General features: G+C 41.3%; 2 protein-coding genes and 1 long non-coding RNA gene across 3 annotated transcripts; 1 reads left to right on the top strand and 2 right to left on the bottom strand.

Annotated features, from left to right (window-relative positions):
• Window positions 1-8,852: 8,852 nt before the first annotated feature.
• TFRC (transferrin receptor) lies at window positions 8,853-39,798 on the bottom strand. The gene is made up of 19 exons (XM_084871642.1): window positions 39,688-39,798; window positions 33,256-33,314; window positions 32,264-32,471; window positions 31,577-31,775; window positions 30,453-30,602; window positions 30,205-30,307; window positions 26,674-26,787; window positions 25,965-26,063; window positions 24,985-25,124; window positions 22,380-22,537; window positions 20,977-21,096; window positions 18,994-19,079; window positions 18,753-18,816; window positions 17,456-17,523; window positions 16,611-16,669; window positions 15,843-15,924; window positions 14,679-14,900; window positions 12,976-13,116; window positions 8,853-11,939 (listed from the first exon to the last, which is right to left on the bottom strand). Exons 2-19 carry the CDS (start codon window positions 33,289-33,291, stop codon window positions 11,697-11,699), a joined length of 2,292 nt encoding a protein of 763 aa, XP_084727768.1. The 5' UTR covers window positions 33,292-33,314; window positions 39,688-39,798; the 3' UTR covers window positions 8,853-11,696.
• Window positions 39,799-46,556: 6,758 nt separating this feature from the next.
• LOC311616423 lies at window positions 46,557-53,235 on the top strand. The gene is made up of 3 exons (XR_014793888.1): window positions 46,557-46,839; window positions 52,692-52,882; window positions 53,016-53,235. It is a non-coding gene; the product is annotated as an uncharacterized lncRNA (long non-coding RNA).
• An 11,001-nt stretch (window positions 53,236-64,236) lies between these two features.
• Window positions 64,237-67,725, bottom strand: LOC311616282 (heat shock protein 105 kDa-like). Its single transcript, XM_084871425.1, is given in 4 exon segments — window positions 64,237-65,422; window positions 65,425-66,079; window positions 66,081-67,057; window positions 67,060-67,725. Coding segments are annotated over 4 exon segments (2,568 nt in total). The 5' UTR covers window positions 67,481-67,725; the 3' UTR covers window positions 64,237-64,907.
• Window positions 67,726-68,839: the final 1,114 nt, after the last annotated feature.

The raw sequence follows: 68,839 nt of genomic DNA, 5'->3' as shown, positions 1-68,839 counted from the left end.
AACCAAGGTACATGCCCCTGACCGGAATCGAACCTGGGACCTTTCAGTCCGCAGGCCAACGCTTTACCACTGAGCCAAACCGGTTTCGGCAAGGGCAAAGATTTCTGAGTCAGGCAGGGACCATTCGCCTCTTGGTGGAAGTAAAGGGAGGGGTACCTGAAGGAATTCTTGGGCACGAGGCTGTTAGCTAACCCAGGCCGTGTTTTCCCAGGGCCAAGAACAAACAGTGCCTTCACGCTATCCAGCAAGTCAGAACTCCCCCATCTGCCTTGGAGACCAGGCTCACATGCCCCCAAGCAATTCAGAGTTTCAAAACCTTACCAGGGCTCCTACGTGTCTGCCCCCTCGGCCTATATAGTTTGAGATAAAGGGCCAGCTGAGCCAAGAGATTATAAACCCTGGGTCAGCATGGGCTGCTCAGAAAGGAATGCTCAGAAAGGTTCTGGCGCCCCCTGGCAGACACCTTAGGGTTGAAGTTGTTAACCAGTAAACAGGTATTCATCTCTCCTGAGTCCAGTCAGTGTTGGGCAAGTCATGTAAGCCATGGCCCAATATGCATAATCCAGGAACTGCGTGGGGGTGGGAGAGAGACTAGATAGCATATGAAGAACTGGCTCTTTTATTCACCTACTCCTTCACATCCCTGAAATTGGGCTTCTGGAACTCATTGTGTTTGGAAATGAGAAGCACTCAGGGCTTACCATTAAATGGTGAGGGAGTTTTTTTCACTTTTGTACCTCCTTGCTTTTTCTCTCTTCTTCCTGAGTATTTAATTATTTTGAGGCTATTTTAAATGGAATTGTTAATTTCCTGTCAGATTGATCTTTGCTAGCGTATAGCAGTGCAACTGATTTTTTGTGTGTTCATTTTGTATCTTGTACCCCTTGGCCTGGCCTGTGCCCTCTCACAGTCTGGGAGCCCCACAATTGCCCACCCAGCCGGGGCTCCACGATTGACTGCCATGTAGAGGGTGGCCTGGGCCTCCCTCTTTGGGGTGATCACAGAACCCCCTCCCCATTGATTGCCTCACCAGCTGGTGGTCTGAGCTTCCCTCTTTGGGGTGATTGATCGAGGAGCCCCCCATCGATTGCCTCGCAGAGGGTGGCCTGGGCCTTCCTCTGCGGGGCGATTGTGGGGTGATGGCGAGGGGAGGCCTCTACCAGTCGCATTGCACCCAATTTGGCTGGCCAGGCATCAATGCATGTCATAGCATGGTTGTCTGGAAGGTCATTCAGACAGTCATTCTGCTGTTCTGTCTTTCAGTCAATTTGCATATTACACTTTTATTATTATAAATTCTTTCGTTTTCTTTTTATTTATTTATTTATTTGTTTGTTTTAAATTAAATTATTATCTGTGTACATATTTTAACATTGCCCCCCCCCCATACATACCCTCCCTCCCCAGTTTTGTGTCCATTGGTTGTACTTATATGCATGTATACAAGTCCTTCGGTTGATCTATTATCTCCCCCAGATCTCCCTACCCTCCCTGCTGTAATCTGACAGTCTGCTTGTTGCTTTACTGTCTTTATATCTGTCTTTCGGTTCATCAGTTTATAATGTTCTTTAATATCCATAAATGAGTGAGGTCATGTGGTGTTTCTCTTTCATTGACTGGCTTATGTCACTCAGCATGATATTCTAGATTCTTTAGTTTTCTACATGTAAGATCATGTCACATGTAAGATCATGTCATCTGTGACCAGATACTTTTACTTCTTTTTCTATTTGGGTACCTTTTGTCAAGCCTCACCCGAGGATATTTTTCCATTGATTTTTCAGAGAAAGTGGAAAGGAGAGGGAGAGACAGAGAGAGAAACATCAATGTGAGACGGACACAATCGATTGGTTGCCTCTGAACCCATCCCGACCAGGGCCAGGGATCAAGCCTGCAACCGAGTACATGCCCTTGACCAGAATCAAACCCAGGACCCTTCAGTCTGCGACCAACGCTTTATCCAAGCCATCTAGGGCTACATCTTTTTTCAATTTGAGTGCCTTTTGCTTCTTTCTCTTGCCTAATTGACCTGTCTAGAACTTGCAGCGCTATGTTGAATAGAAGTGGCAAGAGTGAGCATCCTTCCCTTGTTCCTGATCTTAGATCAAAAGCTTTCTGTCTTCCACCACTGCATATGATATTAGCTGTGAGTTTGTTTTTCAGATATGGCCTTAAGGACTATACTGGGGAACTTCCCTTCTATTCTTAGTTTGTTGAATATTTAGTTATATATATTTTTTATTAATTTTTTACAGAGAGGAAGGGAGAGAGATAGAGAGCCAGAAACGTCGATGAGAGAGAAACATTGACCAGTTGCCTCTTGCACACCCCCTACCGGGGATGTGCCCGGAACCAAGGTACATGCCCTTGACCGGAATCGAACCTGGGACCTTTCAGTCCACAGACCGATGCTCTACCACTGAGCCAAACCGGTTTCAGCTGTTGAATATTTTTTAATCATAAATGGGCATTGGATTTTTATCAAATACATCTTTTCTGCATCAATCGGGGTAATTGTGTGTGTTTTTTTCTAATAATGTATTATGTTATATTGGCTGATCTTCATATATCAACTCTTCTTGTATTCCAGGAATAAGTCCTACTTGATCATATTATATAGTTCTTTTAAATATTGCTTTATTGTGCTCAAAGGGCATATTAATATGCTGCTGAATTCAGTTTGCTAGTATTTTCTTAAGGATTGTTCACCAATATTCATAAAGTATTGGCCTGTGTTTTTATTTATTTATTTATTTATTTATTTATTTTATTTTTTATACTATCTTTGGTGTTAGAACCAGGATAATGCTGGCCTCATAGAATGAGTTCAAAAGTGCTCTCTCCTCTTTACTTTTTAGAAGAAGTTGAAAAAAGATGGTGTTAATTCTTTAAATGTTTGGTAGACTTCACCAATGAAGCTATCTGTTTCTTTAGTGACATTATCATTTATTCTGTATAGTTCTCCTGATAACCTTTAGTTCTAAACGCCACCTCCCAAGGCTGCCTCCAGTTGGGCTAGGAACTGGGTCTTAGGCTGCACTATTACTGGGAAGAGGGAAGCCCGGGTCCCAGGTGCCAGAGGAAAGCCGGTGCCGGCAGCCAGGGCAAGGAAGGCCTATTCTTGCATGAATTTTCATGCATCGGGCCTCTAGTTTGCATATAAAATCTCTGGTTAATCTCTTCCTGCCCCCACCTCTCTTCCCTCTGAGATTCATCAGTCTGTTCCATGTTTCCATGCCTCTGATTCTATTTTATTTTGTTCATTAGATTTCTTGTTCATTTATTTTTTTTTTTAGAATACCATTCAACATTTCATGTAATAGTGGTTTGGTGGTAATGAACTCCTTTAGCTTTTTCTTTTAAAAAAAATATATATTTTATTGATTTTTTTACAGAGAGGAAGAGAGAGGGACAGAAAGTTAGAAACATCGATGAGAGAGAATCATCGATCAGCTGCCTCTTGCACACTCCCCACTGGGGATGTGCCCGCAACCAAGGTACTTGCCCTTGACTGGAATCGAACCTGGGACCTTTCAGTCCGCAGGCCAACGTTCTATCCAATGAGCCAAACCGGTTTCGGCTCCTTTAGCTTTTTCTTGTTTGTGAAGCTCTTTAAGTGACCTTCAATTCTAAATGACAGCTTTGCTGGTAGAGTAATTTTGGTTGTAGGTCCTTGCTATTCATCACTTTGAATATTTCTTGCCACTCCCTTCTGGCTTGCAAAGTTTCTGTTGAGAAATCAGCTGACAGTCATATGGGCGCTCCCAGGTGGGTAACTGCTTTTCTCTTGCTGCTTTTAAGATTGTCTCTTTGCCTTTAACCCTTGGCATTTTAATTATGATGTGTCTTGGTGTGGGCCTCTTTGGGTTTGGGACTCTCTGTGCTTCCTGGAATTGTAAGTCTATTTCACCAGGTAGGGAAAATTTTCTGTCATTATTTTTCAAATAGGTTTTCAATATCATGTCTCTCTCTTCTCCTTCTGGAACCCTCATAATGCAAATATTGATACACTTGAAGTTGTCTCAGAGGCTCCTTACAGTACCTTCATATTTTTGGATTTTTTTTTCCTCTTCTGATTGGGTGTTGTTGTTTTGCTTCCTTGTATTCCAAATCAGATTTGATTCTTGGAATCCTCTACTCTATTGTTGAATCCCTGTAAATTATTCTTTATTTCAGTTAATGTATGTTTAATTTCTGACTGGTCTTTTTTCATGTCTTTGAGATTCTCACTAAGATCCTTGAAAATCTCACTAAGGCCCTGAAGCTCTCATTAAGATACTTGAGTAACTTTATAACCATCGTTTTGAACTCCGTATGCTGAAGTTTGCTTGCTTCCATTTCTTTCATTTGTAATATGTTTCTTTGTTTCTGTATTATGGCTGCTTCCCTGTATCTATTTCTGTATTTTAGGTAGAGCTGTTATGTCTCCTGGAATTGGTAGAGTGGCCCTATGTATTAGGTATCCTGTAGGGCCCAGTGGCTCAGTCTCCCCAGTCACCTAAGCTGGGCACTCTAGGTGCACCCGTGTGGGCTGTGTGCACAGTTTTGTTGTAGTTGAGCCTTGATTGATGTTGGTATCACTGGGAGAAATTGACCTCCAGGCCATTTGGCTCTGAGAACCAGCTGTGCCTACAATGGAAAAGCTGCTGTGCAGGAGACACCCCTATGGAGCAGGACTTGCTTCAGTGGAGCTTTGGTGCTCACCGAGTCTGCCCCTTGAGTGTGTCACTTGTGGATGTGTAGAGTTGTAATCTGGTGTGGTCTGAAGCTGTCCACCGGGTGCACTGGTTCTGGGACCTCCCGGGAGGTGCAAATTCAGCCACTGCCTGGGGCCATCGGCAGAAGCTACAGAGAGATCTACAGATGGCTGCTACTTATGTTGAACTAGGAAGTGCCTAGGGAAAGCCCAACTGTGAAGCAAGGCAAGGTGGTGGGCCTTTTATTGATAGGTTTGGGGCATAATGCTTCTAGCTGCTGCTTAAGATCTTTTAGCAAAGTCTGAAGCCTGAAACAGGACAGACCATTTGTATGGAAAAGCAGCTGCAAACAGCTTGGGTAAGGCTGCAAATTGGATGGGGCATGGTCTCAGGGAGTCACCTGGGCAGAGCACAAAGTATGGGCCAAGCTGATGGAAACTCAGCTATGGCTGCCAGTCAGTTCTACAACAGGGGAGGTCCCAGCACAGGAACAACCACCCCGGTGAACATCCTCGTCTGGGAGAAAGCTGCCGAGTTCCTGCCCCAATGCCAGACAGTCCAGTTCCTCCTCATATGTCCCTGGATTTCCCCAAAGCCACTATCCAGCCCTGGAGCTCAGAGGAAGTGGGATCATATAAGTTCATGCACAGGCCCTTTAAAAGGAACACCTGGGACTCTATGTCACTCAGCCACAATCCCCGCTGGTTTTTATAGAAGTTATGGGGACTTCTCTTATCCAACTCTGGAATCCTGGTCTAGGAGTCTGGTGTGGGGCTGGGACCCCCTGCTTCTCAGAGGAGTCTTTGGAGATATCCCTCCAGATTAAAAAAATGCACATATGGGTATCACATCAGCCCAGTCCACTCCTCTGCCCCTCCTTCCAGCCTCAATGTGCTTTCTTCACTTCTCTATTAGTAGGACTTCCATTCAGCCTGATTTTAGGTGGTTTTGAATGATGGTTGTTCTGTATTTCAGTTGTAATCTTGATGCGATTGTGGGAGGCGGTGAGTACAATGTTAACCCATAATACCATCTTTGGCAATGACATTTTTGGCAATGACTTTATAACAAAATTTTTAAAAATTAATCTCAGAGTGGAATGGGGGAGAAAGGGGGGGAGGGAGAGGGAGAGGAGAGAGAGAGGAGAGGAGAGGAGAGAGAGAGAGAGAGAGAGAGAGATCAATGATGAAAATCATTGATCAGCTGAGAGAGAGAGAGAGAGAGAGAGAGAGAGAGAGAGAGAGAGAGAGAGAGAGATCAATGATGAAAATCATTGATCAGCTGCTCCTGCACACCCCACACTGGGAATCGAGCCTGGGGATCCAACCGTGACCTCCTGGTTCATAGGTTGTTGCTTAAGGACTGAGCTATGTCAGCTGGGTTTGGCAATGACTTTTTAGATACAACAGCAAAGGCACAAACCATGAAAGAATTGATGTTAGGGTTCATTAAAATGCAAGACAGTCCTGCCGCAAGGCAAAGTCAGCCAAGAGAATGAGAAGATAAGCCACAAATTGTAAGATGCATATCTGATAATGGACTGTTATCCAACTATGCAAAGAACTCTTAAAACTCAGTAAGAGCCAAAACCGGTTTGGCTCAGTAGACAGAGCCTCCGCCTGCAGACTGAAAGGTCCCAGGTTCGATTCCGGTCAAGGGCATGTACCTTGGTTGTGGGCCCATCCGCAGTAGGGGGTGTGCAAGAGGCAGCTGATCGATGATTCTCTCTCATCGATGTTTCTAGCTCTCTGTCCCGCTCTCTTCCTCTCTGTAAAAAATCAATAAAATAAAATAAAAAAATAAAATTAAAAAAAAAAAAAAAACAGTAAGAATAAGACCCACCCAATTTGCCCTAGACATTTGGGTTCAGTTAGAGCATTGGTCCATGGACTGAAGGGTTGAGGTCGATTCTGGTCAAGGGCACTTATCTAGGTTGCAGGTTTGATCCCTGGCCCTGGTCAGGACGGGTATGGAAGGCAACCAATTGATGTCTCTCCCCCTCCCCACAAAACCAAACCAAAATAAAACAACTATGGAAAAATATCTTGGAATGAGGGGTAACAAAAAGAGGGCAAAAGATCTTGACATCTCACCAAAGATACTTGCATATAAGTACATAAAAACATGATCAACATTATATTATCAGGGAAATGTAAATTAAAACAAAATTCTATGAAGTTAATAGAATGGCCAACTCCAAAAGTGACGCCACCAAATGCTGGCAAGGAACTATAAAATGTTTTTATTGATTTCAGAGAGGAAGGGAGAGGGAGATAGAAATATCAATGATGAAAGTGAACCACACTACACTCCCTCTGGGGATTGAACCATGACTTCTTGTTTCATAGATTGACACTCAACCACTAACCACCACCAGCCGGTCTGGTGAGGAACTTTCATTCATTGCTAGTAGGAATGCAAAATGCCACAGCCACTTTGGGAGTGTTTGGCAGTTTCTCATAAAAGTAAACATACTCTTAAGCATTTGATCTAGCCACTGCATTTCTTGGTATTTACCCAAATGAACTAAATATTTATGCCTACATAGCAACCTGTACATGTTTATAGCAGCTTTATTCAGTTGCCAAAACTTGGAAGCAAAGAAGTCCTTCAATAGGTGAATGGATAAACTATGCTACATCAAGACAATTATTTATTCAGCACTAAAAAGATGAGCTTTGTCCCAGCTGGCATAGCTCAGTGGCTGAACGCTGACCTATGAACCAGGTCATGGTTGGGATTCCGTCAGGGTTGCAGGCTTGATCCCATGTGGGGTGTGCAGGAGGCAGCTAATCAATGATTCTCTCATCATTGTTTCTCTCTCTGAAATCAGTAAAAATGTATTTGAGGGGGGAAAGTTTAAAAATAAAAACATCAAGCCATCAATGAAGACTGGAGAAACCTTAAATATATATTATTATGAAGGAAGCCCACCTGCAAAGGCTAAAAACTGAGCCCAACTACAGTATGGAAAAGATCTGTGTCTAACTAGGGGTTAAGAGGGAGGGAGGACAAAGAGGCAGGGCATGGAGGACTTTTAGGAACAGTAAAACTATTCTGTAATGATGGATACATGCCATTAAACATTTGTCCAAACTCCTAGAATGTACAGCAAAAGTGAATCTCAATGTAATCTATGGTCTTTGGGCAATAGGATGTGTGTCATTGCTCACTGTTGCAACAAATGTACTATTCTGGTGGGAGATGTTGACAGTGGGGGAATCTAAGGGGTGGGGTGCAGGCAGAGAATATATAGGAATTCTACTTTCTGCACTATTTTGCTGCAAACCTAAAACTGCTTTTTTTAACTTTGATTTTTTACAGAGAGGAAGAGAGAGGGATAGAGAATTAGAAACATCAATCAGCTGCCTCCTGCACACCCCACACTGGGGATGTGCCTGCAACCAAGGTACATGCCCTTGACCAGAATTGAACCTGGGACTCTTCAGTCCTTAGGTCAACGCTCTATCCACTGAACTAAACCGGTTTCGCCTAATACTGTTTTTTTTTTTTTTTTTTTTTTAAATCTATTTTTAAAAATGACAACTCTGATGGGTTTGGAACAGTGAATAGAGCATCGGCCTGCGGACTGAGAGGTCCCAGGTTCAATCCTGGTCAAGGGCATGTACCTTGGTTGCGGGCACATCCCCAGAAGGGGGTGTGCAGGAGGCAGTTGATGTTTTTCTCTTCTGTTTCTCTCCCTCTCCCTTGCTCTCTGTGAAAAATCAGTATTTTTTAAAAATGACAACTCACATGCGACAGGGTAAGGGAGGCTGGGGGAAGGCCAACGGGGGAGGGAGTATGAGATATATGTACTACTATACATAATACTTAAAAAAAAAAAAAAAAAAAAAGACAACTCAGCTCTCTCCCATGCACCTTACCTCCAAGGAGCACACCCATATACCATTCCCTTTCTCCCAACCTCTAAGGAGCCCCATGAGACTTGCAACCAGTGGCGAATTGGGCAGCTGCAGTGCACCCTGGGCTAACCCCCTGAATCTGTCTCCAAGGCTCCCTTTCCTCTGACTTCCCAGTGAGTCAAAGCAGCCCGACCATTGTCCGTCTGGGTCTCCCCTCCCGCCCCCCCAATCTGCTCCTTGCTTGGAATGTATCTTCAATAAACACCTTTACTTAGAAAAAAGAAAGGACAACTCAGTGTTCAAGCATTTTATTATACAAGATAAGGAATATCCACATTGTTGCACATTCCAGCTTGTATACAATTATAATGGCATATCACTTGTTCACAAGATATAGCTGAGCAGTAGGTTGAGAAGTTTAATTAAGCCATCGTTAGCCAAGTAAAATTTCAAGAGCATTCAAAGAGGAAACACAGTAAAGGTTATACAAGTTCTAGAATAGTGAATCATCACAGGTCACTCCTTTAATCCTTTACCTTAGAAATGTACATTCATATCTATAACCAGAAAAAAATATGAAGACCAGCAAGTATCACCAGTCAAATCTACATTTCATTCAGGAATAGTAAGCCTTTTACTACCTCTTTGAATGGCAATAACTCCACCTTAACCATAGAAAGAGTTCTTAAAAGCAATTTACTGCTGTAAAATGTATGCCCATTATTCATAGTATGCCTTGAAGTCACTGAGCTTTTATTAAAGTATGATGATGAAGCATGATACTCAACCAGGAATCCCAGCAATGACCTTTTTACTTACCTACACTAAATATCATTCAAGATAAAACACTGTAAAGACTAAATAGACCCGAGTAGTGAAATAATTCAGTGAGGCTGTAATAATCCAGTTCTATTAACTTAGGTAAGTGACACCAAGTTTAAAGAGCCTTAGGAGACCCTCTGGACTTTTTCTTAGGTGACAATATTGAACTGCCCAGGTAACAAACAGCTGATTAGAGTAGAAAACTAAGCCTTTACTCATGTAGTCTCAAACTTTTTGTTCATATCTATATTTAACTTATGACCACCATGTACTAATGGGTAGACAGGTAGGTAGGTAGGTAGGAAGGTAGGAAGGTGGGTGGGTAGGTAGGAAGGTAGAAAGGTGGGTAGATAGGTAGGTAGGTACAATCAAAGATCCTTTTGCAAGCCGGCTCCCCACACCCTTCACTCTCCTCTCCTCCCCCCTCCCCACCTCCTATGCAAATTTCCCCTGCTTTAAGCTGAAAGGTCAGTTCTGGATTCAAGCTTGAATGAACTAAGGTTATAGGAGATAACATGCATATAGGGGATAAAGTTAAATTCATTTGTCAATAGCAAACATTATAAATGTGTGCTACTATTCCGCTAAACAGAAGACCCAGAGAAACCACAAATGTAACATAACACCACATCAGGTTTAAAAACAACCTTTGAATCAACAAAAAGAATCTTGAAGGAAGTAGTTTTATTTTACCATGGTTGAATTTACCCACCAAATGTTTAATGACCACAAAATGTTTCTGCAACTAAAACTAAAAGAGCATTATAGGGAGCTAGAAATATATGTTAGATACTAACGATCTTCAAGCTTTTAAGATGTCATTGCATGAAGAAAATTATGGGAAACACTGTTCCCGATAATTACGTACACCCTTAGTGTAACATATGGAGATCACTGTCTCCGATATAGACACTGTGGTAGGCAAAAACTACCTTGTTCTTTATGCATTATGGAAGACACTGCTCCCGATAATGTAAGTTAGGTTTGTGACAAAGGTACTGGAAATTTTGCAAATTTTGAACTAAAATTATATTTTGAATAAACTGATCTGTAAAATTTTGCTTGTAAGTGCTATCACAGCCTTTAAGTGAAATTAATTTATAACTTGGTCACAACTCAGTATTTTAGGGAAACTACCATTTTTAGCTACTTGGCTAAATAAAAGTCTAACTTGATTAGCAATCCCTAATTAAATTTAAGTCTCTAATATTTAGCTTTACATTTTTATTTGAGGCTGTTTTCTAAAACCCCATTTTCTAAAACAAGTATTGACCATTATAAATGCAAAACTTCCAGTATCTGTTGGGTTTTATTAGCAGATGCTGCTTTTATTTAAAAAAACAAAACAAAAACGACAGTATAACTGTCATAATTATGGAAGGCACTGCTTCCGATAATTATCTTCTATAAAAAAACCACCATTTATAGTGAACTCTGTCACTGATAAATAAACAATAAATATCTTGAGCCAAAATGATAGGAAGCTTTTCCAAAAAAAGTAACACTTTGACCAAAATTTGGCAGTGTGTTCTTTAAAGTCTGACAAACTGAGCTTGAAATTAAACAGCTAAAACTGGTTCTCTTTCAAAATATCTTGGAAAAAAACTAAACAAGGCTTATGCGGTAAGGGACAGAAGGAAAGAAAATATACTAGGTCTTTGGCTTCTGGTCTCCTCTCTTTATAAATAGTCTTGAGGTTAACACATTAAGGCCTTGCTCCTGCGATAAACAGTCAAACTTTATTTTATCAGCTAAAGGACCTTACGTAGGTCCTTTAGCTGCGTAAGAAAGAAGTCTCATCTCTTCTGAAAGTTAACTGTTTCACCCAGGGATGAGGAAACCAGCTAAATCCTTAAAGAAGGCATAGATCTCACTTGGAGGATAAGTTCTTACAACCTGATATCTGCTATTTAGCATCAAATGCAGATGGAGGATTAAACTAAGAGACCGTGTTTAACCTTCAGCAGATATCACCTTCCTCCTCCCACTTAAGAGCCATCAGTGTTCATGTCCTTAGGATTTAGAGCAATAGTTCATGTAACTGGTTCTGACTTTTTTATAACTGTAACAGAAAAGAGACAATTACCATTACAAAGCACTTAACATTTCAGAGAAAAACATTCTATCATGAATATTTTTCAGTGGTTATTCATTTGAACAGGTACCTACCCTGTATTAAAAGCTGCTGCCTAAAGACATCTAGTAGTACCAAGATGAATGGGTAAAACTTTAACAATATTAGGTTTTGTAGCCCTACTGAAAATTTAGCACAACCAGCACAAGACACAAGTACCCTAAGTTAAGGGTATCACATTTAAAACTCATTGTCAATGTCCCAAATGTCACCGGAGATGGCATTTGCAGCTTCCTGAATAGTCCAAGTTGCTAAAGCCAACTGGTTTTTAAACAGTGTTGCATTAAAAGCATTGATATCCTGTCGACGCAGTTTTATGTGCTCCACTAACGCTGGGAGAGTGTGAGAGCCAGAGCCCCAGAAGATGTGTCGGAAGGGAGCATCTTTTGGTGACACATAGGGTGAGAGGAAGTTATATTCCACCTAAAAAACAAAACATACAAGAGTGTTGACTTTGGTTGTGAAGAAAGAACCTGACACAGTAAAGTCACTGTCACTATCCCACTTCCAAATGTTCAATTTCCCTTAATTTAAGAATGCTGAGAATCAGGTTATTAATCTATTAAAAGTGTGAAACTATGCCCTAACTGGTTTGGCTCAGTGGATAGCACGTTGGCCTACGGACTCAAGGGTCTCAGATTCTATTCTGGTCAAGGGCATGTACCTTGGTTGCGGGCACGGCCCCAGTATGGGGTGTGCAGGGAGGGCAGCTGATTGATTTTTCTCTCTCATCGATGTTTCTAACTCTCTATCCTTCTCCCTTCCTCTCTGTTAAAAAAAAAAAAAAAAAATCAATATATTTAAAAAACAAAAAAAACCCCTGTAAAACTAAATGTTAATTCCTCTGTAAAAGTGAACTCTAGTTGTATTTTTTTTTTTTGTTTTTTTTCTGTTGTTGGAGCACACATCTGGAAGATTTACAAATTTCTGCTGTAAAAGAATCTTCTGCTTCTGCTTCTTCCAAGCAGCCTAAAGGCTGGATTAGACAACAGAAATGTAGAAAAAATGACAGCTAAAATAATTAATGATCTCTTCTTTAAAGATGTGTTTATAGCCCAGCCAGTGTGGCTCAGTGCTGAGCATCAACCTATGAACCAGGCGGTCATGGCTAGATTCTCAGTCAGGGCACATGCCTGGGGTTTCGAGTTCGATCCTTGGTGTGGGGCATGCAGGAGGCAACCAATTAATGGTTCTCTCTCCTCTCCCTCACCCCTGATTCCTTCCTTTTTTAAATCAATAAAATATATTAAAAAATAAAAATGTTTCGCAAGCCAAAAAAAAAAAGTAAACACTAGGTTAAAGGTTTCTTATATTTCCAAGTTTGATATGTTGACGAGTTAAAACCTGTGAATTCTAAAGCAGCAAAGGATTCTAGGCTTCTGAAGTTGTACTTTTTAGAAGTGCAAGGTTTACCAACTAAAATTTAACATATTTCTTCCTTTTCTAAGAGGTTACTTACTCTCATGATACGGTCATTGATTTCCCTCATGATAAGTCTGTCTGTTGTATCTGAATTCTTATAATCTGTTGTTAGTTTGGAAGTAGCACGATAAAAGTCTCCACGAGCAGAATATAACCACTGTAGACTCAGACCCATCTCCTGTAGCAAAAGACATCGCATTCACTATTAGATATTATATTCCTAAGCATGTTATTCTACACCTTAGTAATTTAGGTGAAGCAACTGAGAGTCTGATTAAAGGGGGTGAACTAACAGCCAAGTGCAAGATCCAGAGAAAGCTAGATTAAAGCACTTGTACAGGAGTTTCCAAGTCCTCAAAACTACAGCAATATGCTCATTTAAGCCTAGCATATAGTATGAGTATCACTCTTGGTATCAAAAGAAACCCATACTAAAAAAAAAAAAATTTAACATAATCTACTTAGTCCAAGTATATAACTCTGTGTAGTATATTGTTTCCAGTTCAACTTCCCTATGGGAGAACACATGAAGCATTTTGGTTCAACAAACTTCAGAATCTAGTTATTTCCATCTGATTAGTTCTATTTTCTGATCAGTTATAATTTGTTTCAAGAAAGCCATAGTAAGACTTAGTTGTTTAGAGTGTTGTCCCGATATGCCAAGGTTGCTGGTCGATCCCCGGTCAGGGCACATACAAGAGTCAACCAATAAATGAAATAAAGAAGTGGAATAAAAATTGATTTTCCTCTCTCAATTTTTAAAAATTAAAAGGGAAGCCATAATAAGATTTGGTTATCAGTTTGAAAACTTTTGATTTTATCAAAAGTTTGACTATAATACAGAATGAATGCTAAATAGGACTGTAACTACTGGCTATGTTCTCTCTCATTGTGTCATCTCCGAAAGGCATATATAATCTAAACTCAGGTTCAAAGTCATGGCTGACACCTTTATTCTCTGAGTCCTAGCTCTTTATGGATTGCTTGGAATACATGAACAATAGAAAACATAGTTCTACAAATGAGTGAGGTCATGTGGTGTTTCTCTTTCATTGATTGGCTTATTTCACTCTGCATGATGTTCTCCAATTCCATCCAGGTTGCTGCAAATGATGAGAATTCCTTCTTTTTTATGGCAGCATAGTATTCCATTGTGTAGATGTACCATAGTTTTTGGATCCAATCATCTGCTGACGGGCACCTCACTCATTTGTGGATAATAAAGATCATTATAAACTGATGAACCAAAAGATAGATATAGAGACAGTAAAGCAACAAGCAGTTTGTCAAATTACAGTGGGTAGGGGAGGAGAATCTGGGGGAGATAATAGATCAACCGAAGGACTTGGATACATGCATATAAGTACAACCAATGGACATAAAACTCTGGGGAGGGAGGGGATTTGTGAGAGGGAGGGAGGGAGGGGGGCAAAAAAAAAAATCAATAAAATATGTAAAAATAAATAAATAAATAAATAAATGGTAAAAAAAAAACACACACACACACAAAAAAAACCCACATAGTTCTAGATACTGATATACTTGCCATGGTCTATACCAGATCTATTAACTCCCACCTTCCTTTTCAAATGAATTATGGATTCTAAGGAAAATATAACTCAGTTCACTTTAAAATGTATTTTAGTTACCAACCAAGTCCTTCCCCAGGAACAGTCAAACATCATTCTTCAAATTGCTTATTACTGCAGCATTAAGAACCGGGTTTTAATTAGTGCTCACCTTTATGTCTCTTTTGAATTGGTTCATATCCCTCACAAATGAAAGCATTTTCTCGTTATACATTTCATAGTTCAGGTTCAATTCAGCATTGTGGGTAAGTTTAATTATGAATTGACCAGCAACTTCTGCTGCTGCACGGGCCATTTGGTTCAACTGAGGGATGTTCTGATTCAGAAGCTCATAGGTATCCTGGGTAGTACCTAAGTAAGGATAATCTAAGTCCTGAAAAACAAAGCGAGGTTAATGTACTCAGATAGTGTAACATTCCAGTTACACTATCAAGGTAATAGGAATTATAATTCTTCCTTTGTTTCTAAAATATTTCTAACCCATTTTTCTTATACTCTACTTTAAAAAACACCACTTTTTGTTACTTTCTTTTAACCTAACCTATTCCTCCAAGAATGACTACTTTCTTCCAGGCTACACAGAATTCATGTTCTATTATATCAGACTAGGGGCCTGGTGCATGAAATTCGTGCACGTGTGTGTGTGTGTGTGTGTGTGTGTGTGTGTGTGTGTGTGTGTGTATGTCCCTCAGCCTAGCCTGCACCCTCTCCAATCTGGGACCCAACTCACAATCCAGGACAGCTGGCTCTCAAATGCTTGCCTGCCAACCTGATCACCCCTAATCACTCCACTGCCAGCCTGATCGATGCCTAACTGCCCTCCCCTGCAGGCCTTATTGCCCACAACTGCCCTTCTCTGCTGGCCATCTTGTGTGCACATGGGGTCGGCTATCTTGTGTCGGAGTGATGGTCAATTTGCATATTACTCTTTTATTAGGTAGGATACCCAGAAGAGATTTTTAGCCAGATTTCTCAGGTTATATCCTGTTATATTTGTTTTGGAAAGTTTGACTCATTTTAATGAGAAAAGAGGAAAGCATATGTGAAATGTTCTTTCAATATAAAGTGTTACTACTCTTAGATTATTGGCCAATAATAGCCTGTTATTAAGGGTTCTTATTTAATTGAAGTTTTAGCAAATAAAATAAAATGCTAATTAGGCTAATTGAGACGATTCTATTGTAAAACTGATAAGGTAGCATACAACAACTGCACGTGTATAACTTCCTAAAAACATTGTAAGCACTCTAGGAAACTTATTCTCAAATTTGATGTAAGAAAATCAATATACAACACTTCAGAGTTCTTCACTTACCTCACAAAAACAGAAAGAAACTGCTGGGATTCCAGAATATGCAAGGAAAGGGTAAGCAGCATCTTCAAGAGAAAATTTCTCCCTGCAAGGAAAGAAGGTGTTTTTTAGAAAGTTTTCTAAAGAACAGATAGTGCTACCCACCCCAAAAGTCTTAAAAGAAATCTCCTTAGGGGAAACAGCCTAGGTGCCCGTCAGCAGATGATTGGATAAAAAAAACTATGGTACATCTACACAATGGAATACTATGCTGCCATAAAAAAGAAGGAATTCTCATCATTTGCAGCAACCTGGATAGAACTAGAGAACATCATGCTGAGTGAAATAAGCCTGTCAATGAAAGAGAAATACCACATGGCCTCACTCATTTATGGATATTAAAGAACATTATAAACTGACAAACCAAAAGATAGATATAGAGATAGTAAAGCAACAAGCAGACTGTAAAATTACAGTGGGGAGAGTAGGGAGATCTGGGGGAGATAAGAGATCAACCGAAGGACTTGTATACATGCATATAAGTACAACCAATGGACACAAAACTCTGGGGAGGGAGGGTATGTATGGGGGGGGGGGGGGAAATGTTAAAATATGTACACAGATAATAATTTAATAAAAAATAAAATAAAATAAAAAATAAAAAAAAGAAATCTCCTTAGGTTTAGGTAAGTTCACTGCAAAGTTACACAGACTCTGTCTTAACACAGTAGGTGCTACTGCATGATTGTTATTGTTTTTCTATCAGCTGTTCATTCACTTGTCTCAACTTACACTTTGTTCATCCAGTTGCTATCCTGATATAGAGACAACCCAGTAACTGGATGTTTCACCTGTTAAATAAGAAATTAAGTTATCATTAAAATGAACCTTTCTGAAATATATTTCTCTTTTACAAACATTTATTAAAATACATTACATTTTTATTCTATCTCCTTTAAAAAAATTTTAGGTCAAAACAATTTCAAATTTTTAAGTTATTCCTACTAAAGCTTATCCTGCTAGTATCTTTCAGTTAAGGTGAGAGAAAAAAAACTTAACATTTTAAAGGTGGTTTAACCACAATTTTAAAAGCCCTCTCCTAACCTTCATGGCATGTCTATCTCATTTCTTCCTTCTAGCACATTTCATACTACTGCTGCTAGCCTAACCTGCAAACACACTATTGCCTTATTGGAGACCCTATTGTAATCCCTAGTTTCCCGTGGGATCAAGGTCAAGTTCCCTGACCCTTGGTTCCCTTCCAACTTTAATCACCCCAATATATAACCTCGAATTGTGGTAGGCAAATTTGGTTCTTTACTCTTTCAAAACTATGATCATTCACATGTCTGTCTCTATTCAGTGAATATCTTATCTGACCATCTGATTTAAGTCTCAGGGATAGTTTTAACTCTGCTACATATTCCTAAACAGACTACACATTGTTTGTGACCAAAGCCCTTTGTATACCACTCCCATGGTTCAATAGGCTGGGGAAAAATAAGCCAAGAGCATGACTGAAATAACGCTGCTATAAAATTTATTCTAAATTCACTTTAGCTATCAATATTTTTCACTTTATGTGAATTAGGCAAAAAATTAAAGTTATATATTTTCATAATTAGGTATACACTTACTTCTTGCATTGTTCTCTCAATGAGTGAATACAACAATGGGCTGGCAGAAACCTTGAAGTTCTTGGTACCTGCAAAGAGATTATTCTAACATTGCACCTTCTCTAGTCAAGCAATTTTCACACTGCTACTTCGACAACTAAAAGTACTTAGCAAATAGGAAGACAGGAGTATAAAAACCAAGATGAGTGGCATATACAACCTATCCTCTTAATGAAGTAGATAAAAGTTCTTTAGTGACCACTAACATTAATTTGACTCAACTGAATCTCTTACCGCTTGAGTTTGCATACTTTAATGTTAATTTTTTTGTGTTTTTTTTTTGTTATTGTTCATCCATGTTAAGGCAGTCATCTGCTAATTATAAGTAAGCTTGTTATATTTAAAACATTCTGCTGTACAAGTTAAATGACAATAATGATAAATTTAGTAAGATTTTGTTAACTTCCTCCTTTTTTGTTCCAATGGAGAAACATTTTACGCTTCTCATTCATCCACTGGCTATACTTGCATTTTTAATTACATTTAATCTCTTTTAATTGGTATCTCTATCTATGATGCCACAATATAAAAAACTTTATTATTTTTTTTTATTTTTTAAAAAATATATTTTATTGATTTTGTACAGAGAGGAAGGGAGAGAGATAGAGAGTTAGAAACATCGATGAGAGAGAGTCATTGATCAGTTGCCTCTTGCACACCCCCTACTGGGGATATGCCTGCAACCAAGGTACATGCCCTTGACCGGAATCGAACCCGGGACCTTTCAGTCCCCAAGCCGACGCTCTATCCATTGAGCCAAACCGGTTTCGGCAATATAAAAAACTTTAAAAAAATATATATTTTATTGATTTTTTTACAGAGAGGAAGAAAGAGGGATAGAGAGTTAGAAACATCAATGAGAAAGAACCAGCTGCCTCTTGCACACCCCCTACTGGAGTTGTGCCCGCAACCAAGGTACATGCCCTTGACTTGAATCAAACCAGGGACCTTTCAGTCCGCAGGCTGACACTCTGTCCACTGAGCCAAACTGGTTTTGGCAAGAAACGTTTTAATAATAATTTTGTAACTGAATTTTTATAATATCCTGCTAAACATAATTATTAATAACAAATTACAATGTTTGCTAATGACCGATTAGTATAATTTAATGGACAATAAGAGAAAGCTACGTGAATCTTTTGATCTGGAAATGGCCAATGTAAATTGTAAAAAGTAGTAAGTGTTGCTTTAGAAAGCTTTCCTTTGCTGTTTTATAATTAATCTAAATTCATGAATAGCTAATGAAATGTATACTCACCAAGAACAGCTTTATCCAGATTAATGTAAGTGAAAGCCTTTATATGCAAGCTGGAAAGGTATCCCTAGAAGAGAAGGAAAAATACTCATGTAGCAATCTAATTATCACACAAAGTAGCCATTATTAAGAGTTTCTTTTTAATTTGGATTCTATTTGGACTAATGTTCTATTGAGAGCATGGTTCCTGGGAGACAAGTTAAGACAGCACAAGTCCGGGTGCCATTCTGGGCATCATTAATACCTCCAGCCACTCAGTGGCCCCCACAGCTCCGAAGTCACCAGCACTCCAGCTAGCAAAGACAATACTTCTTCTGGGTTTAAACCCGCCTGCAAGACAACAGAAGGTTAGCTTCATTTGGGGGAAAAGTATAGGCAGACAAAGCGACTTAAAGATAAAATCAGAAACTTCTAACTCAAGACAGATTAAAAAATTATTTTCCTTTTAAGGCCCCAGGTGAGAACAAATAAATTTTGAAAGTGATCTGCATGATCACATTATAAGGAAATAATAACTGCTGAATCACTATGTTGCACACTGAAGCTAATGTAATATTTATGTCAACTATATGCAATAAAAATAAATGTTTACAAATTAAACAAAGTAATCTAGAAAGAAAAAGGTAGGTAATCATTTGCAAATAAGACTTCAAGTTCACAGCAGGAACCAGCTTACTGAAAGGCACTTTTTTCAGCTCCATTCTTTGGAGTCCCTAACCTTGTGGACCAAGAATATTTGAAATCACAGTGTATCTTATTTGAGAATAATTTGTTTAAAAGTGTGTAACTTAAAAATTGCTTAAAAAACAGTTGTTGCCGGAACCGGTTTGGCTCAGTGGATAGAGCGTCAGCCTGGGGACCAAAGGGTCCCGGGTTCAGTTCTGGTCATGGGCATGTACCTTGGTTGCGGGAGCATCCCCAGTAGGGGACGTGCAAGAGGCAGCTGATCGATGACTCTCATCGATGTTTCTAACTCTATCTCTCTCCCTTCCTCTCTGTAAAAAAAAAAAAAAATCATTAAAATATATTTAAACACACACACACACACACACACACACACAAAACAAAAAACAGTTGTTATGAAATAAGATAAAAAAGATTAAATAATGTGGTGAAGGTTTGATGTGTGTGGGTAGATATAGAGAAGTGGCAAATACCATAGGAAAAAGGCTTCAAAGTGAGCTTTTATGTTTATAACATACAAATGTTTTCCCATATTCGTAAATATATCAAATTATACAAAAGTTTACAATCCTATAATAAAAGTAATATGCAAATCGACCAAATGGCAGAATGATCGGGTGCTATGACACACAATGGCCACCAGGAGGCAGATGCTCAATTAAGGAGCTGTCTCCCCCCTCCATCCCCCCAAACCATGGCGAGTGCAGCAGCCCGCCTCATGGCAGTGCTAAAGGATGTCCAACTGCAGCTTGGGCCATTCCCCCAAGGGTTCCCAGACTGCAAAAGGCAGGCCAGGCTAAGGGAGCTCCCACCTCCCCAGTGCATGATTATTGTGAAACTAGTGAAACTGTAAAACATTAATACAGAGATATGTCATTGCTTGCTTTCAAATAGATTCCTTGGGGGCCATGTTAGATTTACCACATCATTCTGGGTATGTCAAACTCAGAATTAGTGCCAAATATAACACTTTTCAGTATCTCAAAAGAAATGGGTGGGCCCTGGCTGGGTAGCTCAGTTGGTCAGAGCTGTCATTCCAGTAAACCAAGGTCTCAGGTTCAATCCCCAGTCAGGGAACATACAAGAATCAACCAATAAATGCATTAATAGTTAACTAATTGATGCTTCTCTCTCCCTTCCTCTCTCTAAAATTAATCAATTTATATATATTTTTAATGGATGATTCCCAGTATAATGAAGACTCTTCATGGAAAGCTGTTTCAAAGTCAAAGGCAGGGATATAATGTATAGCACAGAGAATACAGTCAATGATACTGTTAATAACTTTGTATAAGTAACAGATGGTTACTAAACCTATCATTGTAATTATTTCATCAGACATATAAAATGTCAATTCACTATGTGGAACCAATTTGTATGTTAACTATATTTTTGAAAATCAAAAGAAGATACAACAGAAGATCTGCTTTATACTAAAGAACTCAATGTTTAGAAGGAGTGACAAAGGTAAAAGTGAGCAAAGCATGCTATACCATTTAAATCTATATGTAGCACATAGATATTCTCAACATTTGCACTCTACCTTGAAAGACCAAATCAGAGAATGTCTGGGCAAGTTCCAATAGAAGGGCTGTTCCCACACTGGATTTTGCAGCTCCAGGACCCCAGGCATCCCTCTGGGCCCCTACTACAATATAGCGACCTTAAAAAAAAAAAAATACAATGAGCTCTTAAATTATTAATAAGCATATTCATAGAAGGGTAAAAATTAAGTATATGCATTCAGGGTAAGAGAACCTTAGGACTTTGGGATTAAAAATTCATATACAATATTAATATTTTTCTTTATTAGTACTGGTTCTTCTTTTACATTATCAATTAAGTTTACTCATCAACTAAGTATTTGTGCTCACTTATCTATACTAATAAAAGGGTAAGTATGCTAATTAGACCAGAAGTCCTTCCAGACGAAGCCACAGCAGCTGCAAGGGCCCTCCAGCTCCACGGTCTCTTTAGTAAAAGCCACGGGAGAAGGCACCGCAGGAGAAGGCAGAAGGTGGTGCCACAGGAGAAAGGAGAAGGCTGGCCCCGTGCACGAATGGGGTGAGAAGGCTAGCACCGGGGGAGAAGGGAGAATGGAGAAGGGGGAAGGAAGAAGGGAGAAGGTCAGCTGTGGGAGAAGGGAGAAGGCACCGAGGGAGAATGGAGGTGAGAAGGCGAGTGATGCAAGAGAAGAGAGAAGGGGGCAGTTAGGGGATTAGGCTAAGAGGGGAGAGCAGTTAGGGGATCAGGTTGGCAGGGGAGAGCAGTTAGGAGCCAGTGGTTCCAGAGTGTGAGAGGGGTCCCAGATTGGACAGGGTGTAGGCCGGGCTGAGGGGACCCCACCCCCCGTGCACAAATTTCATGCACTGGGCCTGAGGTCCTATATAATAAAAGGCTAATATGCAAATAGACCAAAAGGAGGAACGACTTGTTGCTATGATGTGCACTGACGGCCAGGGTGCAGACACTCAATGCTGTGTCAGTGCACCTCCACAGGGGGAGTGCGACTCAGTCAGAAGCTGACTCACAGCTGGTGAGCACAATGGTGGTGGCAGGAGCCTCTCTGCCTCCACATCAGGTGGACATCCCCTGAGGGCTCCCAGACTGCAAGAGGGTGCAGTCTGGGCTGAAGGACAAATTTCAGGTCTCTAGTTGTTTAATAAGCAACTGAAGTCCAAGGATTTCCAATACTCAATGATATGACGATTTGAATTATTAAGTCACAATGGTCAATTTTTGACAAGTTACTTTCCTGGGGCTTTATTTAGCTCCCAAGGAAACTGATAGCTACATGACTCACTTTAAGACATACAAGAGTTAGCTTTTCACAAAGCCAAACCAGCCTTCATACACTCCCTCCTCTGGCCACATGCTTAATAGGGAGAAAACCAGAAATACATAAATAGAGCAATAGACACAGGTAGAGAAATCAGGGGTCTTTACCTGGTTCTTCAAAACCTTTAATAACACCAAAGGTATTAAAAATTCTTATCTCTTTCTGTACATTGTTCACAGTGAGTTTCACCTTCCTATTCTCTGGGGTTTGCAGCTTACATATAGCATCCGCTTTCCAATTTGAAGGACAGTCTCCTTCCATATTTCTAGAAGTAAAAAAACAGAAATCAGCATTGAGTTACTGCTGCTTTCCCCAGGTTTACAAAATCAGTCCTTCTTACATCCAGTAGAGTTCTAGGTTAAGAGGTCATATAAGAGAACATACAAAATTTACTCTCCAGCGGCTATGTTTCTTATTCTGACCTGTAGACAACCATGAGTTACTTCCAGTTTAAGCACAATATTCTTACCTTCTTCTTCTGATGTGTGTCTTTCTGCCAGAGAGTAGTTATAGTTTACTTTTTTTTTTAATAGAGTCATCAGCTTTTTTAAAAAAATCTATTTTTTATTGATTTTTTACAGAGATGAAGGGAGAGAGATAGTTAGAAACATCGATGAGAGAGTCATTGATCAGCTGCCTCTTGCACACCCCCCCTGGGGATGTGCCCGCAACCAAGGTACATTCCCTTGACTGGAATCGAACCTGGGACCTTTCAGTCCACAGGCTGATGCTCTATCCACTGAGCCAAACCGGTTTCGGCTATAGTTTACTTTTAAAATATATACCAAGATGGACTCAGAATGAAGTTCTTATATAAAAGTCCATTAATATATTCCCATGTTTGCCCTAGCTGGTTTGGCTCAGTGGATAGAGCATCAACTTGTGGACTGAAGGGTCCCAGTCAAGGGCATATGTCCAGGTTGCGGGCTTAATCCCCAGAAGGGGGTGTGCAGGAGTCGGTCAGTCAATCAATAATTCTCATCATTGATATTTCTATTTCTCTCCCTCTCCCTTCCTCTCTCAAATCAATAAAACATATATTTTAAAATAAAAGAGTGACTTGAAAGATCTTTAAAATTTACATATATATATATATATATATATATATATATATATATATATGTATTCCCACATTTACTAACTCCACTAACATGGGTAGTATATGTATAGAGGCTATCTCAGTTATAGAAGAACAAAATTTGTGCACTCGGGGGTAGGGTTGGGGTGTCCTTCAGCCTGGTCTGTACCCTCTCACAGTCGAGGAGCCCTTGGAGGATGTCCAACTGATGGCTGGCTTAGGCCTGCTCCCTCTGGAATCAGACATCCTTAGTGCTGCTGCGGAGGCAGAAGATGCTCCTGTCACTGACGCTGTGCTTGTGAGCCCAGCTTCTGGCTGAGCGGGACTCCCCCTTGGAAGCGCACTGACTACCAGGGGGCAGCTCCTGCATTGAGCGTCTGCCCCCTGGTGGTTGGTGCATGTCATGGTGACCAGTCCTTCCACCGTTGGGCTGAAAACAGCTTTCCGACACCCACCAAGGGGTCCCAGATTGTGAAAGGGTGCAGGCCACACCGAGGGACCCCAATGGTGCACAACTGGGGCTGGGGAGGGATGCAGGAAGTTAGCTAGCCAGGAAGGGACCATGGGAGGGCTCTAGGGTGTGTCCAGCCAATCTTGCTCAGTTCTGATCGGCCGGATCCCAGCAGAAAGCTAACCTACCGGTCGGAGTGTCTACCTGCTGGTGGTCAGTGCATGTCAGTGGTTGGTCGACCAAATGACTGTCTGCCCTGTGGTGGTCAGTGCATATCATAGCAACTTGTTGAGTGGCCTTAGCATATCATTAGCATATTATGCTTTGATTGGTTGAACGGCCAACTGAATGACTGGACACTTAGCATATTAGGCTTTTATTATATTGGGTATTCTGAAGAGAAAAATAAGTATCACATGATCTCACTCTTATGTATCACATGATCTCACTCTTATGAACAACATAAACTGAAGAACAAAAATAGATCTAAAGACACAGAAGCACCGAACAAACTGTCAAACCTCAGAGGGAAGGTAGAGGAGGGTGGGCGAGTGGGAAGCAATTAACCAATTAGCTTGTATGCATATATGCATAACCCAGACAATAGTGTGAAGGTCTGGGTGGTGGGTGGGGGCATGTACCAAGAGTTCACCAGTTTGATTCCTGGTCAGGGCAAATGCCCAGATTTCAGGGTCGATCCCCAGAAGGGAGTGTGCAGGAGGCAGCTGATGGATGTTTTTCTCTCATTGTTTCAATCTCTCTCCCTATCCTTTTCCTCTCTCTAAAAACTAAAACATAAAAAAAAGAGAGAGAAAGAAAATCCAGAACTAATGAGTATTATAGCCCAACATGAATCCCAACAGATCTTTTCCAATAACTGAATGGGTTGCAAAACACAGTAAATATTCAAACAGAGCTATGCTAGGTATATTGTACAAGGAATTCACTGAGTGAATTGAACAAGGACTCCTTGAGTTTATAAATCCAAGGTCTATCATTAATATCACTTTATGTTGAAAAATTTCAGTTTTTTATCTATACCAAGTTAATAGCTATCCATCCCCAAAATGTCCCAAATGTGGAAAATAATAGCCAATTGATTTAAGACTTTATCAAATCAACAGATTATTCTCCTTAATCATAAAGTCTCACCCTGCAAGGCAGTTTTCAAATAAGAACTTACTCAAACAGTTTCTCTACAGCGGTTCTGGAAATGGTTTGGACAGGTATATTAGGCAATCCTGATGACTGAGATGGTGGAAACTGAGTATGATTGAAAGAAGGGAATCCCGGTGTATAAGGGTCACCTGTTCCCAAATGAGCCTAGTAAAACAAAAGAATAATCATCTCTATTAGGTACTTATTCAAGACATTTCCTTGTAAGATTCAGATTGAGTGTGAGGCTATAGCACATTCAAGTCCCAAAGTGTGAGTGGATCTATGATACATGACGCTTGCTTTTTATGGCATGTGCCAAATTCAATTGAAGACACTACAAGTCTCCCTCATCAGTGGGAAATATATTCTAACACCCTAGTGACTAGGATCTAGTGGATGCTTGAAACTGTGGATGAATACTGAACCCTACATATACTAAATACATATACTTTATTGCTTCCTCTTTGGCATATACAAACCCCTAGCATCCCCACTCCTGCACTTTGGGGACATTACTGAATAAAATTAAGCTTTCTTGAACATAACCACTGCAATACCATGCCAGTCAAGCTGATAAGGAAGGTGGCTACTCAGGGACTAATGGGCAAGCAGTGTATATAAAATTGATACACTGGACAAAGGGATAATTCTAATCGTAGGCTGGACAGACTGGGATAACTCAAAAACTTCATTTGTTACACACAATTAAAAACCTATGAATTATTTCTGGAAGTTTCCATGTAATATTCTCAGATCACAACTAACAGTGGATAACTGAAAGCAAAACCGTGGATACTAAGGGACTAGATTATACTGATAAAGTACTTTTAGCAATAAGTAGCAACTAGGTTTCAATGTCATATAATTTACCTTCTTGCTTACTGCTAAAACTCTCCCAGACAAAAGTATTTAAGGAAGGCACAGTTTTATTTCTACTAATGTAAGTGAAATCTAGCAGTAATTTAGAGAACCCAAAAACTCATTTGCTCAAAAATAAGAACTCACATGTCCAAAGAGTGGAAGATTTGCATTAGAAACAGGAAATGTAATATAGTCCATGTAGATCAAAACACCAATTGCATTTAAACTTTCAGCATTTGCAACCTAAAAAACAAAACACAAAGCTCAGAATACGAAGAACGAATCATATAACTTTAGAATACATACTGGACTTCATGCTCTCTGACAAAGGGTTACAGAGGGTAACACCCATGCTCCCTATATTCAAAATGGCTTATGTTTAGAAAAAACGTCTTAAGTAACTAAGAGTTTAGAAGAGAAATAATAAAAACCCATCCAAGATAGTTGCTGTCTTGATATGTTCCATTCTAGCTCCTTGTGTATCCTTGTGTAAGTATGACTTTTAATTTTCATTTTCATAAAACCTACTTATTATTGATGATATATATATATATATATATATATATATATATATATATATATAAAACCTTTGTTAATAGGTAATTTAAACTGCTTTTAGTGAAGCATTTTTGATGAGTTCATTTTCACTGAAAGATAATGGCTACAAAATAATCCAAGTGGATATGCCAGTTTTGAAGTATCCTATTGACTTTAGATAATTGGTATTCACTGAGTACTTTAATAGATTTATATTATCAGGTATGAGCATTTAAGATCACTTGTTTTCAGAATGTAATAAAATAAAATAACATTTAACTGAGAAAGATGACACCGATATATAACTCATACTTACCTTTTCAGCAATGGTGATTTTCCCAGCTCTAACAAGCACTAAAGATCCATTCACAGGAGTGCTTAAAGCCTCAAAGTCTTGTTTAGTGCCAAAATTAGCATGGACCAGTTTACCCTAAAATAAAGACATTAAACTTAATGAGCATTAGGATACTAGAACAGCCACAGAGTCTAAGGCAGAATGGTTTTACAGATCAAACTCAAGACAGGGTAAAAGCAGACCAGGACCTAGAAAGGACACATGTGATTTCTAAAGTCAAAAGTAGTCAGGGAGCCGAAACCGGTTTGGCTCAGTGGTAGAGCGTTTGTCTGTGGACTGAAGGGTCCCAGGTTCGATTCCGGTTAGGGGCATGTAGTACATTGGTTGTGGGCACATCCCCAGTAGGGGGTGTGCAAGAGGCAGCTGGTCGATGTTTCTCTCTCATCGACGTTTCTAGCTCTGTCTCCCTTCCTCTCTGTAAAAAATCAATAAAATATATATATTTTTAAAAAAGTAGTCAGGGATGCCTGACCACTGTGGCTCACTGGTTGAACATTGACCCATGAATGTCATGATTTGATTCCTGGTCAGGGCACCTACCCAGGTTGCAGGCATGATCTCTAGAAGGAGGCAGCCATATCGATGATTCTTTGCCATCAATTATGTTTCTATCTCTCTCTCCCTTCCTCTTTTGAAATCAATAAAAACATATTTTTTTAAAAAGTAGTTAGGGTTATCAGGAATGAAATCAACATTTCTGGTCTCCTACATTCATGTTTTCATAATCCCACGCTATCTTTAATCAACATTGATATATTTAGATTAAGTAATCTATTTTACATTGCTTCAGACATCTTGGGGGAAGAGAAAGGATAGCAAGATATGTTAAACACAGAGATATATACAATATAAATATTGTAGGCTAGCCATGGCAACACCAATTACATAATGGTCTCATACTTAAACCCCAGACTAAAGACTCGTAGGTAACCAGGCAAAGCGACACAGCACAAGTTAAGCAGGAAGACAAGAGAACAATAAAACTTCATCTGGCTTAAAAGGCATCCACTAGAAAGGTCCCTGACATACGTATATGTGGCCTTATAACATGAAAAACATAGACAGAACTATTCTACCTAGCAGTTTTTTAATTTCTGTAATAGTTGGACCATGTTTACCTAAATTCCATGATATCAAGCATTAAAGAATCAAGCTAAGCCAAAACCGGTTTGGCTCAGTGGATAGAGCATCCACCTGTGGACTTAAAGGTCCCAGGTCCGATTTCGGTCAAGGGCATGTACCTTGGTTGCGGGCACATCCCCAGTAGGGGGTGAGCAAGAAGCAGCTGATTGATGATTCTTTCATCAATGTTTCTAACTCTCTATCCCGCTCTCTTCCTCTCTGTAAAAAAATCAATAAAATCTATTTAAAAAAAGAAAAAGAATCAAGCTAAGATTGGTTGTAGCCAAGATGGTATTGATCTGTCCCCACATAAGAAATCTGATATATGCAAATACATATTACCATGTGTCAGGCACTGTACAAAGCTCTAGGACATAGAAATAAATGAAACTAACTCCTAGCTCTTTATATTCCAACTAGAGGCTGGGCACATGAAATTGTGCACGGGGGTGGAGGCTGTTTGTCCCTCAGCCCAGCCTGTACCCTCTTCAATCTGGGACCCCTTAAGGGATGTCCAACCACCCATTTAGGCAGGCAGTTAGACATCCCTCCCACAATCCAGGACTGCTGGCTCCCAACTGCTCACCTGCCTCTGCCTGATTGCCCCTAACCACTTCTGCCTGCCAGCCTGATCACTCCTAACCACTCCCCTGCCAGCCTGATCGACGCTTAACTGCTCCCCTGCTCCTTGGCGAGCCCAATTGCCCCTAACTGCCCTCCCCTTCAGGCCTGGTTTCCCCCCCCCCCCCAACTGCCCTCCTCTGCTGGCCCGGTCATCCCTAACTGCCCTACCCTGTAGGCCTGGACCCCCCCCTCCCTTGCTGGCCTGGTCTCCCCCAATGCCCTCCTCTGCCGACCTGGTTACCCCTAACTGCCCACAACTGCCCTCCCCTACAGGCCATCTTGTGTCTTGGAGTGATGGTCAATTTGCATATTACTCTTTATTAGATAGGATGTAGAATCAAATAAATGTCTGGTGCTACATAAAGAAAAAATAAAGCAAGGTATGAGAAAGTGATTAGAGGAAAGACTGTTTTGATAAGGTACGTAATCAAGGAAGACTTCTATAGGGAGTCTATAGGAAGACTTCTATAGGAAGTCTATAGAAGACTTCTATAGGAAGACTTCTATAGGGAGTCTATAGGTAATCTTCTATATATACACATATAAAAGGCTAATATGCTGTGTCTGACCATTCTATCAGTAGCTATGATGCACACTGACCACCAGGGGGCAGATGCTTGACACAGGCATAGAAACATGGAACAGATTGATGAATCTCAGAGGGAAGAGGGGAAGGCAAGAAGACATTAACTAAAGATCTTATAGGCATACTATGAGCCCAGTGCACAGATTCATGCTCCAGTGGGGTCCCTCGGCCTGGCCTGCGGGGGGTCAGGGATCGGGCCAAAACCGGCAGTCCGACATCCCTCAAGGGCTCCTGGATTTCGAGGGCGCAAGCCAAGGGACCCAACTGGTGCACAAATCTGTGCACTGGGCCTCTAGTATTAGATATGAGAACAGCTAAACGGCACTTCCCCCAACCCTGAATAGGACTGTCTGCTGCCAGACAGCTCAGGGCATTTTATTGCCTCCTGTTGGCCAAACACCTGAACAGTTGTAGGCTATTCCCAAAACTGACAATGCTTCTGTACCCTACCCTTTGAAATGTTTTATCTCCACCTTGCCTTAGGACATATTGTGTTAATAGCATGGGGGAAAAAAATAGCACGGGCCAAAACCGGTTTGGCTCAGTGGTAGAGCGTTGGTCTGTGGACTGAAAGGTCCCAGGTTCGATTCCGGTCAAAGGCATGTACCTGGGTTGCGGGCACATCTCCAGTAGGGGGTGTGCAAGAGGCAGCTGGTCGATGTTTCTCTCTCATCAACATTTCTAGCTCTCTCTCTCTCTCTCCCTTCCTCTCTGTGAAAAATCAATAAATTAAAAAAAAAAGAAAAAGGCACAGGCTCCTAAGTTAAGGAGTCTTCAGTTCCTTTAGCTGAAGTTCCTTTGACCTGACCCCCAATGACTTTCAAAATTATCTTTCGTCTTTGGATTCCTTCTTGAATATGCATCAGTCCCTTTCTCCAGATTGGTGAACCCTTTGTAAGGGTGGGACAAGAACCCTGGCAAGAGCACAGTGAGGAAAAGGGAGCAGTAGGATTACTTAGAGCATTGCCAACCAAGATGAAGATTTGGAATTTCATTTTAACCATGGCATAGGAGGGTTAAGAATAAGAATATCTCATGACCAGTTACATTTTATAAGTAAATTTATACTATAACTCCTAAGAACAGTAAAGACAATGAGCTTGTGAGCTATTCAACAGAAAGAAGAAAAAAAAAGTCATGCAGTATTTTGTCTTACTTACAGTAACTGTCCCAGCCTTACTGTATGCCACGTAACCCTGAGGGTACTCCACAAGGAATGGCGAGTCTTGTTTCCCATTCATTAGTGTCACTGAGTTTGGATTACTGTTTAAAAGATTGTGTTAAAATGAAGCTAAGACCAGCATTGGGGAAAAAAATTAAATAGCTTTAATATATTTAGTTTTTGCTATATTTATCATTAACTAAAGTAGCTACTTCTATAAAATAAGTTTACCATCTTTCAACATACCTGCTTTTGACCTGAATCTTAACAAAATGTTCATTATGCCAGGCTTTGCTGAATTGAAGTTTACGGAATTTATCTTCAATATAAAAAGCAAGGTTTGTATCTTTTTGAGATCCAGCCTCACGAGGAACATAAGAATTGTCATTCAGCTGCCTGGATGAAAAAAATGTCACTGTTAAAATAAACATTAAACTAAAAATTATCAAAATAAATTGTTTTTTAATTGAGAGAACATACATAGGTTTCAGGTATAGACCATTATTTTTACCTACTTTAAAGTATTGTGAATCCCCTGGAAGCAAAACTGCTTATTGTGACAATATTTACTTCAACCATAATGCCTAATGTACAGTATATACAAAAGTATTCATCAGATGGGATAAAAATGCCAATATTTCTAATTTAAAACTAAAAAAACTATTGTACCATTGGAAACTATAAAAGAACTATTGTACCATTGGAAGCTAGTAAAGTTAGAAAAAGATAAAATATAAATTTGTCCTTTACAGTGTTAGATATGTGTGTAAGGAAGAATTTAAAAATCTAAGGATCGCCCTTTTGTGGCTCATTTGGTTGAGCCACCAAAAGGTTGCTGGTTGATTCCCTGTCAGGGCACCTACCATAGGAGGGTGCAGAAGGCAGCCAATTGATGTTTTTCTCTCAATATATAATCAATTTAAAAGTATCTAAGGAGAGAAACCTTTACAATACTTCGTAAGGCATGGATTAATGACTGAGAACCAGAAGAAATCAAGGAATACTAGAGACATGTCAATTAGTTTCAACCGAGAGAATCATTGGTTGGCTGCCTCCTTGGGGATGGGACCCACAACCTGGGAATGTGCCCTTGACTGGAATCAAACCTGGGACCCTTAAGTCCAAAGGTTGATACTCTATCCACAGAGCCAAACCAGCTAGGGTGGACCTGTGAATTCTTTTTAAGAAAAAGGAGAGTCCCCACAAAAGTTCTACTCTTTTCCCTATCAACATAGTTTGACTACTTTACTGATTCCTTTACCCTCTAACAAAACATGGGAAGTCTCCCCTACTCTATAAAAAGCCTTTCCTCCAGAAGGTCACCTTTGTTTAGATACTAAGGTCGAACTTGTGAAGTCGCTCAAACTTACCTGATTGTGTTGGTGAACTCTATGGTATCCAGTTTCTTTGACAACATTGCTTTGAGGTCTGACCAAAATAACTGGGGAGATACTTCAGGCCGGCTCTCTTCAACTTCCCCTTCAGTCTCTATGTCTGGAGACTCTGCTTTCTCACATTCAGTTTTTGACTCTACACGTTTACAATAGCCCAAATAGCCAATCAAAAATCCTAAAGGTGAAAAATTACAGAGCTGAATTCACAGAATTTTATTTATAACCTAATCCTATAGGGATTAAAATATTGTCTTGAGAATACTGTTTTTAATCTAATTTAAAGCAGTTAGAAAGGAATCAATGTATGTTTTATATATTTTAAATCATTTAATCTAATAAATCACAAGAACTTTATTTTAAAGTTACCTTTTTAAAGCATGGGAGTCTTTTCTTCCCAGTAGCCTTCCTTGAATCCTTAGGCCAAGCTTCTATGCTACAAATATCCTGAGCGTATTTCTATTCTAACATTTGCACATTACACTGAAATGATTCACGTGCCTCGTTCTCTCACCAGGCTAAACTCAAAGACAGGTATAGAGTCTTAATTATTGTATTTCTACTACCTCGCACAATGGCACACAAGAAGGTACAATATAAATGTTTGCTGAATTGAATTAACAACTTGGTGACAAGGAACATTTAAGTTTTAAATGGCACTCTTACCAATCAAGAAAAAGATGATTACAGCAATAGTCCCACAGCAGAGTAATCCATTAAGCCTTTTCCGTTTTGCAGTGTGAGCACGATTACCCCTCATGTTATTGTCAATATCTTCTTCATCTGCAGCTAGTTTCATCTCCACACGACTGTTATCGCCATCTACTTGCCGTGTGAGACTAAACCGGCTATATGACAACGGATCTCCACCAAACTGAGATTTTTTAAAAAAAAAATAAAGAAAGCATTAAGAAGGGAGTAGGAACATTAACAAAAACATTTGGTCAAGCAATATACTTATTATTGGGCCATTACTATGACTTACAATATGTTCTTAAGGAAAAAGAAGTCCCTGCTCTAGCTGATTTGGCTCATTGGATAGTTGGCCTGGGAACTGAAGGGTCCTCGGCCAATTCCAGCCAAAGACACATACCTGGGTTGCAGGCTCAATCCTGACCCTGGTCGAGGTGTGGGGGCAACCAATTAATATGTCTCTCTCACGTTGAGGTTTCTCTGTCTCTACTCCCTTCCACTCTCTCTAAAAATCAATGGAAAAAATATCCTGGGGTGAGGATTAACAACAACAAAGGCAGTTCCCTTTTCAAACCAATATTCTTCTGTGCACCCAGTTCTGTCAATGGCAGGTTATGGCTAGAACATATACTGGCCTTCTTCATCTCCTTCAGCCTTTTCATTCAGGTTTGGTTATGTAAATACATGCTGATCTATGCTTTTAGTTCTACTTGGCAGTTCCCCTCCACAATGCCCCAAATACCCTAAAGTCCTGACAAGATTTTCCATAATTAATTCTACTCAATACTAAATACTATATTCTTCTTTTATGGGATGAGTTATGCCTGGTGATCACCATTTCAAATGTAAATGAATACCTGATAACAGCTTTGGATAGTATTTCATGATTACTTGGTCAAAGTCATTATTGCATACTTCACATTCTTACGAACTATTGACAGAAATATAAACTTAAAATATCTTACCAAGTTGGAGAATGCTGATCTGGCTTGATCCATCATTCTGAGTTGCCACACAGAAGAGCCTAGTAATAAAATAGAATTATCCTAATGAGATAGATGCCATTGTATCTAAATAATAAAGGCTTTTTATTACCACACGAAATTATGTATCAAAGTTACTTTTAAAATTTTTAAAAATATTTTAATCCTCCCACCCATCCCCGACTGGGGATAGAGCCCACAACCCAGGCATGTGCCCTGACCAGGAATCGACCATGACCTGCTGGGTTCATAATCGACATTCAATTACTGAGCCATGCCAAACAGGCTCAAACTTACTTTTAAATATTATCACCATTCTAGAAAGGGCTTCTCACCAAGATATTTAGTTTATGACAACTAAGCTTATTGCAATCTTTGATCAGATATCAAATTGAGGTACAATGGGTAGACAGCCTCAAGGACATTATTGGGAGAGATAAGAAATGTCAATATATATTATATATACTGGAACAGTATTGCATCTTAGATTTGGGGAATGTGATAATGGTATTGCGTTTTTGGAGATTAATGGGTAAAAATTTAAGGATGAGGTATTACAATACCTGTAACTTTCATTTAAAAAGTAGATAAGAATTAAAGCAAATGTGGAAACAGTTAACGACTGATGTGTCTACGTAAAGGGTGTATGGATATGCATATTACTGCTATTTCATTTTTTCTTGTGGGCTTGAAATTTTTTCAAAATTAAAAAACATGGGGAAAACTAGTTGACTATCATTTATGGTATGTAAATTTATGTAACTGAATTTAATCAAAGGGACAATACAAAAGAAATAAGACTGGCACCTAAAAAAAAACAACGAAGCATCTCCAATAGAAAAGGAGAGAAAACCTGATCCTTCTGATTAAATGAACAGTTCCTATAAATGATATATAGATCTTTGATGCAAAAAGAATACACAAAAGGAAAAACATAGAGTACTTCCTAGATGAAGAGCCAAATTATCTGAGCGGTTAAGTGACTTGTTTAAGACTGAAAAATTATAATTTAAATATGAAGTTCAATGTGTTACTGGGTTATAGAAATTGTGTTCTTGCTTCTAAAAATATTAAGAAACTAATCTTAATTTTTTCCAAAGAAAAACACCTCTGTAGCCAATAAAATCCTATGTTAAGTTAAAACATGATTATTAACTGAAATCTGGATTTTTAATTTGGTTTGAGTGCATCTACACACTGGAAAATGATACTATGTTGAGATGTATAAAATGAACATTTATGCCATACTACCTATTTTATGGCTTTTTCGATACTATCAGTACACTTACAGCACATTTAACACTACATGACACAAAGCAAGTTGTGAGATATATGCAGACTGTAAAACAAAAGATATTATATAAACTTAAATTAGAAAGTCTCCTATCAAAACCTATAACACATTTTATTTAAGGCTGTAGCTTTAAATAAAGTGCTATAGGTTTAAGACGAGCCAATAACCAATAAATAGATCATATTCTTAGAAGCACCATCTCTTGCCCCATCTGGTACAAAATGCTTATCACTATTGCTGCACCAGAACTGCCCTAACCCAATCACTAGAGCCAGAACTAGAAGGCCCCACCCTGAACCAATTTTAATCATCTTTTTCTAGGAAAAAGCAGCTTACTTTAATGCTCATCAGCCATTCCTCAAAGTTTCTAGTTTGAAATTAATTTTAACACTAAAGTGACAACATATTTTTTAAAGTGATCTAAATAAAGGATTTAAATAAATAATGAGATTGGTTCCAAGTCTACATTAATAAAACATCTAAGGATGGTTTTGTATATAATTAAAATCAGAGCATATTTTTACTGAGAAAACAGGTATTTCTATTTTAATCCCCAGGTACAAAATTAAGACTATAACAAAAGAAATCAAGTCAGAGAAAATAATTATGACCTAGGGCCTAGGCAATTTTTATTTTTAACGACCTGTGAAGAATATAATGCTATATCCACAAAAGTTATTCCCGGAAGTTTTACATACAGCAAATTTGAGTCCTTCTTTTAAAATTACCTCACATACCCATTCTGTTTCAAATAACATAAAAAATAAAACTGCCAAAAACAGAGTAAAGACTTCCATTTAAAAGAACCCCTTAATGAATTTTCTTCCAACTGAAATCATTAATTTAAATATTCTAAAAGCATGGGAGAGAAACTTTCTAAACTAGTTGCAATAACACTATCATATCTATAAACACATGCAGAAACTCTTATTTGGCTTATTTCAAGATATCACCACCAATGCTGATAATCTATTACAAGAAACAAACCAGCCCTAAACAGTGGTTCAGTAGACAGAGTCAGCCCAAGGACTGAAGGGTCCTGGGTTCTATTCCAGTCAAGGGCATGTACCTCGGTTTCAAGCTCGATCCCTAGCACTGGTCAGGGATCCCTAGTACTGGTTGGGGCTCCTATGGGAGGCAATCAATTGACGTGTCTCTCTCACATGTTGTTTCTCTATGTCTCTCCTCTTTTCCACTCTCTAAAAATCAATAGAAAAATATCCTTGAGTGAGGATTAACAAAAAGAAATAAACCAAACATTACCTTGATTTTTATTCAGATGAGCACCTTGGTGTTAACAATAAATGGGAAAACTACTCAGTTGCTCACATTAACAATGATAATTAAGGTAAGCAAAACAGAGCCCCCTTGTTTCTGAACATGAAATGGAAAAGAGGATCTGAAATGTTTTCAATTGATCCATGGAATGGAAGGCAGGAGACAGGCAAAGGTAGTCGACTACAATCTCAAACTTCTTTAAAATTCAAACATTGTTCCCACTTTCTTTAATGTGGCATTAATTTCTATTTAATTTTTAAATACAGTAATTATCTTGAGGTCTTAAGCTCCTCTGGGGTGTCTCAAAACCAGAAGGCAGGAACTAAACTGTACTTTCGCCTATGTATAGCACTCAAAGCTGCTACTCCATTTTACTTGAAATAAAAACAAGACACTTGTTATCACTGAAAAGAGGCCCCAGTTCCAAAGTCCTTGGAGCTCAGATAAAGTGAAGCTCCTTTGCCTGCTGGCGCTGTTCTAGAGGCCTTCACTACCCGATACTTCCCTGCCCTCTATTTTCTGCACGTGGAACAGATGCCAGTCATGCCTTTACCCACTAACATTCTTTCCCTGCTCTTGAAGTCCTACTCATGGGCCATCTCCGTAATGCCTCTTGGGACTGTTTTGCTTATCCTAAATAATACTTGAAATGGAATTACATGGTACTGAGATTCCATTTTTTAATATAGGGGCATGCCTAATGTATGAAGTTCGTTTTTCATATCACTTGGAAATAAGAATATAATGAAACCTGATATCTGGAATTTTTTCTTATACGTCACTATTCTATTTTATCCCGAAATCACTAAGCAAAGCTTGGGTGGTAGGGAGATTTTTAAAAGTAGAAAACTTTAATGCTTACATGGGTAAGGCTCCAAGACCTCAAGCAATTGATAGCTGATACCCATTTTGCAAAATATTTCCCTAGACAACTATGCATTTGCCAGTGAAAATAAGACTACATGAACTTATGAAACTTTTGCAGGGCCTTTGGAACTCATACTTGATTATACACAGAATGACTTGTAAAGACAAGGTCAAGGTCTTTCCTAGCTTTAAGAGCCTAAATTGAAAAGGCAGTGGAGGAAATTAAAAAACAAAAAAAAAAACAAAAAAACCAAGCAGTACCTTGATTACCATTCAGCTTTCTGAAAAAAGATTGCCCAATTGGAAGGTCAGGACCACCTGCAGTCATTGTAGTTTACCCGTGTAGTGCTCAAGGAAAGCATACACAAGAAGAGTTCCAAATGGCCTCAGAGGACTTAAAAAGGCCTCAGAGAGAAGAGAAACACAGACTGGTTGCCTCCCGCACAGAGCCTCAATCCGGGATCAAACCTGCAACCTGGGTATGTGCTCTGACCGGGAATTGAACCCACCACCTTGAGTGTACTGCAGAATGCTCCATCTACATCAGCCAGGGCAAGATCATTTTTAACTAGCTTTCATTGTTGTCTAATTTAAGTTCAGCTGTTCTCCTTGCTTCATTTTTAATAAGTACATGTACATTATCAGAGGCAATAAATGCCTCCCCTGAGGGCAGAATTAGCCAAGGCGCTCTTCCCTATCCAACAATCTTCAGCACAGACTAGAACAGGGGTCTTCAAACTACGGCCCGCGGGCCACATGCGGCCCGCAGAGGAGTCTGAGCGCAGCCGAGGTGTTACAGTAGGAATTAGTAGTTCATATAGTCCGGCCCTCCAGCTCTCTGAGGGACCGTGATCTGGCCCCCACTTTAAAAAGTTTGAGGACCCCTGGACTAGAAGCATGCCATTACCTGACGAAGAACATTGCATCAAAAACAACTTATTGTATGGGAGTGTGTGTGTGTGTGGTGGGGGGGATTGGTAAGGTAGTACACATATAATACCTTAATAAAAAAATGAAAAAAAAGAAGAAAAAGAAAGACAACTTATTGTAGCGAATCCTCACTTGAGGATTTTTTCTATAGATTTTCAGAGAGTGGAAGGGAGAGGGAGGGGGGCGGGAAAAGGGGGAGAGAAAGAGAGCTATCTATTGGTTACCTCCTGCATGGGGCCCAGGGACCCTGGATCCCAGGTGTGTGCCTTGATGTGCGTGCCAGCGCTTGTTGGCCAGGCTCAAAGACAAATTAAAGGGTGCTACGCTATTAATAGACTTTTGGGAAATTTCGTATCAATGACAAAAATGTTTTAATTCTGTATTTTATTTTATTTTTTTAGCATACTGAATTTATTATAATCCAAAACTGAGGGGAGGGGTAGTTGGGGGAGGTCAGCAGGGCCAGCAAATGCCTACATTTTCACCGTAAAAATCAATTTTTGTAAATCACTTGAAACATTTGTCCGAGGCCAAGCTCCCCAGCTCAGAAACAACTGAATCAGCATCTAGTATTCCAAACTCATATGTAAGCACAGAATAGAGATATCAGGTATCTATTGATAAATAACCTCTGTAACAGGACTATATCCTACGGCAATCCTGTTAACCCCCTCTCTGTACCCAGCCAAGAAAACAGAAAATAGCAGTCAAGTTCTTCGAGGTACCCAAGGTCAACAACAAGTGTGCAGAGGTCAAGTGTTAACCGAAAAGAGTCAAGGCACAAAGCGTTCTTCTCCCAGCGACCACCTTAAGAGAGCCGTCCACGACCACAAACAGGGACACCGTGGACCTCTGACCACACATCGCCCCAATTGTGCAAACCGATCCTAATCCAAATAAAACTTTCCCTAAGCCGGAACCGGTTTGGCTCAGTGGATAGAGCGACGGCCTTCGGACTCAAGGGTCCCAGGTTCGAGCCCGGGCAAGGGCATGTACCTTGGTGGTGGGCACATCCCCAGTGGGGTGTGCAAGAGGCAGCTGATGTTTCTAGCTCTCTGTCTCTCTCCCTTCCTCTCTGAAAAAAAAAAAAAAAAATCAATAAAAATATTAAAAAGTAAAAAAAACTTTCACTAAGCCTCTCAGACCACAGCTCTCACAAAGCACGCGTTTTTGTTCCCAGGGTCTCCCATTTCACAGTGAGGCGAGGAGAGCCAAGCCAGCCGGTGTCCAGTTGGCTTCTGTCTGGGGGGGGAAACTGAGAACCCCGACACACACACACAAGCCCCAGTGCAGCGAGCGGCCAGGAAGATCGGGTTCTGCGGAGAGTTCACGTGCACCAGCTCACAGGAACCCCCACCTGCACGCCCCGGCAGACCGGTAACCGAACCCGGGGCCGCCGCTCGGCCCCGCTCCGCGGCGAGCCCAGGCTCCCGGGCGAGCGCCAAGGGACGCCGAGGGCTCACGGGCTCAAGGTCACCCCCGCACCCCGACAGGCAGCCATTCCCCGGGGCCGCCTCCCAGGCCGCCACGTGCTCGGCGCGGCGCGGGCCACCCCTGCGGCGGCGCCGGGCGGACCCGGCTCCCGAGCCCGCCGCTCGGGGCTGCCCCGGGGCCCGCGCCTTCCTCAGGGCCCGCCGGTGGGAACCCGGGCTCGCGTGGCCCGAGGCCCCGGAAGCACAATGGCGGGGCGCACGGTGACAGTTGGGAGCCGTCCAGCTCGCCCTCACCAGAGTCCTAACGGGGAAGCCACGCGGCTCTGGGCGACGGAGGCGAGCGGGGGAGCAGAGAAGGCCGGGGCAGCCCCGCTCAGCCCGCCGGCCGCCCCGCTGCACCTGCCGCCCCCTCCTCCTCCTCCTCCCACCCGCACGCGGCCCCGCTCCCTCCCGCCCGCCCGCTCCCGGGAGGCGCGGCAGCTGCCCCGCGTGGCCCGCGGCTCCCGAGGAGACGGGGCGGCTCGGAGCACCGAGCGGGGCCGTCCCCAGACCGCCCGGCCTGCCCCGCAGAGGCAGCGGCCGCAGGAGGACGCGGAGCGGCGGGCCACTCACCCGGAGCCCCTCCGCCGCAGTGAGCCGCACCTCCGCCGACAGAAGCTGACACTCCGAGCCCGCGGCGGCCCCGCCCGCCGTTTATAGCCTGGCCCCGCCCCCTGCGACCCCCCGCGGGCTGTCGTCACTTCCTGCCGCACGTACACCTAGCGAGGCCTGCAGCGAACGGATCGCCCCCGGCGGAACACGCGCGGGCCAGGCGGGGGGCGGGGCAGGTGAGGGAAAAGGCGCCAATTCCGAGGGGTGGGCGGAGCGCGCGGGGTGGGCGGGGCGCGCTGGGCGGGGAGTGATTGACACACCACCTGCGGGCGCGGAGTCTCTCTCTCGGCTGGGGTGCGGCCCGCAGCTCTACAACCCAGCTCCTGCAGTCTAACCTTGACGGATCGCCAGACCTTGCCGTGCAAGGTCAGATGGTGTTCACGTTTACTCCTCACTGTTGACTTCTTACACCGAAATAATTCCTTTTTTAAAGCATATGTCCTTGATGGAATATAAAGCCATATTGTACAGATATATATTTTGCAATCTCGGGGATACTTGGGCTAAGCAAAGAGGAAAAATAATGAAAACCAAAATGCAAATTTGTATTTGGGATGTGGAAAAGCGACTCATGAACCAAGACTGGCCGTGAGGGAATTATTAATTCATGTTTAGTGCGTGAGAGAATGGGAAGGAAATAGAAAAAAGAGATTAGGACGATAGAATGGAGGATGAACTTGTATGTCCATTGCCATTGTTATAGGATTCTTCAGTGCATAATAAATAAAATTGAATTCTTGGCCACTTTATTAAACACCTTCCAAACATTCACACCCTCTCCCTGTCTCTTTGTAACCTCTGGTCCCAGTGAGGGAGATTAGTCAAGTGTACAAAGCGAAAAACGACAGGGGCTATAAAAGTGTTAGATAAAGCCTTTCCAAGATAAGAGCCCTGGGAGAGTGTTATAGTAAACGAAATAAGTCAGTTAGAAAAAGACAAGTATCACATACCCTCATATGTGGAATCTAGTGAACAAAATAAACTGATGAACAAAATAAGATTCAGAGACGTGGAAGTATAGAACTGACTGCAGAACCTCAGAGGGAAGGGGGGAGATCAAACAAAGAACTTGTTATGCATATATTCATAACCCATGGGCACAGACAATAGGGTGTCAGGCCTGGGGTGAGGGGTGGAGGTGGGCTTGAAGAGATTAATGGGGGGGATATAGGGAAGCATATGTAATACTTTCAACAATAAAGATTCAATAAAAAAATTATAAGAAGCCCTGAGGGATGTAGAACAATCATTCCTTTAAAATGCAAATTTCTGCTCCTGCTCTTCCCTTTATGCGGCGCTATAATAGAGAAAATACCCCGGGTTCTACCCACAACCTTTCCTTTTATTCCCGTTCCTTAAAATTTCTCCCAAAAAACTATTTTTAAATCCTGTAAGCCGGAATATCTCTCTCTGTACCTTTGTGGATCTACACAGGACAAAGTTAAAATGAAGAGCTGCCTTGAAATTCAGACAATAAACCTGTTGAGTCCCCTCTCCCTTTCCTAGACTGGTGGGATCTTAAAAAACAAAAACTAACAATGCTAGTGTCCTGGTGATAATCTTACAGCCACGTGGGGGGAAAGAGAGTTTAGGAGATGGAGGTCAGACAAAACCTATGAAAACCCAAGTTTTAAAAATTACTATCAATACAACGAGCCCTGCCAGCCATGGTTCAATTCCCGGTCAGGACACATGCCCTGGTTGTGAGCTTTCTCCCCAGTAGGAGGCATGCAGGAGGCAGCCAATCAATGATTCTCTCTCATCATTGATGTTTCTATCTCTGTCTCCCTCTCCTTTCCTCTCTGAAATGAATAAAAATATTTTTTAATTACTACAATGAAACAATAAAGAGGAAGGACATCACCTTAAAGTGTGTCAATTATATTTTTACTAGAGGTCCGGTGCATGAAATTCATGCCTGCACCCTATGCAATCTGGGACCCCTTGGGGGATGTCTGACTGTGGGATTGGGCCTAAACCAGCAATAGGACATCTTTCTTACAGTACAGGACTGCTGGCTCCTAACCACTCGCCTGCCTGCCTGCCTGATCACCCCTAATCACTTCTGCCTGCCAGCATGATCACCCCCAACTGCCCTCCTCTGCAGGCCTGGTCCTCCCCAACTGCCCTCCCCTGCTGGCCATCTTGTGATGATGTGGGGGTGGCTATCTTGTGATGAGGTGGGGGGCAGACATCTTGTGATGGCCATCTTGTGACAACATGGGGGCTGCCATCTTCTGATGACGTGGGGCAGCCGCCTTGTTATGACATAGGAGCGGCCATTTGGTGATGACATGGGGGTGGCCATCTTGTGACAATGTGGGGGTGGCCATCTTGTGATGTGAGGGTGTGAGGGTCAATTTGCATATTAACTCTTTATTATATAAGGTTTTCATGCTTTTGTTAATAATAGACACTAAGCAATTAAATTCCCTTTACTATCCCTTTCCCTCTCCTCTGTAATTTCAAGTTAGATGAAAACAAATTTGTCTTGCTTTGTTACTGAATCTATACACACTGAGAAGTAATTTTGCATTGTCTGGCAGTCTATACAAATGTTCCATTATACAGAAAACCAGAGGGGGAGAAAGGGAGGGGGGGGAGAGAGAGAGAGAGAGAGAGAGAGAGAGAGAGAGAGAGAGAGAGAGAGAGAGAGAATGGTTTGCACTTCTCCCCAACCAGAGGTTAAATAGCTTAAATCATCCTACTCGGGGAGTTAAATAGCAGAAATCCAGTTAGTCCCATTTGCCAACCACACTCATAGACAGATCTAGTTAAGGAAATAAGTCTCATTTTTGCATATCAACATAAAACTGGCGAATATTCTATTGAGATTCTCCCTTAAGACCTCCCCTGAACTGCCAGCCTTTAAACCCCTCAAAACGCATGTCCCAGGGCTCCCTCCCTCCCAGAAGCACGCCTGTGCCTCTCCCTCTCCCTCCTGCTCCCCCACGGCATGCATTTCCTAAACTCTAAGGGACCCCATGAGGCTTAGTGGCTTACAACCAGGGCAGCAATAGGCATCTGCAGTTCAGCTTGGGGAAACCCTTGAACCTGACCCAAGACCCTCTTCTTTCTGACTTCCTGGTGAGCCAAAGCAGCCTCACCTAGGCTCATTTCCCCACCTGGTCCCTCTCCTATTATCCAGGCCCTTCCTTGTTTCACCATCCCCAGCTTTAATAAACGTCATCTATTCCTAAAATTCATCTAGACTCCCGTTGTGAAATTTTTCCTGCACAAAGTCAAGAACCCACACACTATCAGCTGTAGGCAGACCCACGTAAAGGCCAGGTCCCTTCTGTGGTAACATCTGTTTTCAAAGGAAATCTGAAACGGGAGTTGTGTGTGTGTGTGTGGGGGGGGGGGGGGGGGAGTGGGGAACGCGAGGAGGAGGAGGAGGAGGAGGAGGAGGAAGAAAAGGAGGAGGAGGAGGAGGAGGAGGAGGAGGGAGATTAGACCAGCATTTGTTTTGCAGAGAGCCAATATAGAAGCAGTGCTCACCCCAGTGCCAAGAGTGGCCCCACCAGCTCCTTCCCAGGGAAGGACACTCAGCATCCCGGCTTCAAGCCACCACGGCTCTGAATGGTGCCTGTGAGCCTCTGTGCTTCACTTGGATTTATTTTGCGCATCGTTAGCAGGATGTGTTCTAAAGTATCGGAAAAGCCTACGAGAGCTCATAAAGGTCTTATACTTAGCATAAATCTGGACATAATTAAGTGTATTTGGTGTGACTTTAGTAGGTTATTTTGGGAGGCTGAAATGCCCCCATTTTTTCCATATAAATTCATGGTAATCGGGTCTTCATGTGCACCGTCTCAGCTTATGAGAAAGGTTTCATAGGAATGCTCTTCTCTTGGAAAGCGGCGGGGTGGGGGTGGGGTGGGTGGGGAGGGGAACCTGTGGAGGGTTGAGGCTGATGAAGAGGAAGACACAAGCTGTTGATTGTAGCAGAAAGGTTTGCCGGAGGCTGAAGGGAGAATGACCCTGTGGTATATGTTTGAGATTCTACCTGGCCGCTTCTTCAGAGGAATGACGGGTGGAAGAGAGTGTATGGGAGTCCGCTGCAAAATCCTCCCTTCCTCCCTTCCTCTCTTTCCCCTTCACCTGGAGATGAAAGCAAGTCTTGATATTTGGGAGGAATCGCAGGAAAGAACAAGCCACTGATAACATAAAAACAAAACAAAACAAACAAACAAACAAAAAAACCATATTGAAACCTGTAAAGAATTTTTGTGAGTTTATTTGAGCCAAATTGTCGACAGAAGCCAGGAAGCAGAACCTCAACGAATTGAGATAATGCTCCGGAGAATGGCTGGTTACATCTGTATTTATACATTGCAATCAAAGGAGGGACATAGGTGGGTTACATGAAATTCATTGGTGATCGATTAAGGAGGTGGGATAAAGCAAGGTGTGGGGGGTACCCTGGAATTGGATAAAAAGTAAAATACTTAGGTGGGTGCAGGAACAATTAACATGATAATGAAGCAATTTGTGGCACCTGTACTGGCACCCATCATATTTGGGTGTGCCCCAGGGGCGCCAGAAAAATGGAAGTTACAAGTTACCCAGACATTTCAAAGGTATCTTATCAAAGATGCAAACAAACAAACAAACAAACAAACCAGATAGGCTCAGTTAAGGTAGAGGTTGACCTTGTCAGTGAAGATACCGGCCTAGGACAACTGCTTTTAGTTCAAGTTTAATTTCAGACCATCCTTTGTGGTTCCTTTAGGTCTCTGAGTTTGCAAGATCGCCATGCAGGCCTCCCCTGAGCTGCTCAAGTCAGCATGTGGCCGCTTTTGTCTACACCGCTAATGTAGTAGTGAAATCAGCCTAGAAGTCAGCAACTGGTCCCAGTGCTGTCACCAATTGTGCTGTGTAACCATGGGCTTAAATGGCTCCATGCCTCAGTTTCCCCATTGGCCACATGGAGATAACATCTCTTTTTTTTCCTTCACCTGTGATTGCCGGAGGGAAGGAGGGGTGGAGGGAGTTTGAAGAGGGTAAAGGGGGCCTAAATAGTGATGGAAGGAGAGTTGACCTGGGGTGGTAAACACAGGATACAATATACAGATGATGAATTATTAAAAAAGGAAAAAGAAAAAAAAAAAGGTAGGAAAGCTCTTAAAGGACAACATTATACAAATATAAGTTGCTGCTAGTTCAGAGCCCAAGCCAGTTAGTAAATGCGGCTCTGAGAGAAAAAAAAGCCCAGAAACAGAAGTTCTAAGCAACTAACAACAATATTATTGCTCTAGAGCAGGAAAGTTGTCTTTAACGGTTTTTGAATGCCCCAATTCCAGAAAGAAAAGAAAAAAAAAAAAAAGGCAGTCTTAGTGATTGATAATGGCCAAGAAAAAAAGATAATTAATTGCCATCATTATTAACATTTGGTATTGAGTAGTGTTGTGTCAGGCAAAAACATGCAGAAAGATAGGAGGTTAATCTGTACCGCTGAAAAGGCAAACAAGGTCGGTGGGGAAACAGAATTTATATAATATTTACAGGACAAATGACAGGGATGCAAATGTTAAATACAAGCAAAAATAAAAGTGAGTCAGGGTCTGTGAGAGCCAAGTGCCAGATCTGCAGAGAGGCGCGGCTTTGGTGTGCTCACCAGGCATGCTCAGAGTTCTCTGAATCTTGTTCCAAATTAGATGCCCATTTAGATTCTAGCTAATCTTCCTGCTTACCTGTTTTTTAAATGATTTACTTTTTAATGTAAAAGTACAATAGAGTGTAAACACATTCTCCTCTCTAACTACTCAGTCACAGCTACAAGAAGGAGCTTGCTGTTTGTCCCACAAGGTCACAGCCCAAACATACAGGCCAGGAACCCAGCAGGAAAAATAGGGGAATGGGGCAGGGGGAAGGCATTGTAAATCCAAACCTACAAGATGATGGAAGTTGAAGGTGGGAGGTTTTTAGTTTTTAGACAAAGGCATTAAATTTAGTACTTTGTCCCTTACATTTAAAAACATTAATCTGTTTCTGTTATGTACATTTCATCACATTAAAAAACAACAACACACACACATTGCCGAAACCGGTTTGGCTCAGTGGATAGAGGTCGGCCTGCGGACTGAAGAGTCCCAGGTTCAATTCCAGTCAAGGGCATGTACATTGGTTGTGGGCACATCCCCGGTGGGGGGGTGTGCAGGAGGCAGCTGATCGATGTTTCCCTCTCATCGATGTTTCTAACTCTCTATCCTTCTCCCTTCATCTCTGTAAAAAATCAATAAAATATATCTAAACAAAGAAACAAACAAACAAAAAACATTAATCTGTCACCTCAGTAATAAAGGATTCAAAACCAATTGCTCTTTCTGGGGTCCTATCTGTGGCCTAAATGTTAAGTGGGGTCTGTTAGGTCAGCATTTCACAAACATTTTTAACTGCGCTCCATGGTAAAATGTCCATTTTATTTCACAATTCAGTATAGGTGTGTGTGTGTGTGTGTGTGTGTGTGTGTGTGTGTGTGTTTACATGATATTGAAACAAAAATTTCATGAAATTATACCCTTGCTGTGTGCAAAGCAGTCTGGAATTCTCTAATTTCTAAAATGCCGATTTCAATCGATTAAGCTTGACTTGTCACTGCCTTGTGACCTATATTTGAAAAGCACAGTCTTAGGTCATCTTTCTCAGAACTCAAATCGTTTTAGTTAAGGGGACAAACGACTTGCTCAAAGTTAAATTTCAACTCCTGAGGTTTCTCCCTGTTACTTTGTCCACTGTTTCAACTTTCTACCACCCTACCCTTCAACAAATATTGATTGAGCTTTTATGAGTTGGGAAGCAGAGTTAGAAAACAGATAAAGTCTCTTTCAATGCTCTCAAATGCTGGCCTGCGCTGTGCTCAGTCATAGCAGGACTCTTCCCGCCCTATGGGAGGTCCTCACAGCAACACTGCAGAAACCACTCTCCCCTGCACTCAGCTCTGAGCACAGTTCCTATGGACAAGCTGTGGCCTTGTCCTTAACCTCGGAACCCCAAGCCTAGGGCGATCACTTTAAGACTAGGACCATAAAATAAAAATGCGGAGCTCTGCACATTGGAACAGGATGCACTCCAGAGACTGGAGGTGGACTGTCAGCTCATATATTTGAGGTTGGTACTATTTTCCATTTTATTTTGCATTTTTCCCCCTTAAAAAATGTACTTGGAAACCTTGGGTTTCCTGTCCTAATACTGTGAACTCAGTTAATTTTTGTTTCTCCTGTGCGAATAGGAAGCCCACGTGGCGGACATGGAACAGGAGCAAGATCCAGGTTAATAGAGAGGAGTTTGCCCCTACTTTATAGCAACTGGCAAAGGTTACTCAGGGCAGGAAAGGAGAATAATTAATTTTCACATTAATTAGGATGATACTTATGCCAACGAGGATAGTGGCCTAGTTAGAGTGTTGAACAGCATATGAGGTTCTGTTGAGTCCCATCTGGGCAAAACAGAATTCAGTTTCATAATAGAACTTCAAATGTGGGAGAAACTTTAACTCATATACTATCTCTGGCCTATAATAAACATGCAATAAACATATGTGGAGCTCATTGGACAAAATCCCACTACTTCCCCCCATTAAGTGGTTATCCAGCTTCTCCTTAACCTTTCCAAGGGGGCAAATCTGTCACTTCCCAAAGCAGAGTGCCTCGGGTAGCTCCGACGGTTAGAAAGTCGTTACTTGTATTAACGTGAATTCTCTCTCCCTCTGCTTTCTGTACACTGGTTATTGCTTGAAGACAGCTCTTATGTCCATAGCTATTTTCTGTCTTCAGGCTAAATATCCTAAATATCCTTAGGAGGGCCATCGGGCATGATTCCACACCTCCCCCGCCCACTGGTCGCTTTTGGGAGCATAGATTTACCACTCCGGTTGGAGCGGGGCCAGCAATTTCTCTGTTCTAAGTTTATGGCTTTATGAATCCTACTTGTTCGCTACCACATTCTCTACCTTAATAGCTAATGCATATTGTCAGCTCATGTTGAGCTTTCAGCAGGGTCCAATGGGAACACAGTGCCCTTGGGAGCAGAGAGACCAGAGTTCAAAATCTAGTTTTGCGGGAGGGAGGGAGGGGGGCAAAAAAATAAATAAATTAATTAAAAAAAAAAATCTAGTTTTGCCATTGACTTGCTCATTGTACCAATTTCCCATCTCTCTCTCCTTTCTGCGGATAATGTGATATCCACACATTGTTGTAGTCTGATATATGGTATGTTGACTGCCTTTCCTAATTTATCACCAGTCTAGACAGCCAATAATGGAAAAGAGCTCAGTCTATTTGGCTGGGAACATCCTTGCCATTAGTTGAATGACAACAGCTAAAATTTATTGAGCATCTACTGTGTGCTGGGAACAATTCTCACTCTTTACAGTATTGGCTCATGTAACTCTCATAACAATCCTTAAAAATAAGAACTAATATTATCCCAATTTCCCAGGTGTGAAAACTGGCATTATAAGGAGTTACTACCCTAGGTTGTGTGGTTAATAATCGGTGACAACCAAAATTCAAACCGAGGCAATCTAGCTTCTGAACCCAGTCCTAACAATGCCACTATACTGCCTCTTTTCAAATCTATCTGTGACACAGACAACTCTACAGACTTCTGCCCAAGGCAGACATTTCTTTTTCTTTCTTTCTTTTTTTAAAAAAATATATTTTATTGATTTTTTACAGGGAGGAAGAAAGAGGAATAGAGAGTTAGAAACATCCATGAGAGAGAATCATTGATCAGCTGCCTCTTGCACACCCCCTACTGGAGATGTGCCCGCAACCAAGGTACATGCCCTTGACCGGAATCAAACCCGGGACCTTTCAGTCCGCAGGCCGACGCTCTATCCACTGAGCCAAACCGGTTTTGGCCCAAGGCAGAAATTTCATTAAAGAGGTTCAGAGACCATCTAGTGGGAATGGAGAAGACTCAGACGTTGGATTTATATTCATGTTGAGGAGGAAGCCTTATATAATTCTTAAAACAAGACTTTGGTCCTCCAGAAACTTAGATACGTATTTGACAGAATTATAGTGCATTCATAGTGTCCCTATCAGATAGCTAATTTTGTTAAATTCTCAGACTGTATATACCTACCTTTGATAAGGAGAGTTATTGAATTTTAAAAACATTCTATTAACTTGGTTTCCAAAACATCAATTAATCAGTTTGGTTTTTCTTATTTTTGCCTTCCTCCTTTTAACATCTGTAGCTGGCAACTCTTTTGCTTATATCTGAGTTTCCCTTCCTCTATGGTGCAAATTTGGCATCGTAAGCTTCTGCCATATGACCAAACACTAAGTTGAGGACTTAAAAAAAAAAAGACTAAAGAAGAGGGTTTGAAAGTACTTTGTGAAGTGCTGGGTGGCTGCTGACATAGACGGAGAAAATGAACAAATGTGTAAAGAAAAACTTGCAAACAGATAATTAAATCTAAATCCCAAGTCAGCAGATCCTGTGGTGAGGAAAAATACCATGTTGACAGAAACCTTTTGGTTTCTTTGGCTTAATGTACCCAAGACAAATTTTCTCTTGATTTGGAAAATGATACTGCCAAAAATTTTATTTCTCCTACATGGAAATGTGGTCGAGGAGGCAGCTTTTCGGTGGTTCCATCTGTGAGGGCTGCCTGGCTCCCCGGTGCATCTCAGTTCCCAAAGGGCAGGGAAGGCCACATCCCAGAGCGGGGCTTCCCAGGTGTCAGTCCACCAAAGCTCACTGAGCCCGGAGCTGCCCAGGTACTCGGTGCTTTTACTGTGTCATCTTATGTTCACCTCCCAAGAATTCTGTGGAATAGGTACCTTACCAATGAATGAATGGAAGTGCAAAAATACAAAATAATGGTCTCCAAGTGGCACAGCTTTTAAAGGCACAGCCTAACATCATCTCTATTCAGTCTTCTGTCTGAAAGCCACCTTTCACTGCCTCTCAGGTATTAAAATATTGAAATACTATCCAGCAGGCAGATGGTTGATGCTCTGTGCCCCAAGTAGAATGACTCGCTGCCAGGATGCATCCTGGATATTATAACCATAACTAACCAACTTAGGAAGGTGTTTGAGTCCAGTTTTTTAAAAGATATATTTTATTGATATTTTATAGAGAGGAAGGGAGAGGGATAGAGTTCTAGAAACATCGATGAGAGAGAAACGTCAATCAGCTGCCTCCTGCACACCTCCTACTGGGGAATGTGCCAAGATACATGCAACCAAGGTACATGCCCTTGACCAGAATTGAAACTGGGACCATTTAGTCCACAGGACAATGTTCTATCCACTGAGCCAAACCTGTTAGGGCTGAGCCAGTTTTTAATAGAATCTATTGCCACAGGCATACATATGAAGACCAAGTCATTAGGTGCAATGTGCCTGGAATAACTATCTTCCAGAAATGCTTTCTGGGAGTGACACTGGATTTTGCTTAACTGATGAGATGAAGGTCTACATCCCTCAACCAGGAATTTAATAGCAGACAGTTTAAAATGCAATCATGGTCCTAACTGGTTTGGCTCAGTGGATAGAGATTCCGCCTGAGGATTCAAGGGTCCCGGGTTCCATTCCAGTCAAGGGCATGTATCTTGGTTGCAGGCACATTCCCAGTAGTGGGTGTGCAGAAGGCAGCTGATCAATGTTTCTCTCCCATTGATGTTTCTAACTCTCTATCCCTCTCCATTTCTCTCTGTAAAAAATCAATAAAACACATTTTTTTAAAAATGCAATCATGATAAACCATCTACAAACATCGTAAGATGACTGCTTCTGAGACAGGGTTTAAACAAGGAAGCATTTGAAGAGACCCACTGGCTTCTGTAGTCCAGTCAAACCCAGAACTTTGGGTCCGCAATGGCAGCAAGGAGCTCCAAAGAGAGAAAGACTCTGGGAAACAGAAGGCCGTCCTGCTGAGCCCAGTGTGCCCCAGCCCCAGCTCATCTCAGACGGGAGATCCATGTCTGGTGTTGACTTTATTAAGGGACAGGCAGGGTCCCTGCAGGTGTTGAGATGGATCAGACTCAAGTGGATTCTGAGATCCACATGGAGTTTAGACACTATCTCAAGGCTTCTTAAACTTTAATGTACAGCACCAAGTCTCCTGGAAGTCTGTTAAAATACGCGTTCTCACTCAGAAGGTCCATGACTCTGCATTTCTAAAAAGCTCCCTGGTGATGCCCAGGCTGCTGCCTTCAGAACACACTTGAGTAAAGTTTGAAGAGAAGTTCCTACCAGCTGTTTCTCCAGCACTCCCCACAAAGAGGGCACACTGGCATGACGGTGGTTTCCGCTTGGCAGCTATTTTTATGAAGCTGGAATGGCCTATTGTTCTACAAAGTTTTTCAGGGGACAAGGGCAATTCCGGGGGGCCATCACAGCTTAAGTGAAACAGCCCTTAAGATGATCCATCTCCTCTGCCAAGCAACCCTCTCATTCTAATTATTTTAGTTGTTGATCTTCACCAGGGGAACATTTTTCAATGACTTTTAGACAGAGTGGTGGAAGAAAGAGGAGAGACACATTCATTGGTTGCCTCCCGTAAGCGGCCTGATAGGGCCAAGGATCCAGCCTGCAACCGAGGTACATGACCTTGACCGGAATTGAACCCAAGACCCTTCAGTCCAAGGATTGACACTCTATCCACTGTGCCGAACCAGTTAGGGCTCATCCTAATTCTTGAAAAGATTTTGCTCCTGAGAAGACACTAGACTTGGCCTAGAGAGCAGTCATCTTGCCCCACTCAAATTAATAAACAGGCCTTATGAATCAATGTTTTGTGCCTTTGGGTAGCAGATTGCCTGATAACTCTGGATGAACTGATTAAATTGAGTTCCTGAAACTGAAATAGAGGAACAGCCTAGACTTATTTGTGACCTTCACCAAGTTCCCGGGAAGACCCGCTGAACAGCCAGTCCCTGCAGACTCTGCTCTGGAAACCTCTCCTGCGGACGGGGCCAGGGCTGGAGCAAGGGTAGGGTTTTCCAAAAAAAACAACAACAATCAAACACAAATAATACCCACAAGCAAACAAGATTTCTTACTGAGAAACTAAAAGGAAACATGCTAAATCACTATGATCCCTGCCTGTTTCCCCCACACACCCACTCACGGCTCACAAGATATAAAACAAACACATGACAGAATGTGCATTTGGGAACCTAATTTTGGAGTCTAGTTAAAGGTCAGCTTGTGTGGACACCAGCTTTGACCTGTGCCTTCTGCACCTCTCGGAGTTGGAAAAGAGCGGTGGCTTCTGGGAAAGGACACTCATACTTGGAACTGCGGGGCGGAGGGGGGGACATGGGGGTGTGTTGAGGGGTTTGGTGCTGGCTCAGTGCAGGTGGATTGGCCCTTCCCTTGGAATGGGCTCTCAAGGCTCTTCTCTGCCCAGGGTAGTCCTGACCTGATGTGTCCCTCCCCTAGAGAATGAGATGCTGGTGAGGATGGCACTGATCTACACAGCCCCAATTTCTCCCCTAAGGCTCCGTCCCTCTGCCCTGAGCCCACAGATACCACCCCGGCCTCTCTGGATATCTGTGTGGTTAGCTCCCGGAAGGCCAGCCCTTGCTCTGACCCATTTCTCTTTGTTCACTTAGCACACTCTCGGGGCTGGATCACGGATGGCCCGAACCCAGCACCCTGCCTGAGGAGCAGGGGGCACCTGTTCGGTGCTTGTCTACATGGCGTCAGCTCCCTCTGCCAGAGAGACTGCATTACCTTGTCCTGAGCCGGCTTTGGGGCCATCTTTCAAGTCCCTACTCCCGGTCTGAGGGCTACCTCTGATTTTCCACATGTTCACATAAGAAGACCGAGTCTGTGAATGAATGATCTTTTGTGGGTCTTCTTGCCTTGTTCCCGGGATATTTTGTCCGAAGTTTACGTGGAATCTATTGTGTCAGGCGCTGCTCTGAACCCTGGGGATAAAGAGCTGCCTCAGAAGACTTCTCTTGGGTTCTTACTGATGACTTATCTGTCTCCCAGAAGCCTGCCATTCCACTTGGACAGCACCAAAAGCCTCTGAAACATTAAGATAAGCATCCTTGTTTCATAGTTAGATATCACTTAAAACAGACAAATGGCTAGCACAAAGCATGCGTAGAAGAGCTCCAAGAATTTCTGTAAAAGCCAGCGAGGCAACAGATGTGCAAATGCCATGAATTATCTGAGAGAAGGTACGTAATGAGCTAAAGGTCAGGTACCCACATGATCCATCTGGACCTCTGCGTGAGATTCCTTCTGCTCATTGTTCACATACCATTTGTGTTCTGTTCTCTCTCTCTCTCTCTCCCCCTCCCTCCCTGCCAGCTCTTTATTCTCAAGGACACCTCCACCTGGATGACCCATTCAAATTCAGCCTGTGCCAAAGAGAACCCAGCACCCTCCTCCCCAAAGCTGATGCTCCTGCCTCCTTTCTTCCCGGCCCTATGACACTGTGCCTTATGGATTAAGGGGACAGTGCTGGTAGCTCTGGGCCCTCTCCCCATGCCCACCTAGTAGGTGCTGAATAAATGTTTATTGGACGAGGCTCCTTTGGCACCAGTTTGTTCCTGAGCTAAGTGAGAAACCAGCTCACTTATTGGATAACTTCTGTTGCTCTGATCTAGAATCACGAAGCTGGGTGGTGCTGGTGACTAGTAGCCAGTAGATTCCAGCATTCCTTAAAAACGAAAAAACAAACAAACAAACAATCAGAGCTCACGCCTGGGAGAGTTTTAAGTTTCTTGAAGGAAGGAGAGTGACATTAACACCTCCTCTGGGTGAAGAACAAGGACTTCACCGTGGTTTGGCTCCACATGACTTGGCCGTGCTGAGTGATGGTTCTCTGCCCAGCACCACGCTGAGCTCTGCGGAGGCCGAGCCACCGCACAGAAGCGTGTTTCCAGAGGGATGTGATGTATACAGAGGTGCAAAGAAAAGAAAATGGTCAAAAGGAAGAAACATAACACGAACAGGCAAATAATAAGGAAAACTGAGTGTGAGGGATATCTAGGAACTCTGCACTCTCTTCAACATGTTTCTATAGATCTAACGCTGCTCTAAAAAACAAAGTGTAGTTAAAAAGGAAAATGTTGCCGAAACCAGTTTGGCTCAGTGGATAGAGCGTAGGCCTGCGGACTGAAGGGTCCCAGGTTCGATTCCGGGCAAGGGCATGTGCCTTGGTTGCGGGCACATCCCCGGTGGGGGGTGTGCAGGAGGCAGCTGATCGATGTTTCTCTCTCATCGATGTTCCTAGCTCTCTATCCCTCTTTCTTCTTCTCAGTAAAAAATCAATTATATATATATATATATATATATATATATATATATATATATAATTGATTTTTTACAGAGAGGAAGAGAGTGGGATAGAGACTTAGAAACATCGATGAGAGAGAATCATCTATCAGCTGTCTCTTGCACCCCCCCTAACCCCCAACTGGGGATGTGCCCACAACCAAGGTACATGCCCTTGACCAGAATCGAACCTGGGAACTTTCAGTCCACAGGCCAATGCTCTATCCATTGAGCCAAACCAGTTTTGGCAAAAATCAATAAAATATATTAAAAAACAAAATAAAAAGAAAAATGTTAGAAATAAAAATGACATAAAAAGTGAATTGTTAGGAGTTCAGCAGTTGCCCCCTCTCCACCACAGCTCACAGACACACTCTTTCCCGGGCTGAGCACTCCTCTCCATAGGGCATCAGCCTGGGGGATGCACTAACCCCACCCTCCTGATCCCTGTGGTGCTGTTTGCCAAGTCCCTACCTACCCTGTGAGGGAATCAGCTAGCTACAGCCAGCCTGAGCCCACATAGAGACTTTCTTGGAAGGCCCTCAATGAGGTCTTGGCAGAATGCAGGGGTGTAAGAGTTGTACAGAGAGAGAATGAGTGTGTAGCTTTGCGGTGAGGGCCATTCTCCCCCACCTCCCCCCTGCCCCCGCCCCGCCACCCTGGTGCCTTGATCACTGTTCCTGTGTAGAGCCCTCTCTTCACATAGCCAAATCTTAATCAGTTTTAGCTCGACGACTCTACTGACAACTCCCTGAGATTCCCACCCAACCACAAAGATCCACAGGCCCCATGCCGGTGCCTGCTGGCTTTGGTATACCCTGAGACTTTTGTTTAGTGGCCTCCGACCCTGGACTCATGCTAAGCTTGAATCTGTATCAACTTGGTGAATACCACTCGCCCCTACCTGGTGACTCAGAACTTGCCTGCTTCACAGAACTTAAATACTGCCAGAGATGCTTTCAGAGGCTGAGCCTAGCAGGTAGCCAGCAGGAGGTGGAGGATTGTGGGATGCCTTTGGCCTTTCTGCTGACCTGGTCCAGGTTGGTACTGTTGGAAGCCAGTCTCAGTATGCAGCTTGGTCCACTCCATATGCACCCAGGCCCAACAAAGGAAGGTACTAACCATGGATCGATCACTTTGTAGCTGCTACCAGGTAGCCCAGGGCTGGTCACAGGGAGCATCTGACATTGATCCACACTGGAGTACCTCCCAAGAAGCTCCGAACCAACACACCCAGGGGCTGGTTTCAGACCACACCAAAGCACAACTGGATTAGTTCCACTCCAGCACACTCAAGGGGAGATTTCAGCGGGCACCAGACTCTGGAGCAAATTCTGCTTTGTGAGCTCAGCCCCTGCACTGCAGCTCAGGCACTGTGGACAGGGTTAATCCTCACAGACAGGCAGCCTAAGGGGAAACCCCCACCCACAGACAAGCCAACAGCAATCAACACTAAACTACAGCAAGAGGAATCAACCCACACAAGAACATTCCTTGAGCAACTAACTCAGGTGACCAGGGAGATTGCACCACTCAGCCCGTATGACATAAGGCCACCCTACCAAGACTGGGAGACATAACAGATCTAATACACAGAAACAAATACATAGAGGCAACCAAAAATGGGGAAATAACGAAATACATAGAGGCAACCAAAATGTCTCAAATGAAAGAACATAAGAAATCCCCAGAAAGAAAGAACAAAATAAAATGGAGTCAAGCAATGTAGCAGATGCAGTGTTCAAAACAATTGTTATAGAATGTTCAAGAAACTCAGTGACATCTTTTGCAAAGAGATATCAAGCATAAAAAAGAACACAGAAACCATAAAAAAGGAACCAGTCAGAAATAACAAATACAATATTTGAAATGAAGAGTAAACTAGAAGGAATCAATCGCAGACTAGATGAAGGAGAGGATCAAATCAGTGATTTGGAAGACAAGGTAGCAGAAAACACCCAGTCAGAGCAGCAAAAAGAATCCAAATACAAGTAATTGTAAGAAAATATTATACACAACTATGTCAACAAATTGGACCATCTAGAAAAAAATTGATAAATTCCTAGAAACATATAATTTTCTAAGACTGATTCAAGAAGAAACAGAAAATCTGAACAGACCAATTAGAACTAATAAAATTGAGGCAGTAATAAAAAATAAAAACAACAACAACAACTGCCAACAAACAAAAGTCCTGGACTGGATGGCTTCACAGGTGAGTTTTATCAAACATTCAAAGAAGAACTAACACCCATCCTTCAAACATTCAAAGAAGAACTAACACCTATCCTTCTCAAACTATTCCAAAAAGTTCAAGAGAAGGGACGACTCCCAAGCTTATTTTATAAGGCCAGACCTCAAAACCAGGTAAAGACACTACAAAGAAATAAAATGATAGGCCAATATCCCTGATAAACATGATATAAAAATCCTAACAAAATATTAGCAAACCAAATTCAGCAAAACATTAAAAGCATTCACTCCTGGGATACAAGGTTGGTATAGCATTAGAAAATCAATTAACATGATATACCACATAAATAAAATAAAGGGTAAAGTTATATAATTAGTTAATTGATGCAGAAAAAGCTTTTGACAGCCATTTATGATAAAAACTGTCCGCAAAGTGGGAATAGAGGTAAGGTATCTCAGCATAATGAAGGCCATATATGACAAACCACATCTACTCTCATACTGAATGGGGAATACTAAAAGCATTTCCCTTTAGATCAGAAACTATAGAGAGCTGTCCACTTTTCACCACTCTTATTTGAACATAATGCTGGAAGTACTAGCCACACAACCAGACAAGGAGAAGAAATAAAAGGAACTGAAATTGGAAAGAAAGAAGTAAAACTGTCATTATTTGTAAATGACATGATACTGCATACAGAGAATCCTAAAGACTTTACCAAAAAACTACTGGAACTGATAAATAAATTCAGCAAACTATCAGGATACAAAATAAACATTCAGCTGAAACCGTTTTGGCTCAGTGGATAGAGCGTTGGCCTGCGGACTGAAAGGTCCCAGGTTCGATTCTGGTCAAGGGCATGTACTTTGGTGCAGGAAGCAGCTGATTGATGTCTCTCTCTCTCTCATCGATGTTTCTAACTCTATCCCTCTACCTTCATCTCTGTAAAAAATCAATAAAAATATATTTTTTAAAAAAATTAAATAAACATTCAGAAACCAGCTGCATTTTTATATACCAATAATGAACTACCAGAAAGAGAAATTAAGAAAATAATATCTTTACAATTGCATTAAAAAAAAATCGCAAAAACCTAGGAATAAGTTTAACCCAGGAGTTAAAAGACCTATACTAAGCCCAGCCTGCATGGCTCAGTGATTGAGCATTGACTCATGAACAAAGAGGTCATTGGTTTGATTCCCGGTCAGGGCACAGACCTGGGTTGCATTCTCCATCCCCAGTAGGAGGCATATAGAAGGCAACCAATTGATGATTTTTTCTCTCTCATTGATGTTTCTATCTCTCTATCCCTCTCCCTTCCTCTCTCTCTAAAATCAATAAAAACATTAAAAAAGAAAAAAGAAAAAACACAAGACCTATACTCAAAAATGATAAGACACTGAAGAAAGAAATTAAAGAAGGAAGAGAGGTTAGAGGACTAGGTGAAAAAGGTGAACGGATTGAGAAGTACAGATTGTTAGTTACAAAATAGATGTAAAGGAAAGCATAGGAAATACAATCAATACTATTGTAATAACTATGTATGGTGCCAGTTGGATACTGGAAATATCAGGAGAAACACTTTGTAAAGTATATGATTGTCTAAGCAAATGCTATACACCGGAATCTAAAACAAAATAATATTGAATGTAAACTGCAATTGAAAAAGGTATTTTAATTAAAAAATAAATTGAAGAAACTACAAATAAATGGAAGAATATACTGTACTCATGAATAGGAAGAATCAATATTGTAAAAATGCCCATACTACCCAAAGCAATCTATAGATTCAACACAATTCCTATCAAAATAACAATAGTATGCCTTGACAGGGTAACTTAGTTGGTTAGAGCATCGTCAAAATACACCAAGGTTGCTGACTTGATCCCCAGTCAGGGCACATACAAGAAGCAACCAATGAATGCATAAATAAATGGAACAACAAATCAATGTTTGTTCCCCCCCTCCCTTTCTCTCTCTAAAAATCAATAAATAAATCTTTAAAAATACCAATGGTATATCTCACAGAACTAGAACTAATAATCCAAGAATTTATATGGGACAACAAAAGATCCTGAACAGCCAAAGCAATCCTGAGGAAAAAAAGAACAAAGTTATCAAACTATACCACAAGGCCATAGTAGGCAAAACAGCACGATACTGGCATAAAAACAGACATATAGATCAATGGAGCAGCATAGAGAGCCCAGAAATAAACCCAAGCCTATATGGTCAATTAATATTTGACAAAGGAAGCAAGAACATACCATGGAGTAAAGACAGTCTATTCAGTAAACTCTATTGGGAAAATTGGACAGATTCATGGAAAAAAAAAAAAAAAAAAAAAAAAAAAGTGAAACAAGGCCATCTCCTTATACCATATACAAGAATAAACTCAAAAGAGACCAAATATTTAAATGTAAGACTCAATGCCCTAAAAATCCTAGAAGAAAACCTAGGCAGTACAATCCCTGACATTTCTTTTAGAATTATTTTTTTCTGATGTATCTTCTCGGGTAAGGGAAATAAAAAATAAACAAATAGGACTACAGAAAACTAAAAAGATTTTGCACAGCAAAGGAAACCACCAATTAAATGAAAATAGACCCACTAAATGGAAGAATATGGTGGCTTCTTTCCATATCTCTCTTTCCTATCCCTCTTTCCCACTCTTGTCCTAATACCAGTCAGTCCCTCTAGGTCTCCTTAAAACCAACAGTCCTAATGCCATATTCATTTGCCTGTGTCACAGCTATATCTTAAGATTCATATCCAATTGGAATTCAGAATTTATAATAAAGGGACCTTGGTGGCTCTCTCTCTGGAGCATGCCCTTGCCTTTCCCTACCCTCTTCCCGCAGGCACATTTTCCTTGCCTCTCTTTCTCCTAAGCTCCAACGCCCTTTCTTTGGCCTCTGTAACTCGTTTCCTAAACTCATTTCTTTTATGGCTTACTTCTTCTATCTCTGTGACTTTCTAAATAAACCTTCTCTTATAGTTTGAAAATTAATAATAAGGGGACCATCTTATCTATGACACTTCAATTCAAATGTATAGCTTCCCTACTATAAACAACAAAATCAACAGGAATAGCTAAGCATTTTATGAGAAACCGAGTATCTGTAGTGCCTTATAAAATGGTACCATCTGGATTTTTGGAAAGGGGAGCAAGATACACAAGGCCTGGGAAAAACCCCTTAGAGAGGCTTTGCCATTCCAGTTCACTAAAAAGAACCCTTCCCCTGTATGACATAGTCCTTTACTATTAGCAGGATATAATGTCAGAATTAATTAATGGGTTCTTATCACCTTCCCAGGCACACCTTTAGTTTCCTATGGTTTCCCATGGCCTTGGATCCATCAGAGAAATAAAGAGCAAGATTAGCAGAGGGCAATAAATTTAGATCTTGGGTCATTCTAGCTGAAAAGCCCTGCAGTGTGTAAAAACTCTCACTCATTGCTGCTGGGGATGCAGACTGGTAGAGCCGCTCTGGAAGACAGGTTGGTAGTGTCTTATAAAGCAGGAAGCCGCCCACTGTCTTCACCAGCAGAGAGGTATGGACAACGAACCCGGAAGGCTGGAGACCTTGAGCTCTGGCGAAGGTCAGAGCCAGACACCCAAGGTTTAGTTGAGACAAAGGTAGCTGAAGCAACTTCCACCTTTTAGTCTTATATAAATTCTTACTGATAAAATGCTCTGCCTGTTACTGGAATTGCCTGCCTAAGGGCTAAGGGTGTATCACAAACCTGAATTTAAAAAAAACAAAAACCTGTTATTAAAATGTATGATATCATCTCACTGAAGGGATTGGAGGGAAAATGTTGGCCTAAATGACTTTGGAAATAAATGGAGACTATAAGACTAAAGACAAAACTGTACATAACCAACCACGCCCCTGCCAGCCAGATCTACGAAAGGCCAGAGGGAAGCGGAGTCCTCCCTCCTGGCCCCCAATTCCCAAATTCGTATTTTTTTGTCTTGTCTCTTTCATTTGTGTGCAGCCTCCTCCAGAACCGGAACCCTGAACTTGAACCTGAACCTGAATCTTTCTTTTTTTAAAAAATTAAATTATTATCTGTGATGATAAAGAACATTATAAACTGAAGAACCAAAAGATAGATATAGAGACAGTAAAGCAACAAGCAGACTGTCAAATTACAGCGGGGAAGGTTAGGGAGATCTGGGGGAGATAAGAGATCAACCGAAGGACTTGTATACATACATATAAGTACAACCAATGGACACAAAACTCTGGGAAGGAGGGCATGAATGGGAGGGGGCGGGGCAATGGTAAATGTACACAGATAATAATTTAATTTAAAAAATTAATGTTAAAAATAAATAATAAATTATTATCTGTGTACATATCTTACCATTGCCACCCCCCCCCTCCTATACATGCCCTTGAACCTGAATCTTGAACCATACAGGATGTTGGGGGTGGGGGGTTGGGGAAACGCTTGCTTATAAAGTTAAAATTATCTTACCATGCAATCCAGCAATCGTATTCCTAAGCATTTACTCAGCTGATTTGAAAACTACGGGCACAGAAATTTACACATCAATGTTTGAAGCAGCTTTACTCATAACTTCAAAAAAACAAACAAACAAACAAACAAACAAAAAAAACCCAAAACACACACACACACACACACACACACACACACACACACACACACAAAACCTGGAAGAAACCAAGATAGTTTTCAAAAGGTGAATGTGGTGAATTCCAAAAATTCTAGGGGGCAAACTGTGATACATCCATACAATGGAATACTATTCAGCAATAAAAGGGAAGGAGCTATCAATTCATGCAAAAACCATGAAAAATATGACCAAATACGTTACATACTGTTAAGTGAAAGAACCCAATCTTAAAAGACTACATACAGTCTGGCCAGTGTGGCTTAGTGGTTGAGCATCAACCTATGAACCAAGAGGTCACGGTTCAATTCCAGGTCAGGGCGCATGCCCTGGTTGTGGGCTTGATTTCTAGTGTGTGTGTGGGGGGGTGTTTGAGGCAGCTGATGGATGATTCTCTCTCATAATTGATCTTTCTGTCTCTCTCTCCCCGCCTTTCCTCTTCGCAATCAATAAAAATATATTTATTAAAAGAAAGACTACTTACATGGGGAGGGGTTTGGGATGGGAACGGGGGAGGGGGGGTCAGGACAAATATGTGATACCTTAATCAATAAAGAAATTTTAAAAAAGACTATATACAGCATGGTTCTATTTACATTCTAGAAAAGAGGAAATTATATAGCTAAAAAATACATCAGTGGTTGCCAGAGATTTGGGGACTCTCTGGGGAGAGTTGAATAGGTGAACTGTCTTTTAGGGTGTAAAACTAATCTGTATAACACATGACACTATTTATAAAAACCCAGAGAACTTTACAGCATAAAGAACCAACCTTATTGTATGCAAATTCTTTTTAAAAATGAAGTAAGAAGTTGAGGGAATCCCAGAGTAGAATATGGGCTGCAAAAAACAAACAAACAAACAAACAAACAAACTGCTATTAAAATGTATGATAGCATCTCACTGAAGGGAGTGGAGGGAAAATGTTGGCCTAAATGACTTTGGAAATAAATGGAGACTATAAGACTAAAGACAAAAGGAACTGGACATAAGCACTGTGCTCTAATTGGTAAAGTTGTTTCCCATGGGTGTATGGGTTAACAGTTCTGAAACTATTACTCATGTATACTGGGATTGAATAAATAAGTAAATTAGTAAATGAATGGCAGATAGTGGGAGTCAGACTTCTCATTCTTGGAGTATGTAGTTACAGATAAGCAAGGGGGAAAGCTAGAAAAATCATGTAATACTAGATTAGGGTTGGAATTATCAGTATGAACCTGAGTTTAGCTTAAAATAGATACAGCTGGATATATATATATATATATATATATATATATATATATATATACACATATATACATATACACATATATACATACATATATATATATATATATATATATATATATATATATATATATATATATATATGTATATATAATTTTAGAGGCCCTGTGCACAAAATTTGTGCATGGGGGGGGGGTGTCCCTCAGAAGACTGCACCCTCTCCAATCTGGGACCCAGTGGAATCGGGCCTAAACGGGCAATCGGACACCCCTCTCACAATTCAGGACTGCTGGCTCCCAACCGCTCGCCTGCCTGCCTGCCTGATTGCCCATAACCGCTTCAGCCTAATCACGCCAACCACTCCCCTGCAAGCCTGATTGACACCTAACTGCTCTGCTATCAGCCTGATTGCCCCTAACTGCCCTCCCCAGGTTGAAATACTTTCCAACTCATTCTATGAGGTTAGTATTAACCTGATATAAAAACAAAAGACTTTACAAGAGAAAAACAGAGCATATCTTTTATGAATATATTATATTATAGATGCAAAAACCCTTAACAAAATACAAATAAGCTGAAATCAGCAACACATAAAAAGAGTTGTGCACCAGGACCAAACGATATTTATCCCAGAATGCAAGCAAAGGGAAAAAATAAGTGAAAAATATCCAGATTGTGAAAGAAGTAAAACTACCTCTATTTGCAGATAGTATAATTTTGTATATAGACAGTTTTCATTAGAAACTATTAGTATACACACCCATATTTCCAAGCTCTGTTTACCTAGAGGTGCTGGAAGCAACAACACCCAAGTACAATGAGCACACCCTGTGCCCAGATCATCATTTCTGAGACCATTCTTTGATGAAAAAGAAACCAGGCTCCTTGGAGAAATGGCTGGAGCAGGGACTCTACAAGGTGAGTCTGAAGCATCTGCTAGTTCCAGAAGTGTGCAAAGAGCAAAATCATGAGATATGTGTATGGCACAGGGGCTAACTGAAAGAGCTCCCAATGGCCAAAGCTGGAACAGTTTAAGCAACAAAGTAAATAGCATAATATTGGATTATAACCAAAAGTATAAAATAAACATCCATTAGACCCTACTGATATAAATGAATGATAGACTAAAGAAATAAGTGGGAAAGAATAATCTCCTGTACAAAAGAATTCCAAATAATATACAGGATGTAAATATTGTTCCATTAAGTAGATGGAGCATAACTCCATACCCTTAAAGTATGGGCTATGCAGTGACTTCCTTCCAAATAGTATGAAAAGGGGAGGGAAAAGAAAACTTTAATTCGCAGATGACATGATATTGTACATAAAAACACCAAAGACTCCATCAAAAAACTATTAGACTTAATAATGAATTTAGTAAGGTAGTAGATACAAAATCAACACCCAGAAATCTATGGCTTTTTTATATACCAATAATGAACTCACAGAAAGAGAAACTAAACAAACAAACAAACAAACAAACAAAAACCAAAACAAACAAACAACACAACAATTTACCATAGCAACAAAAAAACTAAGATACCTAGGAATAAACTTAACTAAGGAGGTAAATGACCTGTACTTGGAAAACTACAGGACATGAAAAAAAGAAATAGAGGAAAGCATAAACAAATAGAAGAATATACCATGTTCATGGATTAGTAGAATCAACATCATTAAAATGTCCATACTACCCAAAGCAATCTACAAATTCAATGCAATCCCCATTAAGATACCAGCAGAATATTTCATAGACCTAAAACAAACTCTCAAAAAATTCATACAGAATAAAAAAAGACCCCAAATAGCCACAACAATCTTGAAAAAGAAGAACAAAATTGGAGGGATCACAATACCAGATATCAAGCTATATTACAAAGCTACTGTTCTCATAACTGCCTGTTTCTGGCACAAGAATAGACATATAGACCAATGGAACAGAACAGAGAACCCAGAAATTGACCCAAGCCATTATGCTCAATTAATATTTGACAAAAATGGAGTTAAAACAGTGTTTTTAATAAATGGTGTTGGGAAAATGGGACAAATATATTAAAAAAAAAAAGAAAGAAAGAAAGAAAATGAAAAAGACACTAGACCACCAACTTACACCATACACAAAAATAAACTCAAAATGGATAAAGGATTTATTTATTTATTTATTTGTTTATTTATTTTAGAAATGATACCATAGATGAACTTTATTTTAAAGCTCATAAAAGGTTTCACAATACCGGCAACACACAACCTACATTTCTTCCATTTGACACCTCCACTTGACAGTGCACTGTGTAACAAGTGATACATTTGAAAGATTTGTTCTGCATGCTGCTAACACATTTCACTAGCGCTTGCATTACTCAATGCATTTTAATAATATCAAAGCAAAAAGTCATCTTCTATTGGACAGAATTTTAGAAAGCCCTTGTGAAATCAGATTGTATTGTTTAAAAACATCCACACACATGCTGAAATGGAGAGCAAGATGCAAGAAAACTACCTTGGCAGGAACAAATGCTTAATGTTTTTACCCACAGCCCTCTTGAACAAGCAGTATAGTTTGTTTTAGCTTTTCCAAAAGACAAGTCAATTTCCTTCTCAGTGATGCAAATGGTAGTACTGCACAGAAGCTTAGTATGAATTCACAATTCCACAGGAATCTGAAAGTTACCAAGGCAATTTTCCCTTTTAGGATCATAAAGATTACAGACTTAAGCTTTTCCTTTTTCCATATAGTACACAAAAGTTCTAAACATTCTTAAAAAAGAAAATATAAATAGTCTCAGTATGTTACATAGAGTCACATACTACGGCAAAAATATTTTATTAAAGGATGAAGCCAATTTAATGTTATCTAGTCCAAGTCCATATTAATGGAACTCTTCTCGTTAGGGTAACATTCACCATTCTGATGTGGAGGTTCAGCACCAAAATTATTTTTGCCTTGATCTAAAATGTCTTCCTTTTTATCAGTATTTGGGCCATTTGGAGTTCTTTTCAGTTTGGGTGATTCAATTTTTGGTTTGGGTTGTGTTACAACAGGTTCACAGGTATTACTCAACTCCTTTATTTTTTCCTTAATTTCTTGAGCACGTATAACAGGATCCTGATCGAGACTCTTTTTAGCCTGGGCATTCATGACGTTATTCATCCACTCCATCACTTCATTCACAGACTTCTCAACCTTCTTCATTTCTGACTCATCAATATGGTTATATTTTTCATCATTCTTTCTGAAGTCGGCTGCTATCTTGGCATAGTGCTGCAGCCTCTGACCTAGTTCTTCAAATGCTTTTGGCCGTTCCTCAGCTTCTTGAAATTGAACTTTAATTGGAGTGCCAATTTTCATTAATTCTTCTAACTTGTCCAATAGGCTTGTTTTGCTTGGTCCTCTCCTTCCTCATAGAGCCAGTCCTCGGTCTTGGTGAGCAGTTCTAAAAATTTTTGATGGTCCTGCTCACAGATGAATTTTTCATATGGTCCACACAGCTTATCTCGGAACTCATACACATATTCCTCCACTGCATTTTTAGCATCGTTTCTTTCCTTCTCCAATTTATCCTGCATTATCATCTTACCCTCTGTTTCAATGTACATGTTCAGCAGGTCTCTCCCCAGCTGATAGACTAAGTTGGCCTCAACAGGTAGCTCTACATTCACTACCTTGATTTTGGGTTTTTTAGCTTCTGGAGGCTGGTCAACCTTCTTTTCATTTGCTTTGTCAGCATCTGGGGTTTTGTTCTCCTCTGAGGTAAGTTCTGGTGAAGGGGGAGACTGTGAGGTCTGTTGACCATCAGTTTGTACCTGGGGCTGTGTTCCAGCTTCACTGCTGTCTTGCTGGACATTTTTCTCAGCCTCTGGGTTTTCTGGAGGTCTCTGGCTGAGACACTCTACATCTGCTTCAACAGAAGGCAGCTCACTGTTCTCGGCAGGGACTTTCTCCACCATAGACGCTGTAGAGATGGTGAAAATGCCATGTGTGTTGACTCGCACTTTCACTTTCACTTTTGATTTTTCTCCATTTTTTCTGTGCAGAAACATTCTGAACTATGAAGCGGCCTATTTTTGCTTCTGGGTATGGAACGCCTTGAGGATCAGAATAGAAAGCTTCCAGTTCAAAAGGTCCGCTTCTCCAAAAGGTGAGAACTTTGGAGAAGGGAGCAGCATGGTTTCGACCAAACACTTCGTGAACACCTTCAGTGTCTTCTGAATCGTTGTTCCAGACCAGAGATATGGGAAAAGGAACTGCATCTGTGATGGAAAACTCTCTAACTTTAAATGCTGGAGACAGGATTGCACACTGCAACGCACAGCCTCTGGCAACTGCTTCATCTGCATTGAGTGTTGTGCTAACATCTTTTCCAAAGAATCTGGCAATTTTTTCTTTCACAGCTGGAATTCGTGTAGTGCCCCCAATTATCTCAACAGCACTCACATCTTCTACTTTGAGCCGTGTCTGTTCCATCAATGAATAAAGGGGAACTTCTATCTTTTGCAGGAGTTCAGCACAGAGTTCTTCAAATTGTGCCCTGTTCATCTTTCCCAACACGTCCTGGTCATTCATGAAACACTCAATGCTCAGTGGCAGGTCCATGCTGTTGGAGCTCATTAGCTTTTTCAATTTCTCGCACTCTTGATACAGACGAAGAAGGGCTCGAATTTTGGATTTTGCGTCCAACTTGTACTTAGTTTTAAATTCTGCACAAAAATGTTCTACTAACTTTTCATCGAAGTTTTTTCCTCCCAAGAAAGGATCAAACGCTGTTCCCAGTACCTTCAATTTCCCCTTGTTAAAGGCACAGGCAGACACCTGTAGAGCTGAGTGTCCCATATCAACAAAAACCACTATCCGAGGTTTCTCATCCGGGCCTGGGAGATCGGGCTTATAAATTCCATAGTTCAAAGCAACAGCTGTCATATCATTCATGAGTCTTAAGCAGTTTAGACCAACAATTTGTGCAGCATCTAATACAGATCGCCTCTCAGCATCTGTGAAGAAAGAGTAACACAATCTGTTACTGGTTTCTTGAGGCTGTTTTCAGCAGTTTCCTTTAACTTAGTCAACAGCATGGCTGTTATCTGTTCCACACTAAACAGATGTTCTTCATCCATGTACATCACCTTTATTCCAACGCTACCGTTTTTCATCTGAACCAAATCATAACTTAAGTTTTCCTTCTCTTTTTGAATGAAGGGGTCATTAAATGTTCGGCCATGAAATCTCTTGAAGTTAGACACTGTATTGTTTGCATGAGTGATTTGCTGATTTTTGGCTGCAACTCCAATTGTTCTGTTTTTTGAACCAAATGATATGACTGATGGGGTGCACCGGTCGCTGAATTCGTTGGCGATGGTCTCGATGCCCCCGGCCCGGGCCACCGCGATGTAGCAGCTCTGCGAGCCCACATCCAGCCCCACCACCGACATGACTGGCTGGCGGTGCGCCTCCTCCGCCCCGAGTCAGGGTCCGGGTCACGGGCAGCTCCTCCGGCCGCAGCGCGCGGCTCCCGCGGGACCGACTGCTTCCCGGTCACTGGGCGCCCGGCTTCCCCGGGACCGCGGCGGCTGGCAGAGGGCTCACCGGAGGCAGGGGCGCCGAGTCTCCGCAGCCGCTCCGGCTCCTGCTCCAGCTGGATCCGCAGCTGCTGGCTCCGCGCTGCGCGCCCCAGAACCGACCCCGGATAAAGGATTTAAATAGAAAATGGAAAACCATAAAAATCTTAGAAGAATTCACAAAATATCAGACATATGCGGAAACCGGTTTGGCTCAGTGGATAGAGCGTCGGCTTGGGGACTGAAGGGTCCCGGGTTCGATTCTGGTCAAGGGCATGCACCTTGATTGCGGGCATGTTCCCAGTAAGGGGTGTGCAAGAGGCAGCTGATCGATGACTCTCCCTCATCGATGTTTCTAACTCTCTATTTCTCTCCTTTCCTCTCTGTACAAAATCAATAAAATATATTAAAATATATATATATCAGACATATGTCATAACAATATCTTTACCGATACAGCTCCTAGGTCAATGGAAACTAAGGAGAAAATAAAGAAATGTGACAACATCAAAATAAAAAGCTTTGCACAGCAAAAGAAACCATCAACAAAACAATAAGAAAGCCTAGTGCATGGGAGAACATATTTGCCAATGTTATCTCGGACAAGGTTTAATCTCCAAAATTTACAGGGAACTCATACAACTTAACAAAAGGAAGATAAACAATCCAATTTTAAAAAATGGGCAAAACACCTAAGTAGACACTTTTCAAAAGAGGACATACAGAAGAACAAGAGGCATATGAAAACATGTTCAAAGTCACTAATCATCTGAGAGATGCAAATCAAAATGACAATGAAGTACCATCTCACACCTGTCAGAATGGCTATCATCAACAAATCAGCAAACAACAAGTGCTAGCGAGGATGTGGAGAAAAAGGAGCCCTCTTGCACTACTTGTGGGAATGCAGACTGGTGCAGCCATTGTGGAGAACAGCATGGAGTTTCCTCAAAAAACTAAAAATGGAACTGCCATTTGACTCAGTAATACCACTTCTAGAAATATATCCCAATAAAACAGAAACACCATCCTATGTTGAACATAATACAGATAATCCTACCTAATAAAAGAGTAATATGCAAATTGACCATACCTCTGCTCTACCCACCAGCCATGCCATCAGCCAATCAGAGCATGTATGCAAATAAACCCAACCAAGATGGCCACAGAGAGCAGGAGGGAGGCTTTGGTTTCCCAGGCAATGGAGGAAGCCAAGCTTTCCACCTGCCCTTG

Source organism: Pipistrellus hanaki (assembly GCF_964339955.1).
Source record: "Pipistrellus hanaki genome assembly, chromosome: 2".
In the NCBI taxonomy this organism is placed as follows: Eukaryota; Metazoa; Chordata; class Mammalia; order Chiroptera; family Vespertilionidae; genus Pipistrellus; species Pipistrellus hanaki.
The sequence above is the reverse complement of the archived record's forward strand: the minus strand, read 5'-3'. Positions and strand labels throughout refer to the sequence as shown.

Excerpts from the sequence above, each read along its gene's own strand:
- TFRC (XM_084871642.1), bottom strand. The coding sequence starts at position 33,291 with ATGATGGATCAAGCCAGATCAGCATTCTCCAACTTG. Across the intron at positions 26,788-30,204 it reads GTAAGGCTGGGACAGTTACT|GGTAAACTGGTCCATGCTAA; the intron begins GTAAGTAAGACA and ends TCTTTATTTTAG. Across the intron at positions 22,538-24,984 it reads GCTGTAGAGAAACTGTTTGA|AAATATGGAAGGAGACTGTC; the intron begins GTAAGTTCTTAT and ends TTTTACTTCTAG.